The sequence below is a fragment of the Neolamprologus brichardi genome, chromosome 8, assembly GCF_056152115.1.
Source record: "Neolamprologus brichardi isolate AB-2024 chromosome 8, ASM5615211v1, whole genome shotgun sequence".
Lineage (NCBI taxonomy): Eukaryota > Metazoa > Chordata > Actinopteri > Cichliformes > Cichlidae > Neolamprologus > Neolamprologus brichardi.
This window is the reverse complement of record NC_142111.1, coordinates 2,772,375-2,844,463: the sequence shown is the minus strand read 5'-3', so window position 1 is coordinate 2,844,463 and position 72,089 is coordinate 2,772,375. Positions and strand designations below refer to the sequence as shown.

The window sequence follows — 72,089 nt, the reverse complement described above, 5'->3', positions numbered from 1 at the left end:
TATGTTAAACTTTTCTGGTGAAGATGACTTTTTACCATTTATTTTTAAATGGAGTTTAAAGTTTAAAGCTTTTCTCTTTTGCAACTTGCAGCTTTTTCTGAATTCAATTAAACTTTGGGAATGCAGACTCACAAATGGATCTAAAATCGATTGTGTTATTGTTTATGCCTCTGTGTACTTTCAATCAACATTGTGGTATTGAAAAATAAACGCACATTTTGTCATGGTCCTGGGTCAGCGACCCAGTGTTTTTGAATTTATTAATAGGCTTTGATGTCATAATTTAGTCTTTAGGTTGTGTTTCTGTGCTCCTCCTATGTTCATGTTTCCTGTGTGTCCTCAGTCAGTGTCGAGTCTGTGTCCTTGTAGATGTCTTTGGTGTTTTCTTTTTCTACATTGATAGCCTCGTTTTGAGTCCACCTGTTCTCCATCCTCTCGTTATCCTGCCTGTGTCTTCAGTCTTCTTGTTTGTTGTTGTGTCATACCATCACTGCATGTACTGTGTTTCCTCTATGCTCTTCGTCATTCTCGCTTCTAGTTTATAGTTTATGGTTTCTCAGTGTCTTAGTTCCTCGTCCTTAGCTTCTAGTTCTCTGGTTTTCGATTTTCATTTACTGTGTATTTTTTGCTACAGCACAATAAAGTTCAACCTTCTCTTTCCGTAAGTTCTGCTTTTGGGTCCTTCATCCTGCCTGCCTTAGCACCAAATCGTGACACATTCCATACAATAAATTGTTTGTAGATAATGTCACCTTTTACCCATCAACAAACACATTTTTAACAAGCTTAGAACTTGACAATTACTTGAAAGCTAGCTAACTTTACATTTACTTTACATTGAACGGCATATAAGAAGATTAAATCAACCTTATGGAGCATATGGCTGAGTGCAGGGAAAGCAGGCAGACTAGCACCGAAATGTTCTGGTAAAGTTAGCAGCTAGCAACAGTGTTTTACCAGGTAACCAATGTTTTTAAACTCACCTTTAACACTAGAACCAGTGTCATTTTTATCCCTTGGAATTTTAAAAACCAACTCTGTTTAATTAAATATAGTGCTGTCAGCATTAATCTCGTTAAAATGACCTTAACGCCAAATCTCCGTTAGCGAGTTAGCGCGGATTGCCCCAATGCGTTAGCGCCGTTAGCTTGTTAACTTGTTGGCGCCGTGCAACCCCACGCATGGGGTGAGTCGCGCTAACACGCTAACGGAGATTTGCCGCGTTAATGAGGTTATGGCGCTAACATAATTTTAACGAGATTAACGCTGACAGCACTAATTAAAACCCATGATCTCATATTTTATGATGTTTTCTAAAATTAGTTTATCATAGAGTGAATTTTGGGGTGAGTTGGCAAAAAAAAAAAAATTACGACAAATATCTAAAACTGCTGAGGACATCATTTTTTTATAAAACAACATTTGCCCATGCTTGGTTGCCTAGCAACAGTCATTGTTTATACATATTTAGATATTAAGAATACCGTAACATCAGCCAGATGTGACTGATAGATAAATATATACGGGGCTGTAATTAGATCAAAGATGAGCAATTACTGCAGGGCTGAATGGGTTGCAGATGGGAGCTGGAGCTGGGTCAGAGTGTGTGATTGAACTCATGGAGAACCTGGCTGTGTGGAGCAGTGGGAGAGTTGTAGCTGAACTGAGCAGAGGAGAGAGTTTTCATTTGAGCGGACACTCAGTAAAATCAGAAAACAGAGCAGCCAAATCAGAAAGGTTTTGGAGGCAGCATGGATGATGTCATAAACGATTGATTTTCTAACCCTACTTAATTTATCAAAATGTGTCTTATTTTGCCAGCTGTGTGGTCAGTTCAGCCTATTTCACAGTTAGCCCTTTGTTTTTAATACCTTCTTTATTTTAGCGTAACTATCTTCTTTCATCCATAATTGGTTCTTTTCTTAAATTTATAATACGCATAATTTATAAATGCAAATTTAACTTACACAGTCTTACTTCTACTATTTTTAACCAACTTAATTTTTACTTTTTCTTGGTTTATATATATATATATATATATATATATATATATATATATATATATATATATACAGTACGGTACAATTCTATCTATCTATCTATCTATCTATCTATCTCATAATATTCTATAATCATTGCATTATTATTTGTGTTAGCTCTTGTGTTGCTTGTTGAATGTGAGATGTATTTCTACTATTAAATCTGTATCAGGTTTCTGTCCAGTTCTAGAAAGTGCGACGATTTACACATCAGAGGTGTAAAATCTGTACAAACATTTTCTTTTTTTTCAGGCTCACATAATTTCACTGCCTGCATTTGCTATCCAAGCTAGATTTTTAGATATTCAGACCCGAATAAACAAACTTGACCAATCAGACCACTGCATTCGTGATACAGCTTCAACTCCTTCATTAAACCATTAAATTCTCCCTGCTCCTCGTGAGGATTGGATAAACCCAGGTCATCCATTCCTTCCTTTTCTTTTTTAGAAAGACGAGCTCATCATTGCTTGGTGCTGATTTCGTTTCGCTCACAGTGCATTTTTGAGGACAAATCTTCAGTGAATGGATGTATGTACGTTACACGGCATGTTTGGATCCAGGAAATTCAGTAATGGCCTTTATTCTTAATTAAATACATAGACACATACACACTCACACAAACACACTGGGGCCTTGATCTCATTGGAACTTGCCAATGAGATGGAGGCCCCCAAGGAACCAACTAAATGAACAGGGTAATCACTCCACGGCTAGTTGTTGCCTTCAGGACCAGACTTGGGGGAAGGAAGCGGGGGAAGGGATGGACAATATTTGTATGTAAGTATGGACATGGGGATGACATTGAATGGGTACTATTGAGTATTGAATAATGCCTGAAGCTGTAATGACATTTGAAAACCAGACCATTAAACTCAGGAAGCTGACGCTGGTGAAAAATAACTTAGCTGTCAAACTGCGACAAATCTGAGACAAATGTTGGAACACCTGCTTTGTCCTACAAATTAATCATCTGATATCTGGTCATGATTGCAAAGTTTCTGTGAATCAACACTTAAACTGACGAAAGGCTGGTAACTACACTAAGCATCTAATCCCGATTGAAATCAGAGGTTAAAGGAAGCACTAATCTAGTGGTATGAAATGCAAGAGGGAAAAAGTTAATCCCTTTTTCCGCCGTGCATGATTACTTTTTCCTCAACATACCCTGCTTTGGTGATCTAGTACTTAAATACGGACATATATATATATATATATATATATATATATATATATATATATATATATATATATACATATATACATACATATACATATACATATATATATATATATATACATATACATATATATATATGTACACACACATATGTATATATATATATAGAGCACCTTCCATTTATTGTATGAGAAAAACACTGTCAGATGGATAGCTAATGGGACAAATAAACAAATGATAATGAATATGAATAAAAAGCTCTATTGTTTAAATTAGACACAATCCTGAAACGGTGCAAAACTGCAAATCACTTTATAGCCATGAAAATGTTCTTTCTTATTGTAATCAAGCAAAAGCCTGCAGTTGGACAGAATGCATAATTATTCCGGCAAATCCATATGAGCAATGCTCTGGATTAATTTTCTTTCATTGTAAGCCGTGGAATGAAAAAACGAAACAGCTTTCACAACAATGATACGTCCATTAGTTGCAGAGGCCGTCTCGGAGCCTCAAAATGAGCTTGTAAATGATATAAAAACACACTTGCGGAAACAATTTTGTGAAGAGAAGTCCTTTTGATGACAGCAGGTTTTATAAAAGGTGAAAGAGGAAACTGGATGGGATTACTCTCATATTGCTATGCTTTCTCTCTGTCTTTAATCCCCTTGCAGAGAGTATCCCTGCACAAACCCTGGATAACAGATTTATCTGGGATAACGTCCATGTCGTTACACTGTCTCCCCTCCTCTCAGAGGCAAAGGGGAGCAATAATCCGTCTCTCTTTACAATGGGATGTTAAACAATACTAGCAGATGTGTCTGAAAGCCTGCGGAAATGAGGACAGGCTTTCCAGGTAGTCTTAATCTCTTTTTTCTCCCCGTATCTGTCTCTCTCTTACGCACTCGTACACTTTATCTCTGCACTCAGCCCCGCTGAGTGCCGGGACATTAACCTGTTGTCTCTAGCGGTTAGAGTCAGGTGGTTAGGCTGAGTGAGGTTGGATCCTGTCAATGTGTGTTATGAGTATTCAACCGTGGCCTATGTAATAATACATTTTAATGGCAGAAAACTGCGAGAAAAATACATCACACCACTGGTTCTCCTTGTAAAAGGCAAATCAATATGGAATGCAAGGTCTTCATGCTTCAGCTCAGACGGGTCAATACTAAAAATGCATCAAGACCCAGAGAGAGGCTCTTTGCAATTACAATTCATTATTATTCCATTAGGATCCATAAAGGAACACTTCTGTCGATACACACAGAGCCTTGCAGCACCTGTGGGCTCATTCCAGCTTCTAAACTAACTCTAAATGTTGTCCGTCCCTCCATGTGGAAAAACCTTCATCCCTTCAGCTGCGCTAATCTTTTAACTTAGGACTTAAAGGGTGTGGCTCTGCTGATTAGCCTGACTGTGAGGACACGTGGCTATGCTGATAGCCATGTTGGCACCTGAATCAGGGCATTAGGGCAGATTAAGGCTGGCCTAGCAAGCCCATTATACCCCCCCCTCCCCCCGGAGAAGTTCTTGAGATCTAGAGAAGTCACAACCTAACCCAACTGCTGAACAAGACTTTAGTAAGACATTGAAAGCAAAATATATCAGTGTAAATACCCCATTTACATCTAATATGACCCAACAAGTCCTCACTTTGACCTCTTACAACTTTAAACACAAGTTCACGCTCCCAGTTCTGTCCTGTCTAAAGGTTAGTAAATGCGGGTAAACTAACTTATAGTTTACAAGCACTTTCTAGCGCAGCTACTAAAGGGCCAATGAGTTTAAAATGTGAATAAAAGGTAATTGTAATCAGAATCATCAGAATCAGAATACTTTATTGATCCGTAGGGGAAATTATTTTGGTTACAGTGCTCCAGATTACAGTAAGGAAAAAAAAGAATAAGTAAGGAAAGTAAGGAAACAAGGACAAACAAGGTTGTTGTTCTGGGAAAAGGTAGTGTCTGTGTTGTGTCTACGTTATGATCTGTAGATTATTTGGATAATGACTGCAGTAATGCATGAACTAATCTTGTAACCACATATTTTAATCAAGTTAATGCCACAATTTGACTTTTACACATCTACCTCTTCCATAAAGCATAAAAAGATGAACTGAGATTAATTTAGCTAAAGCTAATGTACTCTTCTTCTCTAAAGTGGTTTCCCCTGCAGTTTAAATGCTTCATTAACATGCAGAGCAGTGCTTATATTTTTTTAAAATCTTATTTTAACCAGGAAGTGAAATGCCTAAGATTAAGACTCTTTTGTGAGAATGAACCTGGCATCAACAGGCAGCAAGGTTTTTCAATGGCAGGAAAAACCAGCGCTACTGGAGAACACTGGGAGAACATTCAGTGCAGAAGGGCCCCAGGAAGCTTTGCAACTTTGAAATTTCAACCACAGATGCTTTTCCTTATGAACTTGATCACCACAATTTATTTAGAAAGATGCACAATACATCACCATTTAGGTTATTTAGACCAGCGGTCCCCAACCTTTTTTGCGCCACGGACTGGTTTATGCCCGACAGTATTTTCACGGACCGGCCTTTAAGATGTTGCAGATAAATACAACAAAATAAAACTAGTACCGGTACCGAAAAAAAGGAAGATTTATTCATAACACACGTGAAAAGACCCAGGAAAACCGAGTTAACGATAAAAACGATAACAAAATAACACTGAAAACCGATAAAAACCCTGAAAACCATACATTTCACACCTGAGCCTCAACTCTCGCGGCCCGGTACCAAACGACTCACGGACCGGTACCGGTCCGAGGCCCGGGGGTTGGGGACCGCTGATTTAGACTGCTGTAAAGCCTTAGAGCCTCATGTTTGACACCTCTGCTTTCTGCAAACCATGTCGTATAATGATGGTTGTATAATACATAATGCATATAACTGCATAATCGTATAATGACAACTTGAATAAGTATTGACGTGATAAATAATAATACAGCATGACGGTGTCACGTATATAAAAGATAAAAACACTGAACCTTGGAGTGTTTTATTATTTAATGCTGAACACGAGAAAAAAGCTCCTAGTTGTTACTCAAAGGTGACCATAAATAACATTTAACCTTAACACAATTTCAATGGTTATTAATGTGTAATAATTATTTTTGCTGTAAAATGATGCATTTTACATGGAAGTCTTTGGGACTGACTCACCTTTGGAAGCATTTGAGGAGGTGAATGTCATTATAACTATGGACAATGCTTTACATCATTGTGATCACTTCACAAATCAAACTGCAAACAGCAAGTGTGGCCTTGATGATCTAGTCAGTCCTGTGTTCTACACTTGTTACATGTAACAGTGTGTGTTATCATTTATCCAGACATGTTATTAAGATACAAATCACATCTTAATATAATAATAATTCTTTATTTAAAAGGGACAGTGCAGTTTAATATAGTCCAAATATAAAACATGATATTGATGTACTGCACATAAGTTTATAGCTATTGCTAATTTAATATTTAAATGTTGTACTGTACATTTTCTAAACACTGTAACAGATTATATATGATTGTGCATAAAGACTGGATCAGTCTTTATGCACAATGGATCCTGGATCCTTAATTATTAATGATGATGATTATGACCTCAACTGTACCTATGAGGGAATTTGCCACTTAACCTTTTATGTATGCCAAACTTTATCATTTACTTTTTGAAAAATTCCCTTTTATACTGAAGATTTTGACATAAGCTTAGCAGCTGCTGACAACAAAATGTTGCTGCCAGTGAAGTTACAAGTGTTAAAATTGGATTTTAAGTGTCTTCACTGTCAAAACATAATTTGAATTTGAATTTATTTATTTAAAAGGGACAGTGCAGTTTAACATAGTTCAAGTGCAAGCTTCCTCCGAAGGGTGGCTGGCCTCTTCCTTAGAGATAGGGTGAGAGGTTCGGCCATCTGGGAGGGGCTCAGAGTAGAGCCGCTGCTGCTCCACATCGAAAGGAGCCAGCTGAGGTGGTTCGGGCATCTGACAAGGATGCCTCCTGGGCGCCTCCTGGGTGAGGTGTTCCAGGCATGTCCCACCGGGAGGAGGCCCCGCGGCAGACCCAGGACACGCTGGAGAGATTATATCTCTCGGCTGGCCTGGGAACGCCTTGGTGTTACCCCGGATAAGCTGGAGGAGGTGGCTGGGGAGAGGGAGCTCTGGGCCTCTTTGCTTAGGCTTCTGCCCCCACGACCCGGCCTCGGATAAAGCGGATGAAGATGGATGGATGGAAGTGCAAGACATGAGACTGATGTACCGCACATAGGTTTATAGCTACTGCTAATTTTCAACAATTGTCCCTTGTTGGGCTTACAATCTAAATAAATGCATATTACAATAAAACATACATTTTCATAAAACCAAATTACATCATAAATACAATTACAGTTACTCGACAATAATTTTAAATAAAATTAAAATCATCAGATAAAATGACTACAACTTTGGTTTCCCTTTAACCACACTTTAAACGTCAATGTAAAGGATCTAATGTCTGTAATCAGTTTGATATCGGTTGGAAGTGTGTTCCTCAGATGGAAGGCCTTTATAGAAAAAGCTGACTGACCGAATGTAGATCTGCGATATAATATCTTGCAGTTGCCGTTCACCTTACTCCTAGTAACACGATTACTGTCTTGTCTCTGAATGTATCTATTGAGACACTCTGGGCCATCCTATTTATACATTTAAAAACTAATTTAAGATAACACCAATGATTAAAACTCTTAAAACTAAGTAAGTTATATTTCTGTAAAATGTGACAATGATGCCACTGAACCGATTTTTTATCCATTATTTTTAAGGTTTGATTATATAAGGATACCACAGGCTGAATTGTAGATGGTGCTGCTTGGGTCCAAACTGTCATACAATATGAAAAATGCAAAAATATCATAGAATGCATAAATAACTGAGCTGCTGAAGTGGGTATATAGTGCAGAATTAACTTAAAACAATTCAGATTAGCCTTGACCGTCTTAGAAATCTTCTTTACATGCTTGTCAAATTTAAGATGTGAATCTAAGATTATTCCTAAAAACTTAAAATCTTTGACCTCCTTTATTTCTTCGCTCCCTAGGTTGATTTTAAAATCATCAGATGAATTTTGTTTCCTAATCGAAAAACACATAGAAACAGTTTTTTTTTAAAATTCAGTACAAGATGATTTTGTTCCAGCCATTTTTGGACACCATTTAGATGTACCGTTAAGGTGTCTGCTGCTTCACCAGGTGACTTAGCTGGTACATGTATAACTGCATCATCTGCATAAAGTTGGCAGTTGGGTTTTGGGCAGCTGGTAGGCAAATCATTTATAAACAAACTAAATAGCAATGGGCCAAGAACAGATCCTTGGGGAATACCGATTCTGTTTTCCAACATGGATGACTGAGCTTATTTTCTCTGACATGATTTTGAGAATGTTTTGTCGAAAGCTGACTAGCTGGTGCTGGAATTGAATTTTGAAGACTGAAATCTGACTAATATTTCTTCTTGCTGAGTTTAACCTGTATTCTGAAAAATAAATTTAAGTAGTAGGGTTAAAAAGCTCATATATAAAACCTGGTTGCAACCTACAGACTTACCTCATTGAAACAGCTGAGTCGATCAGTGGAGCATGACCTGGATTTTCTAACCACGCAATAACCTCATTGTAGCTGCGACATGAAGGGGTCAAAGAAGCACCTTGCTCATTAAAACCAAGACCATACACACAAGAAAGCCCTGAGGGCTCACACAAAGGAACACACACACACACACACACACACACACACACACACACACGACCCTTCTGAAAGCAGCATAAGTAGAGCTTATCCTACTTGGAAAGCCTTGATCTGATCTGATCTGGCACCTAACTCTGATCTCTGTTCACCCTATGGGTCAATCACACACTCACACACACACTTACTCGCTCTTCACCAGGGCACTGTGTGGTTTCTTGGCCAGCATGTGAATCAAATGACAGGTGGAAAAGGTGCTGGGAGAGCAGGAGGTGCAGCCCTCTGATCAGGGTGTGGCTCTGGCAGGACTCATTGGCCCAGCAGTCCTCTAGTTTAGAGACACCAACAAGACACCAAGTCTCTTCAAAAGAACTGTAGGTTTGTTTGGTACTATATGTGCAGTGATCATAATACTTATTCATTCTGAGCCAAGTAGCATTTTTACACTCACACACATTTACTAGAACAAACGCAGGTCAGAACTGAATTACTTTGATGCAATAGTATTAGAAACATCTAGAAAAGCTAAATGATTATTTGATTTTACTCAATTCACGTTTCTAGGCAGCAAATAAGAGGTTGGCTAGCTCAGTTTATGGGGGTCTCTGTCAAACAAGTTCTTCACAGGCTCAACCGTACTGTATGCCTAACGTGGACTAATCTCATACAATCTTGTCAGTGCTCTTAATGCTCCTTTAGCATAACGCCTGCTGTTGAGACATCAGAAGTCATAATATACAGTCATCTTCTTTATAGTGAAGTCAAACTGAGTGATAAGCAGTCAAAACTCTCCACTGTAGTCACACTATATGTATTTGTGCTACTTTTTTTCATTGCACTTAGTCTGCTAGGCAGCTAGTTTCTGTGTTGGATGGATTCTTATTTATCACAGACTGCATATAAAACATGGTCATACTCTCTACATTTAGAAGCCTGAATTTAGGAATATAACCGCTGCTGTAGTTTTTGGTACTTTATGGAATCAGAAGTTAGCCCTACTGTATTTGGATAGAAGGTGCAGTGTGTGCTAATGCTTGCAAGCTTGGTTAGCTTGCAACTGTTAGCTTGCAAGCTTAGCTAGCAAACTGTTTAGGTGGCACCAGTGTTGCCAATTCCTCAGTAAGGAAAATCGCTATTGGCTGTCCTAAAAGTCACTAGAAGTCGCTAAATGACGTCATCGCCTAATTTGCATAATTGGTCCTGCCTATGTAATTGTAACAGACGCTGTAGGGGAGAGAAATAACATCATGGAAGAGACATAAAGTGAGTAAAAAACACCCTAAAAGCATTTAGAATACATTTAGAACTACAAGTTATTTTGTGAATGTGAATGTGTGTCTGTGTGTGTCTGTTTTATAGTTTTATACCTTGTGATCCATAAAAAGTAATAGTAAAAGAAGAACATTTTTAACCATTAGCAATCAAAATGGACACAGCGAGCCTCACCAGACAGCTTCAGTCATATCGGATGTATAAGACGGACTTAAGGCTCAGCAAGGGCATCTGATTTCTACGTTTGCAATGATGGGAATGATATATTTTAGTGCATCGATTTATTTTAGTCAAAGAAAAATGTACATTTACTGCTGCTCCCGCCCTGCATTACAGTGGGGGGCTTCGCTCATGTGCTTTCATGTCAAAAAGTCATCATAAATAAGTTTCCAATAACACCAGAAAAAGTCGCCAGATTTGTCGCTAGTCGCTTTTTAGAAAAAAAGTTGCTAAGGGGGTCTGAAAACTCGCTAAATATAGCGACAAAGTCTTTAAGTTGGCAACACTGGGTGGCACCCATGTGGTGGAAAGGTCAGGTTCATTGATTTTAAAGTAGGGGGAGTGAGGACTTAAGTTACTTAAGTAACCAGACATACACATCTAAATGTATTTTTTTGTACCTATAAACATGATCATAATGTTTTTCTTGCTATTTTAACACTGGTGTGTATGCGACCGACTGCAGTATAGGTCAAACCCTTGCCCTGCCCCCCAAAATAAAAGTGTGTCTCAAAAAACCCACATGAAATATGTCTTCAGTTGTACAAAGTACTTCCGAAAACCAGTGTTCCTTTTATATGTATTGTACTGTATGAAAAACTTCCCCTCACACCCCCTTGTTTGTCTTTGTAATTTATGCTTGTAGTTTCACAGAAAGATTACTACCCTTTGAAAATAGGACGTTTCAAACTGATTGACACAATAAAAACATGCAATGACTCGTGTCACGCACTAATGGCAGATGGGTTTTAAAGAGTATGGTCAACCAAATCCCCCCAAAACACATTTTGTCTCATTCTCGATGCCATTAAGTGAGAAAATATGCTCTTCTCTCTTTTTTGATAATATGGGTACGGCGACCTTGTAAGCACTCCACAAAAACCACTTCAGCATGGCCTGTGGTGCTGAGAGATGTTAATACCAGGTCCTTATGTTTGAAATGGATGGTGAGGTCAGTTTGTGACTGTGATTGGCTTGCAGGTATGAGGCTCTCCACTGAGTGAGTTATGGCTGTAATTTAGCCCTGATTACATTTACCATTACTTTACCTCTAATTAGACTGTCAATCAGGGCAGGTGAAGATGAAAGATGCAGTCAGACTGGCTGTATAGGAATTATACTAAATTCAGGGTTGGTGACAAATGCATTGATTCAAGACGAGCTCGTGTTGCACAAAACCACCTCTTAACCTTCTGAAATTAATTACACCGTCAAGTCAAAGAAACGTAAAACATCAACAAAAGTACAGAGTGACTCGCGTTCATATATTTATGTTTTTTAAATAAACACTCTCCATTTTATACATCGGGATACAGAATGTATTAATCACCTTGCTCTGTTCCCATTTCGGATAATGAATCCCCGCCTGGGTTTAAGCCCTGACCTCAGGGTCACACTTTATAGACGACCACTTCATCACAGAACAATCTGCAGGGCGACTGCAGACAAAAGACACACAGCCTCACCTGATGACCTTGCATCTTGATCCATGGAGAAAGGCTGGAGAATAAAATAAACAGGAAATAATAGGATATACAAAGTGTAGTTGATCATCTCTATGGAGCCTTAGTCTACGTGTTTTTTATGTGTAGTTGGAAAGAAAGGAACACTTAAGGGTGACTTTGGTATAAGTGTTATTGAGTAATTGGGGCATATAATGACTCTCTTATTTCAGGGTCAATTGAGCAGTGGATGGAGTTTTTACTGGGGTTGGGTGGTTTTGGAAATTTATCAGAGTAGGGATATTTTTGATGGTCTCACCAAAAGGTTAAAGTAATTGATATTTTTCAATGTCCTGTTTAGGGATGGGTATTGTTTAGGTTTTATCCGATACCGGTTCCAAACCGGTACTTTTGAAACGGTGCCGGTGCTTAAACGGTGCTCAAACCGGTGCTTAAAGAATGGAGAACACAAAATTGGTCCAAAAACCTCTCACGTTCAGCTGTTTTTTTGTAAAAAGATAACAATGTTAGCCTTTTCTGCAGCTATGGGGCATATATGGTATCACTCTTGGCTGGAAGCAGTGCTTAAACAATGGAAAAAACACAAACTTTGTCCAAAAACCTCTCATGTTTAACTGTTTCCCACTTTTCCTTTGGTCATTTTAGCCTTTTTGGCCAGGGTGAAGGGAGCATCTGCCATCAAACAAGAAGACAGCTGCATGTAACTACGACGGTGTTTGCTAGTTCTCCTTACATGCATTAATGTAATAACGTGGTTAGCCTACTCAACGTAAATTACACACGAACAACATTAAGCTACTCACGCAGAGAAGAACGGCTGCTGCTGCCATCATCATCCTCATCATTTCTGCTACACTGGCAGGGCTAGGGGCCAGGACTCTACTCTTCGGGTTTTTGGGGGATGTTGCTAACTCCGGGTCCGATAACAGGCACCACACCCTCAGTAGATGTGCACGGTGTGAGGTCTCGCAGCAAGCTATCAAATACGGTGCATTTTTCGGCTTTTAAAAAAAAGTCGAAAAATGGTGTTTCATCGGATTTGAGGTGTTACCTCCTTTGACAGTATCACAGTATCAGCTTAAAGCACTTGTTGCAGCTGCTGAATATTTTGCTGTGAAGTACAGCCAGACTTTTGACCGCTTTGCCTTGGTCATTTTTAATCTGTAGCTCTGCTCTAAAAGAACGTACGTACCTGGACCGCCTACTATCCTCGGAAACGTAAAGTGATTGGCTAGAATCTAAAGTGTATCACAGCTCAGGAAAATAAAGCACCGAAATGTGCGTTGCTTTTCAGTCTGGTTACTACCGTTTATGTCACAACCGGTGCCATCATGGCACCGGATACCGGTACCCATCCCAGTCCTGTTTCTTTTTATACATAAGAAAAGCGCATAAGAGGCAATAAGTAGTATCTCCAAAACCCATGTTGATGCGATTGTATTTTTTGGGCTTATTTGGGGCAGGTCTGGCTTTACTTGTGTCACCCTTGTTTCATTTTTTTGCCATAGCTGCCGTGGCTGGAGAGGGCCTTTTACTAGTCCCGCCTAGGGACCCCAAAGCGCTTTACACGTCCAGTCATCCACCCATTCACTCTCACATTCACACACTGGTGGAGGCAGCTACAGTTGTAGCCACAGCTGCCCTGGGACAGGGCAGACTGACAGAAGCGAGGCTGCCATATCGCGCCATCGGCCCTTCTGGCCAACACCAGTAGGCGGTAGGTGAAGTGTCTTGCCCAAGGACACAACGACCGAGACTGTCCGAGCCGGGGCTCGAACCGGCAACCTTCCGATTACAAGGCGAACTCCCAACTCTTGAGCCACGATCGCCCAATGTAGCAATGATTTGCAGATACAGGCCAAAAATTTTGTTTTCCATGGTTTTCTTTAAAACAAAATGATTCTAGAGTCAGTCATGTTTGATTCCCAAACTTCCACAGTGGCACCAAATCAGTGTAAAATTCAAATATGTGTCACATAAAACAAAGACTGTGGCAATGGAGCCTAAAACACCACAGTTAGGAACGCAGACCTTTCTTCTCCAGTTGGACCTGATGGATGCTTATAAGCTCCACAAGATGATACAGGACATGTTTACGGAGACTCCACTGACATCATGGAGTATTTGTAGTATGTTACAGCTGGTGGCTTTCATCATGATCCTGATTCAGGGCTCAAGACGTGGTTAAGTAATAAAGCTGCTCTGTACACCACAAATGCAACTGCAGCTATGACCTCTGCCCACCACCTCTCAGAGCTTTCCCAGATTTACCAGGGAACTGACAGGGACAAGAAGAGTCTATATGCCCTTCATGATGAAGAGAATAAGGTTGGAAGAGTCGGGTAAGAGTGAGCATTCACAGAGCGAGATGTATAGGATACCATTCTCCACAGGTGTATTTAGGGAATAAATAGTTGTTGACAAAAGGAAGGAATGATTTTATTTTTTGGTTTGTGAACATCCACAGGTGCACTTTGTTTCCCACATTTGAACTATTTTGAATCACTGGGGCGCACTGATTTAAGCAGTCTGATGGCAACTTGTCAATAAAGTGTTAATGAGACAGGAAGGACCAGAACAATAGAGTGGCTAAGAGTAGATTAGATTTTCTCTTTCATAATCACATGAAAAGCACATATAGTAAAGTATATATGCAGATCTATGAAAAAGCATTCCCTCCCCCCCTTTCTGATTTAATTAAATATCAGACAAAAATCCGGTAAATACAAAATGCAGTTTTTAAATAATGATTAGACTCATTAAGCGAAAAAAGCTATCTGGTCTTTGGGACTCCAGTGAACCCCACTAACAGTGATTATCCACACCGTAACAAAATTTGTAACATGGAGAAACCTTCCCACAAGTTTATTCAATTCAATTCAATTTTATGTATACAGCACCAAATCACAACAACAGTCGCCTTTATAGTGAAAGGTAGACCTACAATAATAAATACAGAGAAAAACCCAACAATCATATGACCCCCTTTGAGCAAGCACTCTGGCGACAGTGGGAAGGAAAAACTCCCTTTTAACAGGAAGAAACCTCTGGCAAAACCAGGCTCAGGGAGGGGCGGGGCCATCTGCTGTGACCAGTTGGGGTGAGAGAAGGAAGACAGAATAAAGACATGCTGTGAAAGAGAGACAGAGATTACTTCAAGAGAGCATCAATGATTCATCCAGGAAGTAAGAAATGAAGCCAGAACAACATCTAAAGACCTGCAAACACTGCTTGTCTGAGTTGTGATACAAGAAAGAGAATGGGCAAAAATGGGGGAGTTCCAGGGCAAAAACCACTGCTGACCAAAAATAACTCAAAAGCTCATCTCAAATTTGCCAAAAAAGGCATTGATGATCTCAGTGAAATGTGGTGGTGACAGTGTAAAGGTCTGGGGCTGCTTTGCTTCTTCAGGACCTGGATCACTTGTTGGAATTGGTGGAACCAGGAATTCTGCTCGCTAACAGAAAATCCAGACGACCTTCGATCCCCCCCCCGGGTTCCCCATCCAGACTTAAATCAGATTGAAATACTTTGACTTGACCTTAAACTGGTCATTCGTGCTCTTAAAACCCTCCAGTGTGGGTAAATTAAAACAATTCAACAAAAGCATGGACCAAAGCTTCCTCCCCTGTGATGTCAAACTGCCAGTCACTGCAAATACTTCATCGTTTTTCGTAGCACAGCCAGTTAGGTTGGCATTTACTTTCTCACATAGGGCCAGGTGGGTTTGGACATTTGTTTTTCCCTTAATAAATGAAATAATTACTTAAAAAAATCCAACATTTTATATTTGCTTGAGTTATCTTTGTCTAATATTAAAATTTGTTTTATGATCTGATACATTTAAATGAGGCAAATATGCAAAAACCACAAAAAAAATCCTAAAAAATCAGGAACTTTTTCACGGCACTTCAGCTTTTCACAATACTTTCTTATGAATAAATGTATCACTATAATAAATAGAAGTATGATTATGGCTAAATAACATAAAGTTTATCTTGCTGTAAATAGATGGTGGCTTTTATTAATCTATGCAGGACAATGCAGTGGTTTTATGGCATGGGTCACATCTGCTATGGGATAATGACAGGGGTAAGCCAAATGGAACATGAAGTATGTGCTTATTTGTGCGGGTGAGTGAACGTGTGCGCGTATGTGTGTGTGTGCATGTGTGCACGCGCGCTGTGCAAGTGTGGTTGGGAGGGGGAATAATGAGTCTCCTATGAGCTATTACCCCTACCTTAGCTCCGCACTCTGCAATAATAAAAGCCAACATTGCAGAGCTCCCTAACAGGAGACTGCAACTCAACACACTCCTGATGCCAGTGATAAAGCGTTCACTTTTGACATGCAAACCTTTTTCCTGGATCAAAAATAAGTACGCTTTTCGATTAATGTATCAATACCATTTGTCAATAGTTTGGGAGTTTATCATGTAAGGGATCAGAACAGAATCACAGCATCCTACACAGAAAACAAGACTTCAAGGCATTTCTGAATGATTCACTGTGGGCTAACGGACTGTCATTTGAGGTCAGTCAGCTAACTATTGGTGGCTGTACTACATCTAAAACTGTCTGACCCTTAAGCCAATTATGCCATAGGTTTTACAGTGCAGAGTTTCAGCTCTAAGTACAATAAATCCAGATCCAAATGACACCAATACTTCTTTGGGGATCCATCAGAAGAGTTTTCCATCTATACAAATATGCAACGGAGAGAGATGATAATGCTTGATGCGCTGATTTGTGGCATAAAGTCCCAGAAATTAATCATTTCTTTTGATAATAATGATTACTGAACATGTGAGGTGATCTTTTTCTTTAATAACTTCTGTAAGTCTTCCCCAAATAAATAATACTGTAATTAAAAGAGCCCCAAGCCGCATGTAACTACGCAATCAAAGGTATCTGAGGGAAAAGAGAGAGAGAAAACTGTGGACGCGAATCCACTTAGGATAAGCCGTGGTAGAGAGACGCAGAGTAATCCAGTGAAGTGGGGGGTGAGAGAGAGAGAGAGAGAGACCCGCTGCAGCGAGGCTCGGATATCAGAGCGTTATTAGTTCCCCTAGGTTGCCAGGGTGGGTGAGCAAGTGGGCGCATATCCTGGATGTCACGTAAACACTAGTTCCAGTGATTTACTGAGTTTGAGCGGCTTTATGGTTCGAAGAGTTCTCAATATGCTCCAAACACGCGACGTGAACGAGCAGGAGAGCAGCGGAGCGGACTGACAGAGACTCTCCAAGAGTTCGCGGGATGTTCATGGCGTTAGGATGTGAGCTGAACTTGTGGTAGAATGGCCCATTATCACACATGGGCCTGTGAGGAATGGCAACTTTTTACCACCACCACCACCACTACAACCATCATCATCACCACCACCCTCCGAACACGGACCTGCGGCGGCTTTTCCACCGGCTCACCATCGCGTCCTCGCTGAGCATCCTCTGCTTTTCATTGGTCTACTTTCTCACTGGATGCTGCGAGTCGGAACTGACAGAAAACTCTGAAATAAAGTCGCCCACGAGCGAATTCCTCGTGTCGGGGTCAGGATGGCCGTACGAGAGAAACGGAACCAGTTTTGCCAAAGAGAGTGTCACCGCAGCTGGAGAAGGCGCATTCGGCAGCGAGCATCCCGAGCTGGAGGCGAACAGCTCCGGGAAAGAGTGGACAGCCACTCGGAGGTTACCCCAGGCGCTGATTATAGGGGTTAAAAAAGGAGGCACCCGAGCACTGCTGGAGTTTCTGCGGCTCCATCCAGACATCCGCGCCCTGGGGTCTGAGCCGCACTTCTTCGACCGGCATTACGCACGGGGATTGGACTGGTACAGGTACGCGCACTTTACGCACAGAATCCAGCTCACCAGAAGTGCTGAACGTACTTTAGTTTTTGCATGAGTTGCTCTTTGTTTTATTTTTCCTTTACAAAGTTTATCCTAAGAAGATGTGTCTTACAGAAATCTGTATTTTTTTTTAAAGAGAAAACCGAAACGCTACAGTGCCCTAATGATTCTTGTCATTTAAATGACACAAATGATTCCAGTATTAGTTTCTGTATTACATTCGAGAGCCAATTAGCAACCGCCAGCTTCATCTCGCGTACCCAAACACATCTACTGCTATTCCGAAGAGGTTTAGGTGACAGTCAAAGAGAATTTGCCATCTGGCTATGCCAATCTGTGCATGCGTACACGTGTGTACTTGCCATACTTGCTGTGTGCGTGCATACGCGCCTGCTTGTTTGTAAGGCTGCAGAGAAAGAGAGCAGAGGCCTCCCAGACTGACTTCTCACAGAGCAGCAAAGTAATCATCTCTGGAGCCAGAGCCAGATGTTACTGTTGTCATGTGGCTCAGTTCTTGGGCTGTTTCATGACAACTTGGAAACACACACACACACACACACACACACACTCTCTCTCTCTCTCTCTCTCTCTCTCTCTCTCTCTCTCTTCTAGGTCCAATTCAAGTTACTTAGACCTGGTAGAGGGGACTTTGAGGGAAAAAAGTTCCCAACAGATGCTGGATTACACATTTTTGATTTTCATTCTGCTCTTCTAACTGTGCCTACTGTAAGCCTGTGCACCCACAGACCCGCAAACTGCTCCAAATATGACAGATTAAAACTGTATCCAAATCTGGATACAGTGTTGCATGCTGTTAACCAGCTTACAGTATATTACAGGGGCTCAATAATGGCTCTCATTGGCCTGGATCTGGGAGCCTGTTTGATACGTCAGCAGCAATTTAACCTATGACTCAGAGAGATAAAGTGAGAGAAGTAATATCTGCTTCCTGGGGAGTGTTTTTACATTGATGTGATCACATGCAAAGACAAAAAAAGACACACCACAGCCACCATCATCTCAAAAACTGTGGGATGTAAACATAATGAGAAAATTCCACAAATCTGGAAGTACTGAGAAAGCCACAGAGGCCTCATCTGTCTGCCTACATGTCTGCTCTGTGTGAGAGTGTGTATGTGTCTGTGTGTGCCACAAGACTATGTGTATGTGACACCAGATTGTCACATCTTACCCTCAGACCAGATGGGCCTCGCTGCATGTTGGGCCACTTGACATCACTGTCAGCTCTGTCAATTGACCTCTGACTCTAGGTCACTTTACGCTGAGAGTTAATGATGTGTTCACACCACTTCATAACAAGCAGTTCACAAAGGACAAAGGACACGGACCCCTTTGTTTCAGGTTATTGAAAAAATTCTTAAATTATTGTTGTTTTTATTTGTATTTTCTAATTTTGATTTAAAAAAGACTGCAGTTCAAGAAGTTATACTATATATATATATATATATATATATATATATATATATATATATATATATATATAATAATCATGTGAACAAAAGCCTTTCTAGTGAAAGTCTGGGACCTCCTATTAGTCCTATCACTGCAAAGAAAACAGTTTAATCACACTGCTGAGCTATTTCTCACAAAACAAAAGCCAATCTATCATGAAGGTCAAAGCTGAGCTGTAGAGGAAACTTTTCGGCATCATAAGAGAAACACAGCACTAAAAAAAATTACATTTATTTGATATCTGCTGTAACACCGGGCAGCATGGTAGTGTGGAAGTTAGCCCTGTTGCCTCACAGCAAGAAGGTCCTGAGTTTGACTCCACTGTTCTGTGTGGAGTTTGCATGCTCTCTGTGTTTCATGTGTGTTCTCTCCAAGTATTCCAGCTTCCTCTCATGGTACAAAGACATGCAATTAGTCGGGTTAGGTTAACTGGTCATTCTAAATGGCCCATAAGCAAATGGTTGTCTGTCTCAATGTGTTAGCCCTGGCTGGGAGCCTAACACATAGAGTGTACCCACTTCTTGCCCTATGGTAGCTGGGATAGGCTCCAGCCCCCACAACCACACGGATGGATGGATGAATTCTAACAAAGAAGTAAATATTGCCAAAAGCTTTAAAAACTTTATTTTGGCGCAAAGTGACCAAAGTTTTTTTTTCAGATTTGACTGGTCTTTCATACATTTTTATGTGTCAGTGAAGTTAAAGCTATTATAGACAATGCTCAAAAACAAACTGAGTAAATGTATGAAGAACCTTGAGGCGACTTTTGTTGTGATTTGGCGCTATATAAATAAAATTGAATTGAATTGAATTAAATGGGTGCATAGAAGTATTAAAGATGGCTGCCAAGTTATGAGACTTACTTCTGGAGTGACCACAAATTGCTTCCTTAGCTGCTGGTCACACAATCGTTATTATTATTATGTATTTCTTGATAATTGTAAGTAAAGTTATTCTTGTTTCTGTGCAAGTTTGAAGGAACTTAATACATAAATTACAAAATATCTTTAAAAAGGCATCCCAATTTTTTTTAAAAACAAAATGTAGTTGATTTCGTTTTGCTTCTCTTCTATAATTTATGTGTGAGATGTAAATGCCAGAACATGACATGCAAAAACGAATTAGCATACTTTTGAGGGGGGTTAGCTTACAAGTAGTCTTATTATTATTATTATTTTCGATTAAATACTTGAACCGAAGATGGAGTTTGTATAATGCAAACATACAAGTATAAACAGAAATAGTCTACTCAAAAATGCGTATTTTGTCTTAGTTGTGATAACATTAAGGCTGAATAATAATTTTACAGTTTACTTTCTCTTTAAAAAAGTCTGGCTAACCTGTAGCTAGACACTGCTCTCTGTGAATGTTATTCATGGCCATTGATCAATGGTCTTTGATCAGTAGTTGTTGATCAATGGTCATAGTAAAGATCAAGAAACTGACCTCACAGCCCATTGTTCCTTCAGTTGTACCAGCTTCAGTCATTATGCAAATATGCTGTTTATAATGAAACCTGCAGTCAGCTGAGACTGAAGAAGTCACCTGGATGATGACGAAACATTTCTCCCACTGACGAACGTGCAGACGAACAGAATCAGCCTTTTGGAAGCTAACCTGTAGGTTTGTCAGGCTGCTCATATTCTGTGCCACGTTCCAAAATATCAATAATTATAGCTTTACAATGTTTTGCAGATGAACTATAGCTTAGAGAATACAAATAAGACTCAGCATGAACTTTTGGAAATAAGACTCATGTTGTAATAAATGAGAATGAGGCACAAGGCAAAAATGCACTTTTTCTAACAGATGGTTAATGGAGGGTCAGCTTCAGTGCTCACTTTGTCAACATGACATTTTTGTGTAGATACTTTTTGTTTTGTTTTTTTCCGTTTAAATTAAAGAGGATGAGATATAGTGTATCTTCTTTAGAATCAGCCCCTCTTCCATTCGGGAGTAAAATAACATTTAGCTTCCCCGGGACTATTGAGATCAGAGTCCTTGACAAAGATCCACTAATGGCGTTGAAGCAGAGATTGGATCTGGAAGAGCGCTGCGATGGGCCCTGAGATGGACTGGAAGTTTCCTCCTTACTGTGCTGTCTGGGATCGATAGCGCTATCTCCTCGCTCTGACCTTGGGTTGACTCCAGCGTTAGAGCAGTTAGCTTTGGTCAGCTCGGCTTCTGTTACAATTAGCAGGAAGCTTTCTCCTACATTGGCATAACCACCCCCCCTCCCTCCCTCTCTCGCATAGGCACACAGGGGTCATGTTACTCATAGCTTTTTTCTCTCCAAGCAACTCCGGACGAATCCATTAAAATTGCTCAGCTAGCAATTCACATTCTCCCTCATGATGCTTCCTTATTGAAAGATGGCATGACTGGCGGATGGAGAGCAAAAAAAAGGAGGGGGTGGGGGGTAAAGTGGATGAGGAAGAGATAAGGCTTGGGTGAGCTGGAGGTTAAAGGGTGAAGCCAGTGTTACCGCAGCCTCACACATCTCTGCTGACCTTTGCTTCAACCCAGGGGACTGTTATCAGAGCTGGGCTCGTGTGTGTCTGTGTGTTTGTGTGTATCTTTGGGTTTGGCTATAGACGTTCTGTCCTCCAGACAGCTGAGCTGGTTGTATTTCGTTCCTGAGGTACAGTGAGATTTATCAATATTATTGATTCTGATTTACTGGCAGTAAAAAATGTGACTCTTTTAATAAAAAGCAGCTTTATGCTTTGTGGTTGGAGGCCCATAGATAGCCATACATAGTATAAAAGATGAATATAGCTTCCATATTTGTAAAGTAAAGCCAACATATATACGCGTGAAAAAGCTGCACCTGTGACACTTTTTGATTGCTAAAAAAACTCCAGTTTTGCTGCAACAGTCTGTTGTAAAATGGTCCTCAGATATCAGCTCTGTGAGCTTAGTAAACACATTTCTGAGCATATCCAGTTTCACAACACTACGATGGTGAGAAGCGTGCAGCTCAGGGCTTTACAACAACCAGTGGCAGGTGTCAATGAGGCTACTACCTGTCTAGCTAGCTAGCCTACTAGCTAGCCAGCTAACTGTATATAAAATATGGATCATTAGTGTTTTGATTGCAGAAATGGTCGATTTCTGGAGTAAAAACTGGCTGTATTTGGCTGAGAGAGTGTTATCTGTTAAGCATTCACAAGCAGTCAGGTGCAGTGCAAATAGACACGAAGGTCAAAGTCAATAATTCAAATTAGCAGAGCTGAGGCAGACAGCTGCAGTTTAAAAGTGTAAAGGAGAGATCACCCAGACTACAGCTATTATAAAGTTTAGAGCTGTTTAATTATTTATTTATTTATTGGTACCATGGTTGAAAAAAGTTTTTTAATACTGGGCATTTTAACATGTGATTTTATGGGAGGGGTTTATCTAACTGCTATCTGAGACAGCCTCATGTGACCACTAGAGGAGCTGCAGACAGTGTTGCCAACTCCTCAGTAAGGAAAATCGCTATTGGTTGTCCTAAAAGTCGCAATTAGTCGCTAAATGACGTCATCACCTAATTTGTGTAATTGGCCATGCTAATGTAATTGTAACCTGCATTGTTGGAGAGAGAAATAACATCGTGGAAGAGACATAAAGTGAGTAAAAAACGTCCTAAATGCATTTAGAATTTATTTAGGACTACAAATTAAATTTCTTTTAGCAATTATTGTTTTTTTTAATGTCACAATTTCAATTCTGCTCCTTTATCCGGGCCTGGACCGGCAAAAGTGACCCGAAATAGGCACTCTGGTGGAGTTACTTTGTGTGTGTGTTTATAAGTAGTTTTAAACCTTGTGATCCACAAAACAGCATAAGAGTAAAAAAGAACTGACTGCGTTACAGTCAGTGCGGGAGCAGCAGCTTCGCTCATGCGCGATTCATTTGCAGTTTGGATGCATAGGTGTGAACATCTTCTGCCCTGATAGCAGCGGGGGGAGGACTATCCTCTGCCCGTGAGCACTTTGGCACGGGTGAGGTGCCCACAGTTGCGCTTTCACGTCAAAAAGTCGTCATAAATAAGTCTCCAATAACACCAGAAAAAGTCGCCAGATTTGTCGCTAGTCGCTTTTTAGAAAAAAAGTCGCTAAGGGGGTCTGAAAACTCGCTAAATATAGCGACAAAGTCGCTAAATTGGCAACACTGGCTGCAGATTCTGGCATGTCAGTGTTAGCATCTTTTTCCAGGTGTGGAGGCAGTTTCTTGTTCAGTACACACCAACTTACCTTGGCATAAATCTACAAGTTCCTGAAAATTGATTTAAAAAAAACCCACCCCAAAAAACTTTATTAAGTTCTTGGAGCAGTGTGAAATCCTAAAGTTCTGTTTTATTTATAGTTACTTTAAGTTTAGTCTTCAGAGGTAAATGTTAGATTCTACGGAGCCCCGCAGGGGACATGGTAGAAAAAAGAATTCCGTCCGTCTTAATTTTTTTTTCTGCCATGTCCCCTGCGGGGCTCCGTAAGATTCTTCCTGAGCCTCACAGATAATTTATTTTTCACTACCTCGACCTGAAATTTATGCTTAGCATCAAATAAGCCAATAACATTTTAAGATATTTAAAGGCTAAATCTTTATGTATTTTTATGTATTTAAACAAGACCAATTTCACTGAAACTTTTTTAAAACATAAAACTATTTGTTGAAATTTGTTCCATAAATAAATAAATAAAAATTAATGTTTTAATGCTCCATTATTTTACTTTTTCCCCCCAAACTGGTATTTTTTTTCACCAGCACTGATATCAGGGGTTTGATTTCACAGTAAGCTGTTTAAACTACACTGACTGAGAGGTTTTCTAATGCTGTGGGAGACCTACTGGGACTTTTAATTGCAATCCAGGATCAGCTGCTCTGATGGCACCGGTGCATTTGCTATTAATCCTGAACTCGTTAAGGGATGCTTTTAAATTCATACCAATACACTGCTGAGTTTGTCTGCAATGACACAACACATGGTGTTACTTTTGTTTTTTGTGTATGCGTAATAGAAAATAATTATCATGTAAGTAACACAAGAACAGTTGCCTAAACATTTGATGTCCAGCAGGAGTTAGAGGGAAACATGAAACCCAAATTTTTAGATGACTCTGATCTGATTTATTGATATTTTTTGGTGATATTTCACACACACACACACACACACACACACACACACACACACACACACACACACATTTGTGCGCACATGTGTGTGTATAATTTTGATAAATTGTTATGAAACGCCACACTAAAGTATGAAGTAATTAAAGCTATACTTGATTTTGGTGGCTTTGTGTAACTGGGGTTCAGGTGTGATCTCTCTCTTCCTCGTACTGTACAGGAGGTAATCACCATAAGGCCTAGACGGGTGGGGCGATCTGGCTCTCATTAGGGCACTCCCCCGGGGTTTGGAAAGCAAAGGCTGGGGGTGGTCTGGGGCCCCTCTATGATGGATGTCTCCTGGAAGTGGACAGGGCACATCCACAATAGACCGACCACTTAATGGTCCCCCATACAGAGGAAATGGATGAATGGTCCCTCAAAAACACAGTCATGCATATGTACAAACACAAAAATACACACCCAAATCTCATATTTGACTCATAAGCAGGCAGCCAGGTGTGTATAATGAATTCCGCCAATATGTTGCTGCTCTTTAAATGGCCATTGTTTCCTCCTTGGATCAAACATCAAAGATTAACAGACCACTTTGATCCAGCACACCCTCACATCCTCAGATTCTTTGCTGCATATTTCCTGCTACACATGAAGAAGAATGCAATTGCTTCACATTTATTAACACACACACACATCACATGACACAGTATGCTACTGATGAGCCTCCAGAGGGTCCTTGCTCCTTTAGTCTCCACCTGCTTCTCTTAGTCCCAGCTGAGGCCCAACACTGCATTACCAGTTGTACTCCATCCCTTTACATTCACACCAGCACCCCCTCACTTCCCACCCCATCATAACATTCATCCCAGGTCATGTCATCCCTACTGTCACTGGCTAAGCACCATTCGCACCCACCTACACGTAGTAACCCCGAAGCCCCTACAGGATCAGCATTGGCCTTGGCTGGCCTGCAGTAATTCACCAGGGAGGTGTGCAGAAATATTGGAAATCAGGAGACAAAAGAGTGATTCCTCAAAGGAAAAGGGGCTCATTGTAAGCGGCTGGATAATCCACGTGTTCATCTTCCTGGATGTTTGATCTCGCGCTCAGGAGTAAATAAGCAATGAGCGGTAAAAGGATGCAGCTAAAACAGGAGCTTCAAAACTGCCAATTTATTAAGCTTTGTTTGGGGGGGGGCATTTTCTCTGTAACACATGGTGTCTCCAGGCAGTTCTATTCACCTGCCAGTGAACACAAGAGGTTAATACTACTAATGTGGGGACAGACCATAAAAAGATACCACTTTGTCTCACTGTACAAAAGTAATGCCATCATAACATATTAATGTTGGCATCACTTTGGGAATGTTTGTGATGCAGTATTCCTATTTATTCACCAGTTGGTGACCCTCCGAGGCTGTTTATTTGGTCTACTTTATACTTTGGTATACGTTATACTTAATTGGGAATAATATTTCTTCACATCATGTTCTTCACGAGCAGTCATGCAGAACTACATGTAAAAAGCGGACTTTTTAAAAATACACTTGTAATATTTAATTTAATTTGTTACTTTTGTTACTGTCTTGGAGGAACTGTGACCACATCATTTGCTTCTGATTATTCATTTATTTTTCATACCAATAAGAAGTAAATATAAAACAACACAGACTATAGTTTTTTCCTAGCAAAATGACTCTTTTTTGATCCTGCCCAGTCAGCACCACTTCAACCAGTGACATTGTTTCTGATTTGGACGAAATGTTGCATACCTTTATTCTCTCCAAGAGCACAAAGTTCCCTATGCCAAAAGTACGACGAAGCCATATTTAGTTATCAGAAAAAACTAATGGCTATTTTGTCAATCAATTAGTGTGTCTGTGCTAACCTCATTGCAGAAGCATATTTGGAATACATCTTATCTTTTGATGGTGCTCTTAGGAGCAGTAATTAGCTCTTTGTGCTTAGGTAATGGTTTGGGGGCTCTTGGCTCTCAGGCTATTCACAGACAGATTGCTAATGGAGGTGCGTTTGTATCCACTCCCATCATTCCTTCATCAGTCACCCACCCCTTTCATTTAAAACACTCTAGCAAATGCTCTGACACACACACACACACACACACACACACACACACACGATCTTTTAAAGGGTCTGGTAAAAATCCACTACAGCCACCATTTATGTCTTCAGAGCATTTGTATGTGTGTGTGTGTGTGTGTGTAGGATGTTTTTTTTTTAAAATGTGTCTTTTTCTGTGTGTGTGTGTTAGACTGTGAGAAATTGGTCCACAGGGAGACCAGAAGCATGACAGCAAATGCTTGACTAATGAGTGAATAATGAGTGTATGTTTGTGTTTTGCACAATGTGTGTGTGTGTGTGTGTGTGTTTATGGGGCCATGTAACAGACTGTCCGGCTCCTCCTGTCTAGGGTATTGGAGTTAAAAGGGAAGTCTTCAGGCTAAGTGGTGGTGAGCACTGCCTCACACTGATCAGATCAAATGAAATCGCTCTGAGTGTGTTTGTGAAACTCCTAGAAGTCAGGCCGTGTGGTGGGCAGTAGGTGGATGTATTGACAGGTTGCAGGTGTGACTGAAGCCTGACTGAGCTGACAGGTAGAACATCAATCGATCAGCAGTGTTTCTCTTTCTCTTTATCCTCTTTTTGTAAAAAAAAGTATCTTCTTCTTATTATTAAGGTATTATTTAGGAGAACATTTTCATTGATTCTGTTTTCTGATACAGCCTTTAAATAGGAGGCTGCACACACACACACACACACACACACACACACACACACACACACACACACACACACACAGTGAAGATACCTTATTACTTATGATTTGTTTCCATTTTGACAGAGAGGGATGAACCAGTGATAAACCAAAGACCTTGTATTTAGCAAAGGTGAACAACTTAAGGCAGCAGAATACTTTACAATTGTCATCTTGAGGTGCTTTATATGGTAAAATAAAAACAATAATATATTAGAGAGAAACACATCAATTAGAATATTACTTAAGGATTTGGCAACAGTGGGAACAAAGAACTCCTTTTTAATAGGTACAAACGTCAGAAGCAGAAAATTACGACCAGTTTCCAAAAGTTCTGTGGAGCATTTTAGTTTTTCTGAATACCATCACTAAACAGGTTTATAGTGTTAGTGACATTTATGACATGACATGAATCTGGTGTGTGTAGCAAAGCATTTTAAAGCAGCCAGTGATCCTATATGCCTAAATTATATAGCACATAATAGCATTGTGGATATTAGTAGCAGCCAAATTATGAACATAATTCTTCATTCTGAATCTCAACTAAAGCTACAAGAAAAGTTTTGTTAAGAGAATACAGAATCCTAATTTAAGGTGATATACAGGATTAGCCATAACAACTTCCCATCTTTATTTATTATTTATTTCTATTTATTTATTATTATTTATCTATTTTTTTTAATTATTATTTCTAATAAATCTGTTTCTATTATTTACATTTTTATTCTCGGATTCTTCTTGAGTAGCTTTGCATCATCATTTCAAAAATAATCCTAATTTACTGTCTCTTAGTTCATCCATTATCTGAAACAAGCCTTTTTAGCTTTAAAACAGCTTTTGTCTGATTGGCTGTTCTATTTCTCAAAGGTGCCCAAAATAACTAACTCAATAATTGATAATGGAAATAAAAACACATAAAAAGGTTAAATCAATTTTATCTTTGCCAAATTTGTTGTGATGTTTTTATCATGGCAACTGACTGTCAGTCATCTTACTGCTAAATGAGACCATTTAAGGTCTACTAATATTCAGCATCATCAAATATAGAGAGGCTGTCTTTACATTTCATGCAAAGATTAAATTATAACAGGACACCTTGTCCATTGGGGTCTTTTTGGAAACAAATGAGATTTTCCTAAATATGCTGAAACCCTGTGTTTGCCTTAACTACCTATTTAGAATCAGCTCTTTCAGCACCAGCTGAAATGCTGATTCAGAGCTGGTTATGATCGTTCCGCTGTGGCTTCTTGTGTTTGGTCAGCCAGTCAGGTGTGTGGCAGGTGTGTTAGCAGATGTCCCTGAATCCCCAGACAGTCCTTTGGGGCCTCTGGAGTCTTTTATCTCTAAATGAGTCCCATCTGCTGGGCTTCTGCTGCGGAGGTGGAGGTGAACAGAGTGAGATGCATTCAAGGAAATCTGTTTTACGTACCTGCCTCTTTGTCTGGTTCACAGAAGAAATCTTGCTCGGATACTCTGATGCGATGTGTGTCAAAATGATTAATAGGGTCATATGAGGGAATGTGTGGAGACCTTTGTGATTACTGTACCGATTTTCAAGAAAATACCTATATGTATCCATATGTGCAGATACATGTTTTAACCCCATGTTTCCAGCCTTAATGCTAAAGCCTAAGCAATTATAATTAGATTAAAGACATTAAAAAGGCACAAGGATATCATTTCAAATGCTGAACTAGTCATTTAAAACCTTTATTTTTACTCTTTAAATAGTCACATGTTAGACAAAATCTCACATGGTGGATAATGAAGAAAATGTACTAACATTAAAAAACATCGATCCATCATTTTTCCAGTGGAGTAATTCCTCCATATACACGCATTTCATACCAGCCTCAATCTTTTGCAAGGATTTATGTTTCTGACTTGTGTAAATTCATCTGCTTACTTCCATGTGCAGAAGTATAATGCCCAAAGCCCTGGATGGCCAGATTGTTATGGAGAAGACGCCTCGTTACTTTGTTACCGTGGAAACACCAGCGCGAGTCCATGCCATGTCTAAAGATGTGAAGCTGATCGTAGTCGTCCGTGACCCTGTGACCCGAGCCATATCCGACTACACGCAGATCATCTCCAAGACCCCAAACATCCCCGCCTTTGAGAGTCTAGCCTTCAAGAACCAAACCACAGGTACAGATACAACTAAATGCAAGGATCTGATTGGCTGTCTCATGAAGATGTTTTCATTTTTTTCTATTATGTTTTTTTTTTCAGTTTGCCCAGTATTAAGTCAGCTATGCATAGCATCTCTAACTTTATGAGTCAAAGATTAGTTTAATTTCCAGACAGCTCCACTATCTGTAGGCATTAATGCTGCCACAAGCTGCACCAATTTAATAGTTGTAACAATTAGCATTTATTTACACCTGCCAAAGTGTTTTACATCCAACATTTTGACAATGAGAAGTTTCCTGTTTCCTTACTAGGAGCTTGGCATGCTTGGTGTTTACAAGATATCAGCATTCATCTTGGTTCTAGTGATATAGATGATTGGTGTGGGGTCAAAAAGTGAACACAGTGGGCGAAATCCTCATCATCTGACCATCCTTATCTAGGAGTAAAGACATAAATCACATGCATTGCTCTCTCTGCCTCCCGTGCCTTTGTCTCTAGGTCAGATCGACTCTCTGTGGAGCCCGCTGTGGATCGGTCTGTATGCCCAACACATGGAGCGTTGGCTGGCCTGGTTCCCCAGAAATCAGATCCATCTGGTCAGCGGGGAAAGGCTCATCTCAGACCCAGCCGGGGAACTGGGCAAAGTCCAGGACTTTCTGGGCCTCCAGAGGATTGTCACAGACAAGCACTTCTACTTCAACAAAACTAAAGGCTTCCCCTGCCTCAAGAAGCCGGAGGGAAGTAGTAAACCGCACTGCCTGGGCAAGACAAAAGGGAGGACGCACGCCTCCATCAACCCAGAGGTGATTCAGAGACTGAGGGATTTCTACAAGCCTCACAACCAGCGCTTCTATCAGATGGCAGGACAGGACTTTGGATGGCAGTGACCCTTTGACGGGGTGGAATTTGAGGCTTTTTGCTGGCACTGTTTTGAATAGACGCCTGTGCTAACATGCCATCTGATTGAGACAAATGCAGCGACTCAGAGTGCAGAAGAGAGAGCCAGTTATCTGCTTATGACCAGCCAAGCAGCATCGCAGAGACTTTGTTAATAAAAACCCTGTGTCAATCCATTCAACTCTACCAATCAATCACCTTATGTTTGAAAGACAGCTGTGTCTTTTTCTATACGACAGATTGCTCGAAGTGGTTAACATTTATGTGTAAAGGTGGTCATGAGAATGTGGTTGCTGTAAGTTGTGGCTGTATAATTGTAGAACAGTGAAAACACTGTAGCTTTTAGTGTCTCTGCAGTTTAATCCCGGTGCTCAGTAGACTGTCCAAGGAACTCAAGATCTGATGCATTTTCACCCTCCTCAATTTCCATAACTTTCTCTTTCAACCTGTTTGTTTTCTAATCTTGCTGGTTAAGAATTTAAGAGCAATCAGTGCATACATGTTGAGCACCATCCTCCCAGCATTGTTTCTGAAATAAAGCGGGATGAATCTTTTATGCGGCGAGCAGCAGAAGGGTGAGCAAGAGAATCTTTGTATGAGCTCAGATTTGACTGAGTGGTTTTGTATTCTTGAATAATGAATGCGGATAAATGGATGTAGGGGAAGCGGTGTGGATCGCTTGCCGCTTGGCACATTTATGAGAAGGATTTAAGTTCGTATCCCGCTGCAAAACCAGCATCCTGTGCTGCACCTTGAACAAGGTAAAAGGAACCGCTGGAGGACAACAGAAACAAGAAGTTAAATGAATGCACAGAGGTTCGAGCCATTTCAGTGGACTTTGATGTACGAAGCTTTTCCGCTTCTGCTTACAGGGTTGTCAGTTTTCAGTTTGCATGTATTTGCACTAGTATGAAAGCATAAAAAAGACACCTATTTTTCAGCAAAGATTTCTTTCCCACAGCTCTTCTTGCTCATTGTTTTCTGTTGCTTTAAGCTCCTACTGAGCTCGAATGACAAATGATTGAATTTCTATTGAATGGCATTAGTGCAATTGCTTTGCAAATGTAAGGGCTGCAGATTGCCTCGGTGGTAAGATTCAAAAAGTCTGGTGGTATCTGTAATAAAGTGAAACAATACTTTAATGTCTGAACACTCACGAGTGTGGTTACTGAGTTGGACTACAAGGGCGACTGAGTTCAATCTTTTGATTAAAAAACATCTTTATGTGTGCGCGTGTATGGGGGCAGTGTTGGCTCGCCAATTTCTGCTAATTTCAAAGTTAGGCAACATCGCCATCTTGTGGTGAAAGCAAGGAACTGCGGGGTTAAAGCCCAGCAGAAAATATGATAAAAACAACTTCTTTATTATAACATATGCTCGTTGATTGCCTCAAATTAAATCTTTTCATAAAAACGTATTATTCATATTAACATATTAAGCTTAAAACAATTATCCACAAAAAAGCAACGAATGAACACTACACAAAAAAATGCCACTGTAAATAAGTCATGACATACTCGTAAAAACACAACAATCCATGCTTCAGCGTATACTGCAACCCAGGAGAGTCAGAGATAATTTAAACTCAAGAAGAATAAGCTGTCAGGTCATCTACGTTTACATTTCACTTTAAACTGAACAAATAAATAAGGTACACAAAGATATACTTTGAAATGCACTTAAATGACTGTAAGTAGCAACAATCCCAGTGTGTCAATACAAGAAAAACACCCCCATCATCAAGTAAATATTAACACAGAGAGCTTCAAAAGACGCGCGGTTCTCTCGCTGATGAGTTTTGGCAGTTTGCACAGACAGCTACATGTTTCCTCTAAAGCAGTCACTTTTTCAGAGAAACAGCACTGCCCTTATTCATATGTTGTGAGCACAGAGCATGCTGCGTGAGCGGAGGCATGCTGCTGGAAGTAAAGGCACTCAGCGTGGCCTGCAGGCATCCTCCACCCCCAGAACCTTCTTGCTATACACCTTAAAATCATCTTTTGTTTCCATGTGTTAGACAGAGCAATGCTGCTACAGTTCCTCGATCGTGGTCGTACATCTCGGTTCTAAAGACCTAATGCGGTGTGTTTGATGCCACTAAATCCCATTTGGTTTACGTGTTTGGTTAGGTGTGAGGCAGTGTATCAATATATGGATACTGTCGGTCCAGCAATGTCTATTTACAGCTGAGTGAGTCATGGACACACGCAGCTTTAGCAACTTTGTACACCTTCATCAATAGTTAAACTTTCAAATTCAGCAACCCAAGACTCTTTACGCCTCACTGAACTAATTGTAGATGTTGGAGAAGCGATCAGATCATTGTCCTTTCTATGGAGCTTTTCTCGTGGCTTTTGTTAGGTTCCTCAGCTTCACCTGTTCTCATTTATACTAATGGCCACCATGGGGTGACTCCTACATGGAAAATAAGACCGGCTGAAGAGAATGTTGAAATAGGATACATTGAAAAATGTATCCTATTTCTCAGATGATTTACAACTAGAGTAAACATTTCTGTAATGTTGCTAGTTTCAATAGATGATGAGATTTATATGCTTTGGTGCACAGCTAACCTTCATCCAGTGTCTTCAGGTTCTCATCAAATCTGAACCATGCTTGTTACGCCCCCCGATGGAGACGGCCAAAACACTTAGGATTTCAAAACATTATGATGGCTATCTTTTATGAACGGGGAAGAACGACTGTGGTGGGCTCAGCGACTAGAAGTACTAGACATGGAAGGAGCTACATGTACCACTTGAGCATCGGTGTATGCAGAAGTATCCTAGTTATGTTTTGGTTTCAGAAATCTGGATAAGGCTATAACCCAGTTTTAACGGGACAGCTATGAAGGTTATAGGGGGCTTGATTAGCTTTAAACAGTTGGCCTGAACCAACTGGATCCCTGTAGAGTCTTTTATATATCATGTTCTGAATTTTATCAGAACCAGGATAAGACTCCAAATCAAATTTCCATGTACATTTGATGAGTTCTGAGGTAATAAACAATCTCTGTGATCACTGAGATCATTGCTGAGGAGACGGCAAACCTTCATTTTGAATTTTACAGGAGTGTAATTAGCTTCAATGGTACATTTACTGTATATTGACAGTATATTTGTTGATATGCTGTGCCACAGCCGATCAGGTTTGACCATAATTTAAATGGTGAAAAGCTTATTTATCTTTTGTTTTATCACTACACAAATATACAGAATAAGTTCCTAGTAAATAGCTTCCCTGCTTTTTGTGAAGCGCTAAATTATTTTCTAACAAAAGATGATACGATGATCTGAAAATGCAAGTTAGTTTTTTTAAATTGACTTATTATTCAAAGTAAGGTAAATAGTCTTCCTGCTAGTAACAATAATTGTTGTTGTAACCTTGCTAATGACACATGAATATAAAACTAAAACTGGAATTCTTCTTTAAATCTTAAACCTTTAAATCTTCTGCCTTAAATATGAAGTTATTATGCTGGAAATATGCAACATCCTGCTGTGCTTTTATGGTTTTGGGTTCATGGCTGTCATCACCCGTCAGCAAGTATCTGTTGAACACAGTTCTCAGGAATGGTGAAGACCAAACAAGAGCTAAAATTAAAGCAAATGCCAGAGTTATGTTTATCAAGTGAGCAGAAATATGCTTCCAAATTAGTGCTCTGATTCACGAATGCTAAATGTTGAACATTTTGGCTAATCACTTAAAATCCCCAGAGGTCTCAATCATGATCTCATTATCCTTAAAGTATTTACATCCTTGTAAGACACTGGACACGACAGTGACAGAATCATGTTTCAAAATGCTACACGCTGCTTGTCTAGCAGTATTCCTCTCCCTGTGGATCTGGCAGGTCATTGAGGTCTAAGAAGATGGAGGTGTTGGACAGCTTGCGTCCATCTGACGACAGGTCGAGCAGTTCCTCGGCAGTGCTCGGCACAGAGCTGATGTACATGTCCCACACCTGCTCCGGAGAGTCCAGCTCCAACAGCTTCTGCTTGATCTTCAGGTTCTTCTCAATGTTCCTGCGCTTGTGCTTGAACTCCAGGATGGTTTTGGTGTAGCGGTTGATGGTGGTGACTGAGGATGCCATGCAGGCCGTGAAGGAGCTCCATGCCAAACTAAGGAAAGAAACGAAAACACTTCATTTGCTCCGTATTCAACAGCCTTTGTTCAGTTTTCTATCCTTTACACAACCTGAGCTAATCCTCTGATATACTAACATTTAAATCGTGGCCAATCTCAATAAAAAAGTCACATTCTTCAACTCTGGCACCTCCACGTCCTTACTTTAAATACTGATAGCAGACTAGATATGACAAATGCATCCTCAAGTGAAAACATGCATAGAAACATGAAAAAATGATTTTGAAAACTTTATCTTGATAGAAAGTCTCTTTTATAATATGATCAAAAGACAAAAATTCAGACTACTGAAAACAGGTTGTCATATTATTTTGATATCTTGGGAAAACAGTTACTTTGTGACAACATAAAATGCTGCCAAGGTAATTTTTTTTGTCACGATTAAGTAATAATAATTATTTGACAAGTAAACAAAGGGGTGGCTTTGATTAGGGATCAGAAGACAAACAATAGCTAAAAAAATATACACGCCTGTTTAGATAAGTTATGAATTTTACAGCAGCATGTGCACTATTGTTTAAAAGTTGCTATTCACAGCTTTGTAGACTAAAAAACTATCTAAATCTGTTTTAATGACAGCACACTATGAACTTTTTAGCATAACGAATGGGTTTTCTGGTACAGAGAGGTGAGTCAGTAAGAGGAAGCATTGCATATACAACAATGGCTACCTCACAAAAACCACGTTTATAGATACAGATTAAATACAAGGAGGGAAGGGCAATCGGGAACAGGTGACTTTAATGGTGCAGTATGTACAATCTCACCAGTAGACGGACTGGTGCTTATATCCAGCCCGTTCTCACTCCCGAGGCGTAACGTGCCGACGTTTTGTCACGTCCTGCTGCGTTCCTGTGGAACGCAAAAGGAGACCTTCGGCGTTCTTATGGTACGCGGCGGGTTATGGCTGAAATCCAGTGCAATGACGCTCCTGCAGGAATAGATGTTCCAGCCCTGTATTCCAGCCCTAAACCTAACCTTATCCCTAGCCCTAACCATAACCTTATTCGTGACCTTAACCAGGACTTTAATGATGTTAAATACCGTGTTTCTAAGCGATTTGAAGAAAAAGAGCGCACATGTGTAGATTGAGTCCAGACGGTTCTCATTTTTCCGAGGTCGTCATTTAGGAACGTGGTGGGTAGCCGAAAACGTAATATGTTGACGATTTGTCACCTAGTGTAAAATGTGACGCTTTGGGAGTGAGAACGTCATTGCACTGCATTTCAGCCATAACCCGCCGCGTACCATAAGAACGCTGAAGGTCTCCTTTCGCGTTCCTCAGGAACGCCGCGGGACGTGACAAAATGTCGGCATGTTACGCCTCGGGAGTGAGAACGGGCTGTTATATCGCACTTTTCTACTTTAAGCACTTAAGCAAATTGTCCTCCTGGTGGCGCTGGTTCATCATAAAAACCCTGCAAACCTGTCTGCTTTATTGAGGCATAATTGTTAGTTTAACCAGGAATAAACATTGAACTGATGAGGTTTAAACCCATTTGTTGTCAGGCTGATGTTACTGGCCAATATTATCTGTGTGCTGATTTATCTAAATCCAATCCATTATTATTATTATTATTATTATTATTATCAACATTAGTGTGTGAATGCGAGAGTGAATGAATAATGGCATTGTAAAGCGCTTTGGGTGCCTTGAAAAGCGCTATATAAATCCAATCCATTATTATTATTATTTATAGTGATTGATAAATACAAGCTTTCCCACTAGCAACACAGAAAAAGAAAAAAATATTGGCTAATCTGTTGAAATGTTTGCCTTTCAAATCACCGAATGATTTAAAATTCAGTATCAGCTGGGCTCCAATTTTAGCACAAAGCAAACAAAAGTTGAGGAAAGAACTGCAATGCATGGTTAAACGAAGTATTACATATTTCTGCTGTTCTTGTGCAATTTAAATTGATCAAAGATGAAATAACCAATGTATAGAACATTTTACCAAATCATTTCAATGCTTTGGGAGGACAAACAAGTGAGGACTCAAAGGACCAGGTGGTGAAACAGTGGGATAAGAAAGAAACTACTACAAAGACTGTAATGGGAGGGAGCAGGGTAAAGAGAAATACAGAAAAGTAGGCTGAGAGCAACAGCACAGGAGACACAAAGAGAAAAGACTAAGCTATCTTGTAGAGTGGGCTTTTTCCTTTATCCATTTAACAAGCTCAGTTTTTGGACCTGTGATTGCAGCAGATGAAAAGATTGAAAAGTAGGCTACAACTGAGGTGCTGAAAGGTTCAGTCTGGCCCACAGATGGCTTTGCAAACTGTTAAAATTGCATAGATTAAGGCATAATTTGTGGACAATTTACTGTACCAGGAGGCACAGGAACACAAAAAAACGCCCCTGTTAAAGCTCATGTTTGAAGTTTAACAAGCTCACGTATGCTCACGGCAGTGAGCAGAACATAAATGTTCAAATCCTAAATGCGACAGAAAAGGAGTTTCATGCAAAAAACATCTCGCAGTTATGTCCTTACATATGGTGTTGCACATGGCTGCATGACAATGTGTAATTTATAGATGTGCTATCTGTACAAAACTATGATTAGAAGGAATCATTGTTGAGTTACAGTCAGTTCACCGATTTTGCTACAAATAAATTTAAAAAAGACGTTAGAATTTAATGCTCAGAAAAACTCTCCAAACTCGGCTTGGAGTGACTCACAAACCTTGTTGAGTTTTAGATTATATGTCCGAACAAAAACTTTGAAAGACTTCCAGAAAGCCTGGAGAATGATTGTTCAAGAGCACTTTAAAAATGACACGAATGTCTGGCTGCTTGGGAGCAAAATAAAAAGCAACATCACTCACATGTATGACCAGCTGTAGTCCCACGTCTGAGGTTTCCAGTCCTCTGGGCCCAGACTGACTGTCAGCTGGAAGGCTGTGGTGAACATCATGTGGGCTACCATCCCCAACAGACCTGGACACACACACGTACACAAACACTGATAAATCAATAAGATTTCCTCACACTGACAGCCAAAGAACCTGCTAAGTGTATTTCTTGATAGCCACCACTTGATGGCAGTATTGCACAATGTAACACATGACGACGCATACACGAGCAGCTGTTTGCAACCATAAACATGTCAAACACTGCTATTACACACAAGTTTAAACCTCTAAGAACTCAATAAAAAATAGAGCAGAAGAATTTTCTCTAACTACCTCTCAGCTATTTAACATATCCTTTGACCAATCCCAGGATGTGAAACCACAGAACTAACTAAAATATTATTAAAAATGAGTATTAATGGTCTAATAATTCAATAACACCGTCACATGGACTGATTAGTCATACTCTGTATTTGCTGAATCTGCATGCTTCCTTCACTATTCATTTTACTGCAAGGGGTACTGAGCTACAGTGAGTCACACCGAGCAGTGCTGCTATCTGCTGAATGTATTTCCTTTAGTGTTGGCAAATGATCACATACAGAAATATTACAGGAGCTGAAATTCTAACTATGTGGCCAGACTAGGCACTGATTCTCTGTTTCTTTACTTATTTCACACATTCTTAAAACGAAATAAATACATAAATAAAAATAGACAAGACTTCACTAACAGCTGAAAAATCAATCAGAAAAGTCCAAGTGGAGCAGAAAATAACAATAAAACTGTGAGAAATAAACAGTGAAATGTAACTTTCAGGTGTACCAACTTTTCTTTGTCTACTGCATTATTATTTTCTCATTTATTCCTTAATAACCAGAAGAAGTAACAGCGCACCAAGGAACTGGGAACAACACGGAGAACTCTGATAAAAACTTTTTAAAAAATTACATAAGCTGCGGCATTTAAATTGTTCAATCTTGGCTAGCCGATGACCTAGCAGGTGCCACTGTTTCTTGTTCTTAGCTGTTAGGAGTGGTACATCGCGTGGTCTTCTGCTGCTGCACCCATCTGCTTCACCTGGTTCATTCAGAGATGCTCTTCTGCAGATGTAACGAAGGGAGCTTTGTTGCTTTCTTATCAGCTCAAAGTATTCTGGCATTCTCTTCTGACCTCTAACATCAACAACACATTTTCTCCCAGTTTCTGACAATTCTCTGTACTCTCTGTATTCTCTGGAGGTGATTATGTGGGAAGCACCCAGTAGATCACAAGTTTCTGAAAGGACCAGGTTGTTGCCAGGCAGACCAGCTTGCCTGGCAACGACAACCCTCCCACCGTCAAACGTTCTTCTCCATTCTGATGCTCGGTTTGAATATCAGCAGGACATCTTCACCTTGCCTACTTACCTGAAACCACTGGGTCCCTGTTACAGTGATGGATTAGTATTTTTGCCTTAACAAAGTGGCCACTGAGTGCATCTCATAAGCTCATGAGATTCGCTCTGTCACACCAAACACATCATATCCTCCTTCTCTACATCCATGAATCCCAAACTGTCTGTCTGATGTACTCATTTCTAATCTTGTCCATCATTTCCAATGAAAGATTTAACATCTTCAACTCCGCCACCAGCTCCCACTTTTGCCATCCTTGTTTCTGCACTTTGTCGGTGTTTTAAAGCATTCATTGAAGAGAGCTTTTTGTTATGTTAGTGAGTAATTAATGTACTATTTTTCATTAACTATGAATTAATTATAAACTGGGTATATTTTACCGTTTTATTTGAAAACATGGCACAGCTACTGCTCCCCAAAGCAGCCTCTGTGAGCAGCTCCTGCTAAAGTAGGTATATCCAGGCCCACAATTTCCCATGATCACAAGCTGACTCACGAGGTGAAAACAATACCATCCACAGTGCTGCTGCTGCTAATAAATCTTGCTGTAAATTTCAGAATACAGCAGTGTTGGTGGAGTTATTTACTTTTGCACGTAAGCAGACATCTGCTTGGGAATAGGATCAACTAGTGCAATGAAAGACACGAAGGCATAAATATGGTAATTACAGCCAATCTCAGCGTGTTACTGTTTGTGAGATGAAGACCACGAGAGTCAAGGGGAAAATAGAGAGAGAATTCATTTTTCCCTAAACCCTGCTCCCTTTAAGCTTCTGTTGCTAGGCATGCTCAGCTCAAGGCCAATATGCAATTTACAAGGAAAACAACAAAGGTTTTTACCTAATTGTAATTTTTACACTACATTTGAATCAAACAGTTGAGTTACACCAGCAACACACTGGTGAAAAACATATTTTGAAGAAACATTCATCCATCCAGTTTTGGCTGCTTATCTGTGGCTGGGTTGTGTTGGCAGCAGTGGAGCAGAGAAACCCAGACCTCAGGTAATGGTAGGAGGGTAGGGCTGAATTTCTCCCAGCACTGCCTTATTCTCATCTGCCTTTAATCCTAACTGCACACCAGTAAACATTCAGAAAAGCATCTAGCACAGATGCAATGCACCCCAATGATATCGATGTGGTGATTTATGATTCCAATATTCTGATATATCAGGCGATATTTTTTCTTTTAGACACATGACAGGAAAATAGATTTCTCCATAATTTGGTGTTAACAACACCCAACATTCGACCCCTGGTGGATTGGAGTGTTTCTCCTACATTTTTTTTTGCGTTTAAAATTTTCATTTATTGGCCATTAGAAATGCTGTCGCTAGCAGATCATCAAAAGAGCTAATATTAGCTTTTAATATCAGCCCTCCTATAATACTGATATTATTAATTTGATAAAATACATCCACAGACAGAACTATATATAGCAACCTATAAAAGGACTCAAAACTGCCTTGTCAAAGTCAAGACTAAACAAGGTAAAACAAAAATATTAGCCATGCTGTTGCTACTGCTAGCACATGAGCTGTAGTTAGCAAACAAGCGACAGTTAGCTTACTTTGTGAATTGGCTGAAGTTTTTATGTAGCTGTAGCTTTTTTTCTAGCCAAATGATTTAAAAAACCCAAACAGTAACATTCTGTTAGTTAGACGCGATACTGAGCAAGTAAAAGTAAAGCTATGTATCTTGGGCAGCAAGTTAGCTTTCCAGCTAGCTTAGGATCCATGCAGAATACATGAAAATACGAAAGGAAAATGATGGATAAGAACATGCACAAGCTTTCCTAACTAACTTAACTTTTTTCAACTTTGTTAAAATTATGAAGTTTTTGAATGTACTACTAATTAGAGATAATAAAGCTTCATACTAAGAGGAACCATTAACTGGATGCAGCAGTGCCTGCCACAAACATACTTTTTGTTCGTTCTAAACAAATTTACTCTTTAGTTTTTATTTTATTAAAAAACATACAAACAGTTCATTAATAGCGCAGTACAGTGTTTCACCTTTTATGATGCTAATAATGAAAACTCTAGCCACGAAAGAGTCTTTCTCTATTAAGCAACTCTTTATTATCTGGGCATGTTTGCAGGATAAATGCCAAAAATTGAGATTAAAACTAGAAGTTAGAAAAAACTAACAGATATAGACAACACCAACGAATGACATGCTTGCTGCCATTTGTAGTTCTCCCACATTTGCAGTGTTAAATGTATTAGAACATAAGCTGTTTAGCATCTTGGTATCATTTCCTGTTACAGCTACCAGTTCATCTTCCTGTGTACTTCAGGCATAGTTTATTTACAGTAGTGCAAACATATCTGCAGGATAAAATTTTCTGCTGTGGCAAATGTGAGAAAGAACAACTGTGAAAAATATTCCAACCTGATTTTGCGTAAAAAATGGAAAACAGCAAAGGTGTTAAAATTGCCTATCTTTGTGTAAATCATATCTAATATTTTTTTCTCTTTATGAATGGAAAAGATGGAAACAAAAAGCACGCTCTGACTTTCAGCAAGATGGATAACACTGATGGGAGATTGTACTGAGCTGGAGAAGCTAGTAGAATAAAAGATAGCCCAGACATTACAAGAGATCTCCTATTTATTTACACCCTTTTGTTATTTCTTATGTGAAGAAATCTCATGCTCAACAGGCGTGCTTTCAAACTGTAATAGGACAACTATTGTTTGTTGGAGGTTTCAACAGCCATCAACTGAGTCCAATCCATATATACCAAGAACTGGGTGCAAAACGTAAAGTAGAGATTAGCAGCATCTTCCACTTATCCGCTATACTCTTTGTCCTTTCATATTCTTCCCATCTCTTCCCCTCATCTGCTACTTGCTTGGTTTTCTGTGCTTCGCTTCATTTATTATTTTCATCTTTGCGCCTGATTTTTTTGTGCTGGATTTTGCCTTGCCCACAAAACAGCACAGGAATAAAAAGCTACGGATTTGTAGCCTACCAATCCGATTACCACATAAGTCCCCCCTCCACAAATCCCTGGGCCGAACATGAGTGCACCAGATTCAGTACCAAACACCTAAATTCTCATCTCATCCCTATCAGAGCTCATGTTTATTCCTAAAGATATGACAGTGCTACATTATCATAATGCTATGCAGATCAGAGGCAGCCGTGCGTCAGGATGAGTGGAACAAATCGCAGTTCCAAGTCTCAGCACGTTCTGGAAATTATGCTTGTTCTCCTAACACAAGGTCACCTTTTTCCAAAAGAAGTCAATACATGCCATTGCAAGGTTGTTTATTTTTAGTGTCAAAGCACTTAACATATACAAGCAGCCTCAGAGATGTGACGCTTTTGATCCAGTTCAGCCGTACAACATCGAGAAAGCAGTTTAGCCTAATCTGTGCTGCAAAGCTCTCTCACAGCCAACAGGGGGCACCTAGATTTTTTTAATCTGTTTTGTCATTGTGCACAAGCTACAACTGAAGTCTGACACTAAGGATTATTTGTCCTTTATCACGCTGTTTGGAAAATGACTATTCATCCAGTGTACAAAAGGTGGTTGAGCTTTTAATCCTGCGTTTAGAACTGCATGAGAAATCTGTCATACGACAAAGCGGATATGAAAAAAGAAAAAATACATATGTTTTTGTGGCTAATACAAATACCGGTCACAGGATATGTCAAACTTTACACTTTTCATTTTTCGGCATGTCAGACCTGCACAGCAACAACATCAAACTGCAAGTAGGGGCATGTCATTAATCTGCAATGCTCTCATGTGAAAGATTATACACAAACAATATGCTTTACTCAAAGTCACGAACACACGAAGAGCAATGAATTGTTTTTCTCTCTCTGGTGGGGCATTATGCCTCGTCTAATTCCAGTTGGCTGAAGAACAGTCTTTTTCTGAGTATCTGGTCAGAACATCAGAAACAGGATGTCACAGTGTGATTTCATACAAGAACACAGCAGAATTATTTTAGTACAGACCGAAAAACATGTATTGTTGAGAGATATTGCGCAACATATTCCCTCGTATTGGAATATTAGTAAATAATAGAACCACAATACCAAAAAGTTGGAATAGTGTATAAAGTGTAAGTAAAAAAAGAATAAACCCAATTGTTTAAACTGATAAATAATATTAGCTTATTGTAATTTAATGGCAGCAACACGTCTAACAGTTTGGTACAGGGACATGTTTACTACTGTGTAGCATCCCACTGCCCTAATATTGTCTGATATAGTATTCTACCTAGTCAACAGTGTTGGGTCTTCTTTGTTTTATTTTTCATTTTGCAATGCTTCAAATGTTTATAGGTTGAAGGTCTGAACAACTTCACTCTTCTACTACAAACCAACGCTGTTTTAATATCTGCAGTTTGTGGTTCATGAGAAATATGGCTTGCTGAAATGTGCAAGGACTCCACCGAAAAAGTCAGGAGGATGTGGCATCAATGTGTGAAAAAAAAACAAAAAACAAATTTCAAATCTCAATTCCTCTGACTACAAGAAGAGAGCATTCACAGGCTTCACAATTTTACACTGAAGATCATTATTATGAAATTTTCCCACAACTCATAGACACATGTTCTTGAACAGTGGGACTGGGGCAGCATGGTCACATGGTGGTCAGCATTGCTGCCGCACAGCAAGAAGGTCCTGAGTTTAATTCTACCATCAGGATCAGGATGGGGTCTTCCTTTGTCGAGTTCGCATTTTCTCCCTGTGTTTGTGTGGGTTCTCTGCTTCCTCCCACAGTCCAAAGACATGCACTTAGTGGGGTTAGGTTAAATGGAAACTCTAAATTGCCCATAGGAGTGAATGTGAGTGCGAATGACTGCCTATGTGTTAGCCCTGCGACAGACTGGCGACCTGTCCAGGGTGTACCCTGCCTCTTGCCCTAAGACAGCAGGAAGGATAAGCAGAAGCAAATGGATGGATAGTTCTCCTCATCTTTACTTCTGAGAAGCTGCCTTTCTAAGCTGCTCTTTTTATATTAAATTATGTTGGTTAAAACTCTTTTGGACAGTTCTTAAGTCTTTAAGAAGTCCCCCCCTTTTTTTCAAACTGGGTAATACCAAAGTACAGCCCTGTTTTCAGGTCTTTTTTAAACTGTAACTCCAGGGTATGTGCTATTTTGGCTAAAGAGGATGTTTTTTGTGTTGAAAATGTAACGATAAGGTGTTACATCATGGGTAATCAGTGTATTAAAAAGAGATTCATACGTATCTTGTAGTTATAAAATTGGAACATACCCAGATTGTTTGACTGACAGTGAAATACTGTGTAACTTTCACTGCTTAATACAAAACCAAATTTCCACTTGGTCAGCTGCATAACATGTTGATCAGCCAATCAATGAGAGGGACGATGAAGAAGCTGAAACAGGATTACAGCGACAGAGCCAGGCTGTTCCATCTGTACCACACACATATTAATGTAATAGCAAACTGCAGCAAGGGTTTTCTTTAAGTTAAAAAACTGACAGTAAAGTGGTCTACAATTGGAAAGACGTACAGATAAATGGGTTGTTGTCTTTGTTAGCTTCTTTACAATGTTAACAAATAATTTTGTTTCAAGGTGTTTCGGATGTTTTCGTAGTGGGTTGTGTCTTTAGTCATTGTGCATGTTTTGCTAGAAAAACAGGATTTGCTCGGTAGATAAGCTAGTTAGAGCCATTCATGTATTCCTAGCAATACAACATCATACTTTTTTGCTTTTAAAACAGCTGGAGCACATTCATGTATAGAGCCTGGTCAGTGCTCTGCATGTGGCTTGTTTAGTCAGTCACACATACACAACATTGGCAGCACAGATTAAAGGTTTTACAGTTTTACTTTTGCTCATGTTCAGTGCTGCCATCTTGGACCGTTAACTCGAGGGTTGGTAGGGCTACTCCAACCTTCCAAGTGGGAAATCCGAGTTGAGGGGGCATTCAAGATTCAAATTATGACACTAAGAAATTCCAACTTATTAAGGAATGTGGCATTAGCGTATGCCTGTGAGTGTGCACACAACCATTTCCCTGCACCACTGTGGATTTTTCACAGGCATGAAACAGGACGACTCATAATATGTCATACATGAGGCTGACTGGCCCGTCAGGGCTGAGAATCCTGGAACTCGTTTGATTCTCATCTTTGGCTGGTTGATCCGTGCATCTCTACTTACTTACACTATCACAGCAGCTGCACTAGGTGCCATCTTCTATGCATATTTTTTTTTTACTGTGCTAATATAGCTTCTCCTGAGCTTGTAGGCGTCCTGCTTTTTCTTCAGCATCTAAGGATAGATTAGTACACAATATGCAGCCCAGCATACAGGACTGAAAAAAGAAGCACTGCTGTGTTTTCAGACTTTTAGTATTGAAGCTTTTCATTCATAAGTTTTGGTTCTGATGACATCACAACTACTAGCCAGCATTCACAGGCTTGTCACTAGGTTACACATACTTGGTGAGCAGATGATTTCTCTAACATAACGATTGCTTTACTCCACTGACACTGAAATATTTGTTCTGTACATATAAAACATCTGCAGTCCTCCAACACAAAATCAAATTGTTACTTCTTGTTATATTTTGGTCGTTTCTTAAATAACTACAGGCTCATTGTGCCTTAAGTAGTCAAGCAACACATCCATGCACACTTTAGTACACTAGGGACACACTAATTTAAGAAATAGAAACAGAAAGTGGGGTTATCTAGCAGATGTTTGTCTCCATGTCAGAGATAAGTAAACTTGTTGCTGCTGCTGTGCCACGTTTCTCTTGCTTTGGAGATCAGTTGCTTTAAGCTGCAGGTATTAAGACAAGGTGCTGGAAGGTGAAAAAAAAAAGTAGTTAAAATTGAGAACACGCGTATTACCGGTAAGTGTTGTTAATCTAATCCGCCAGAGCATGTGTTCTTTGAAGTAGAGTTATATTTTTATGAATATTTTATTTCATATTTATTTGAGATAAAACATTGCAGAGCAAGGTGAACAGGAAAACTTGAACATTTTCAAAGGTGTTTTTGTAGTTTTCAGTCTCTTTATGTGCTCTTATCAACTGAGGCAAGCAAAGTCTATGTTTTGAACTCCTTTCATCTCTATGGTCCAGTGGAAAAAGCCAGTTTCAGATTTTGTCTTGTGTAGCTTTCTCATTAGAACGAAACTTTGAGGCTCTTTTTGTTTGGGCAGCATGAAAAAGGCAGAAAATAGCTGACAGTTGGCAAGTTAGAGTGTAACACAGATGGAGAATAGTGGAGAATAGAGAGTTTGGAGAAACTTGCTTTTTTGAAAAAGACATGATCTCTTTCGTATCAAGAAAAATTGTTTTAATAAGCTGTATTTAAATGGTGCATAACGGTTTTGTTTTTTTTAAATAAACTGCAATGTTTAAAAAGATTTTCTAAAAGTAATGCAAAATATAATTAAAGGAATACCAATGCTTTTTTGGTTTTGTTTATGAGAAACATGTCACATTTTTCTCAGATTGTTAAGCATCACCTAAAATAGCTCCAGATTGCTCAGTATTTCCTTCTGTCCCCTCAGGCTCTTTATACACTAACGAGCAGTAGTCTCTGTCACACACAGTACAGTGACCGCTCTTACTATTGGAACAAATTGGCAGTTCCGCAGGAACCCGCTATTAAAACCACAGTTTTTATTTTCAGCACAAAAACTGAAGTTTTTACTCACATTACTCACATTAATTACCCGAATTCAGCTCAACTTAAGTTCATTCCTCACATCAAAGTAAGCATCTCTTTCTTTTACTTCCCCAACACATCTGTTTTTCATCATCACCTCACACGCCTCATCATACGTCACATAACTGACAGGTGTAATAAAATTTCAGCTCAGACCTCATTAACATGACATATCCAGCCCATTAAAAAGAGAAACAAACTGTTACAAGGACACTAAACCGTTGATGTTTGAGAGCCGACAAACTGCAACAAAAGCCGTAAAAAAATTCTAAATGATTTTGTGTTTTAGGGGGATAAAAACTACACTCACACTTGAGTACCAGCCTCACAGATTTCACCCCCTCTTTTTATGCAAACAGCTCACTTCTTCAGACAGCGAGCCATATATAAATAAAACATGACACATACGGCCTGGGTTGAGAGTTCACTCGCTATCTTACTGAACGTTACAGCCGGCAAAACACTGGGGTAAGTGTGTTTAGTTGCAGGGGAGCACGCTAGGTTCAGCTCCTATCAGGTGAAAATGAAAAGATCACAAGACCACAACAGGATGACTGAGTGATGGTCAGTAGTTTTTCTGCTGTGATAGACAGACCCTGGAAAAGGTGTCAACCTTCAGCCTGCCCCTGCCAGTAAAATGCACCAGAAATAAATAGAAGATAAAATAAAATCATCCAGCATCGTCTACATCCATTTAATGTAATGTAAAGGCTTTTTAAATCAAATTACTTGGGCATTTCAACACCGGAGTCTGGGGGACTGACTCACATATGGATCTAGCTTCAGTTGGCCATTAAAGGAACTGCAGATTTTGGCACTTCTGATTAGCTTCATTTGTCAGAGATTCCCATTTGGAAAGGAGATAATAAAGTCTCACAATTCACAGTGATGCACAATCCACAACGACACAAAAGCAAACTGTCAATATGATTAACAAGTGACAAATAAAAAATCAGGTAAATCTTTGTTATCTTTTCCATCTTATAACATCCTTGCTACAACGTTTTAAACCTTCACCAGTTTTTTAAACTGACAATAGGTTTGGAGGTCCATTTTCTCACTCGAGCCTATGCCAGGCAAAACATGGTCACCTGAACTCAAACTTTAAAGGCTTGAGTGTTAGTACTGTTGCCATCTTGGTGATTTTAAAATGAGGAGTGAGAAAACTGATAACCAGAGGAATGTGTAAGGTACTGATCTGAACTGATCAGGAAAATTCTTACTAAGGTCAAAGGAGCTGAAGGCTGTTTTTCCATAGACTTCCATGTAGCTTGATGCCTTTTTGAACATCCATTAGAAATAATGCATGTTTAAGACACTTGCATCCATCTTTTATATACAGTTTGTGGTGATTTGAATGTAATGGCAATGTAGGTTTGAAGTAATTGTGATTACAAGCAGGGTGGGGTGGTGCTGATGTCATGACGATAAATACGATGCATCACCCATATCACTCCTGTACAAATCTATTTGAATGAGAACTTTCAATTTGCTTTTTTTTGTAAATATTCCAGTTTAAGAAAAAAAGTAGATCATTCCCAGTGTATTCATCTGCAAAATAAAGTCATATAGGATTAAGAAGGCACCTGATACACGATATGAAGTTTAGAGGACACTTAACTAGTAAGACTATAGCTCCATCATTGCCTCATGCGCCAACAGGATCAAAAGAGAACTTGGGTTACTCTGTACTTACCGTAAAATCAAAGCAACAGTCAGACCAGGGGAATCCAACTCTAACGTCAAACTAATCAATATGTAGCCTCAGGCTCACCACATATCCATATATGTCTCTTGAATGAATTTCTCTAGATCTTCTTGGTCTCTTAAAGTTTTTAAAAACTTTGCCCTCTGATCAGCGGCCTTCCTTCACAGACATAAAGCCGGATTCTTTGAAAAAGACAAATGTGACAGAAAATTTGATCCAAGCAGAGACAAAAACCTCATTTCCTACAAAATACATTTCACTAAAACAGACTATTTGAACAAAAGCATCAATCAAAGCAATGTCTTGTCTTAGAGTTAGATCAAAGAAGTAAAGGGTCTTTGGGTTTGAGCAAATGTAATATTTCCATTTTTTTGTAATGCTTTAGGACACTGCTCTGTGTCCACATTGTTCTTTATAGAGACTCTCCTTGTCGTGACCTTTTATCAAAATGAACAGATTTTCTTTCCTACAGTAAGAAAGTCAGTATTGGGCATTGAAAGCATTTTAAAACACCTTTTATTCTGGTTTTACTGGTGATTCTATACATGCAGTATTTATGTTCCAGTGACCACTGAAATTACAGTTAATTTAGCTAATTAATTAAATTAGGTTTCAAGATGTCTGCAAAGTTACAAGCTTGATGCAAGGAGAAAATGTTATTGTGGATCTGACTAACTTATATGTTTAAGTGAGTCATAGTGATGTTAAGTGGCTTCAAAAACAGAAAGTAGACTAGAATGACAATGAGTGAAAAAGCAGCCAATGTCCACAGGAAAACTTTGAAAGACCTTCAGAAAGCCTGGAAAACTATAGCTCAGGATCACTTTAAAAAATTACAAGAATCTAAATCGTTGTCAGTGTGGTTCTGGGAAGGTCAGGAGAGAAGTACAACCGTCTATGAAACACAGGCTTTGTCATGGTTCTGTGTTGGGGATCTTGATAAAACTGATAAAATTATGAACACAGAAAAGAGTTTAATCCACCATGCAAAACGATTTGGAAAGTATCTGATTGGTTTTTTGTCGTGCTTTTTTCAGCATGACAATGAAACACAGAACAGAAAAACACAAAATGAACACTATCAGTCATGGATTTGCCTTCCCAGTGCCTGAATCTCAACATTGATATTGAGGCAGTGTCGAAACATTTTGACAGAGAAGTGAAAAAGAGGAAACCAACAGCCAAAGAAGTGCTTTGAATGTCCTTCAAGGAGCCTGGAGAACTATCCTGAAGTCTACTTCAAGTCTGTTTCATTTAGAAGAAAGCTTGAAAAACAGTTCAGACTGTTTATATATTGTTATCATACAGCACGCACATATATACACATCACGTGCTCAGTGAATACCTCAGGCAGCAGAAACCCAAGAAAGACGAGGAAGGCGAGGAACCATCATGGAAGGACAGGCCCCTGTACCACCGGCAGATAGAGGAGGTGGCTGATATCCAGAAATCCTACCAGTGGCTGGACTGTTAGACAGCACAGAGGCACTAATCACAGCAGCACAGGAACAAGCTCTGAGCACAAGATCCATAGAGGCTGGGGTCTATCACACCAGGCAAGACCCCAGGTGAAGGCTGTGTAAAGATGCCCCAGAGACAATCCAGCACATAACAGCAGGGTGCAAGATGCTAGCAGACAGGGCATACATGGAACACCATAACCAAGTGGTCGGCATAGTATACAGGAACATCTGTGCCGAGTACGGACTGGAAGTCCCGAGGTCAAAATGGGAGACGCCCCCAAGGGTGGTGGAGAATGACTGAGCTAAGATCCTGTGGGACTTCCAGGTACAGACGGATGAAATGGTGGTGGCTAACCAACCAGACATAGTGGTGGTAGACAAACAGAAGAAGACGGCTGTAGTGATCGATGTAGCGGTTCCAAATGACAGCAACATCAGAAAGAAGGAACACGAGAAGCTCGAGAAATACCAAGGGCTCAGAGAAGAGCTCGAGAAAATGTGGAGGCTGAAGGTAACGGTGGTCCCCGTGGTAATCGGAGCACTAGGTGCGGTGACTCCCAAACTAGGCGAGTGGCTCCAGCAGATCCCAGGAATAACATCCGAGATCTCTGTCCAGAAGAGCGCAGTCCTAGGAACAGCTAAGATACTGCGCAGGACCCTCAAGCTCCCAGGCCTCTGGTAGAGGACCCGAGCTTGAAGGATTGACCGCCCACAGGGGTGAGCGGGGATTTTTTTTTTTGACATATATGCTGTAGGATTGCATGTTTCAGTCTCTGCATGTATTTCCTGTTTTCCTCATAATATATCAAGAAATGAGCAGTGCTCAAGACTTTTGCACATTACTGCATTTTGGTTTATGAATGATGTGTTTGGTTTCTTTTTTGTACCTGTTCATTTGAAGGACCAAAGTGTTTTAGGGTTTTTGTTTTTTTTTGATATTTAATGTTTTGTTTCAACGTGCCAGCTAAAATTGTACACTGCAGGACTGGCAACAGCTAGAAAAGTATAGAATTAAGTTTGCGGCAAAAACAAAAAAAGCCAACAAGTAACACTCGGAAGGGCAAATAAACATTAAATGTCAGGTCAACTAAAGCGTTAAAACATTTTCTGTGAAAATCTGGGTTTTGTTGAATTTGTCATATTTGTCTATGGGCCCTGACTCAGTTGAGTTTCACCTCTCTACATTCATTTCATAATGCAAAACTAAGAAAATGTGGAATAAAACACTTCAGCAACAAATCCAACACATCATGCTAATTTATGACGTTATCATGTTTTAGGCATGTTTCAATAAAGCCAGACTAGCTGTTCTCTGCTGCCTCAGGTCTTTAAATTAAGCAATGCTAAACAATATGTGTCTCTAGCCAGAGATGAGAAGAGTATTGATTCTCTCATGTCACTGACATAACAAAAGCTGGTAACATAACATATTTTGGGTGAGCTGTGGATCAAGTATAGCATCAGTTTTACTCCAGGCCTACAAGAGGCTTTTCTATAGTCTAACTAGAACTGCCTGTAGTTAAAGAATAGATACAGTACACACACATATGTTACAACCTTTAAGCATTAAATAAATTGGTCAAAGTGTGGACCTCGGTTGTACGATTCTTCAGCCTTTTCAGTTTTTTTAAAAACACATTTTCTGAATTTGACCTGTCAAAGCAGCAAAAAGCTGTGAGTCACTGTCGTGGAGTCGAGTATCTTTCATTGCTGAATCACTGCCCAGAGTGTGGTGGTCGGGATCATTTTCACAGAGTGGATTAGAGAGAAGGTCATTGTTAATTCCTCCACCGAGAGAGGGAGGCAGACTGCAAACCGGCTGGAAATCTTTTCAGGGCTGAGAGGCTACAACTGGCCTGAATATATGACTGGATAAATGCCAACAAGGAAGCAGAACTAAGGACTCAGTGGTGTTAAAGTTAAACAGAAACGGAATAAAATCAGTATATATCTCAAGTGTTTGCTATAGTTTTCTTACAGTACTCGGCAAAAGTGTATATAAAGCTCGGATAAACGTTCCTGCAGTAAATGTTAATTTTTATTTTGGGGTCCTCTACAGGGCATGACTTTTCAGTTTTATATTGGCAAAGAACTTCATGGACAAGGAGCCTAACATCAATGCAATACTGTCACTATTCATTTGGTGCATCGGTATGTTACCAAAATCAGGTGAAGTTACAGGATGCTGTCTTTTTGTGCGTTACATAATGCTGAAAAATACATTCTTGAGTGCACAGGAGCTGCCAATGCCTCAACAGGACCTAATAAAATTTAATAGTAACCTTGCCATTAATGCTAATAAGGGAGGTTAAGAAAGAGTCACTTTGGAGTTTCAGATTCTCGTGCTATCCAATGTAATCACGTGCAAAAATAAGGGAAAGGCCCTTGTCCACAAAAAACAAAATGTGGTTCTTGATAGTTTTCCACATTTCAGCACTATAGTATCCATAAATATTCTGTTTATGCAAAAACCTGCAAGGTAGGCTAACTTCCTTCTCCTTAAATAAATATAAACGTAATAGTTTAGTGAGTTATAAAAAGGAGAGCATGGCTTAAACCACGACAAAAACTACAACTGACTGAAAAATGGCTCAAATTCAAATTCATATGCTCTTCTTCATAGTGCAAGTTATCAGCGCATTTGATAACAAACCTGGCTGTCAGGTCTCTTAGCAATAATCAAACCAGAACACCAAAGAGACCACGATCCACCATAATTCACAAGTTTTTGGAAAGTCTGAAGTACAGAAAAACAGGACAGCCATCAGTTCAAACGCCTCCCATTTGAGCCCCAGCCTACCCAAGCATGCAGTTGCCTCCATGAACCAATCATGCCCTGTCCTTGTCCCTTACATTGAGTGCATGGCTGACAGCTCCTCCATCATCTCAGATTCTTTCATCATCCTGTGTACAAAGATGACGTCACAACCCCTTAATGCAGAGCTAAGTGTAAAAAATCTGAATTGTCTGCTTTGGTTTTGATCTAAAGCTCCGGATTTCCTCCACTGTCCTTGATCTGTCTTACTACTGTTTATGCCCCCCCCAGGGCATATTGTTACACTCTTTCAGGAGCTTATGAACTAGATGGGAAGAACTGCCAATGTATATCCTCATCAATATGCATGGAAGAGATCAGGTGAGAGGTACAACAGTGACTGTCTGAAGTCAATTGTAAAACATGGTAGAGGCTGTGGCTGCATTTCAGCCAGTGTTGCTGGAGAACTTGTCAAAATGACTCAATTAAACATTAAATGAGTTGAATGAATGCAGAAAAGTACTGTAAGACTTTGGCCCATCCTGCAAAAAAACATCTGGAAAGCACTGGATTAGCAACAGCTTTTTTTAAAGTACGACAAATATCTAAAATAGTTGCAATAAAAGCATAACTGGATATGAAAATCAAACAATGGAACACTATCAGTTATGAGCTGGACATGAGTAACAGTAATGGAAGCAACATATCAGTTTATATGTGACAAATGGAAGACAGAGACTGGAAGCAGCATCGTTCTGATTTAAATTTCCATTCTTTATTTTACTGACCAACGCTGTCTGAGCAGGTTTTGGTTACAAACACGTAGAAAGCAGAAGAAATCTTAAGCCAGATATTCAGTATCTGCTACCCACATATGATTGGCTTCACTGAAAATCCTCCCTTCAACGCAAGAAGACAGCAATGAGTTCTAACTTTGGAAGCCAGTTAACCTAGTTTCAAGGTTTTCCAGTTGACTTTTGGGAGGCTATAGCACTCACTAATGGCAGCAACATTTAGATATATATAGTATAGTTAGTAATATGTCCAAATAAAAGCTCTTCTCATCTAAAGTGGAAAAAGATACTAGAACAATCACAGTATCTGTAATCTTTTCATTGGAGAGCACAAAACAAACGTGAACAAAATTGAATCACAACTATTTGATTTGATGCTTTTCACTAACTCGATGGCAAAGATGGTAATTATATTAATGCTTCTCACCTGACAGCACAGTGAATATGGCGGCGAAGGCGTTGAGCTTGAGCCCGTCGATGACGTTGCCGATGTGACACACTTCTATGGACATAAGGATGCCTCCGGTGGCCAGCAGCAGAATGTAGAGGCACTCTGCAACTATGCACAGCCACAGCACACCTGTGAAAACAGTTTGTTATAGCAAAGTAATGGAAGAGGAAGAAGACAAAAAAATCAAGTTGTGTGAATGGTGGTGTTGAAGTGTGACGTCGTGGTGAGAGAGAAGGGAAATTGGGGCGCGAGGGAGAAGATGGGTGAGCAAGGGTGAAGGAAGGGAGCAGAGACGTGAAAAGGCAGAGGAAGCGGGGAAGAGTGAGTGGAGAAAGGTGCACCGGCAACCCCATCCCCCGTATCATTAACCTTCACAGTCAGGGAGAGGATATAGAGCATGATCTACCCAGAGACACAGAGTATAGAGCTGGAGTCTATATACGTGTTAGGACAAAATATCAGCGGATTTAAAAACCTTTCAGTGTACGCTGTAGTGTAATTGCATATATCACCCAAGGGCAGGCAGTTAGTGTGTGGTTAATTAATCATAAGGTGTGTAATAAACGTAACATGCCTGTTACCCAAAATATCCCTGAATGAATTGTGGACAGAAATACGTCCTTCAGCTAAAAAGTCTTTTTCTTGCTTGCTTTAAATTGACTTCAGCAAAAGATTTCTTCAGTTTAATTTACGCAGGCGGAAAAGATAGAGGCTTTAAAACACTGCAATTAAGCCCCTTCCATAGAAATGTTTCTTTGTTTTGCTAAATCCTAGTGTTTTAATCGTGATGCTGGCAAATGGTTTGCAAAGAGATGGATGCTCTAAACCTGTTGTACAGGGACAACGGTACAGGCTTCTGTTTAAAGAGTCGGGCATCCAAGTTATTGTTTCAGTCGCTGAAGATCTCTTTATACGAGGATCTATTTTGTCTTTGCGGCGAGGCTCATATGAAGTTGCCTGGTTACAGATTACTAATTTGCTGCCCACATCTTGTATTTATGCAGCATTTTACATGTGTGCACACTGTTAATTGTTTGCATAGTTAAGAAAAGAAAAGAAAGAAGCACATGTGTGTAGGAGGGGTTAAAGGATAAAGATGGCTTTTTTATTGAATTTTCTTCTTTTTGTATAAAACAATTGAATGAAACAAAGTGTTAACCTGCCATCGTGTGAGGGAGTTAACCTCACTCTTTCAAAACAGGTGTCATTTAATTGCTTTTTCTTATTTTAAGACAGCAATATTTTGATAAAAAAGATGTACGCTGTAGTTTTTAGGCACTACAGTTCTTTGTGTTACTGAAACATAATGAAATAAGGCATTTTTGGGGTTTCAGTGGAGGAGTGAGCTATCAACAGCGGTGAGTAGTAACTAATTACATTTACTCAGTTAAATTTACTTGAGTACATTTTTGGGAAAAAAAATACTTTTAGGAGTAGTTTTACTACACTGTACTTTTTACTGTTACTTGAGTAACATTGTTATGAAGTATTGCTACTCTTGAGAAAGAATTCTGGCTACTCTGCTCAGTTTGAGTAACTTCACTGAATGAATAATAAACGTTTTAACCAAAAATGCACGAGACACAGACACACATCTACAGTTTATGTCGAAGTGAGACTTCTTATTTGTAGTTTTAGTGTTGTTCTATCTGCTGAGTCTGTTGTGCCATTTGGAGAAATAAAATAACACCACATACTGTTACTGGAAGTATTCTAACATATATTTATATCACCTTCTCTAAATATTAGTTCAATAATGAATTAGAAAAGTGTTTCTTCTGCTTAGATTTATTATTTTGTAATCATGTTATGTTCATGTTTTTTTGCTTTTCAGTCTTTAAAATTTGCACTAACCTTTATATTTTTTTCTGTCTGATTATCTCATTTTTAAAAATTAAATCAGATGTTATGATCAGTTACTCAGTACTCAAATAGCCTTTTTCACTAAATACTTTTACTCTTACTTGAGTAATTTCTTGGATGGCTGCTTTTTACTTTTAGTAAAACTATGTTGAGGTAGTGCTACTTTTACTTGAGTACAATTTTCTGGCTACTCTACCCACCTCTGTCTATAAATGACACAAAAAGGAAGATTTCTGACAGCAACTACAACTGAGTCAAACCCTCCCAAAAAACATTGTTGTCAGTTTTTCTGGAAATAAAGAAGCAGGTTGGGCACAGTGGAATAATCAGGCTTTGGATTTACATTATCCCCTCTCTTCCCCGCTGATGGTCTAGAAAATATTCCCATTTTTTATGATAAAAAAAATAATTTTTTTGTTTTGCCAAATCTGGTACAATACGTATCTTCTCTGTCACGTCATACTGCCTCCTGACAAATATCATAAACTGAACTTTTACTATAAAATTCCTACTGAGAAAAAATGAATAAGAAAAACTGAGTATCAAACATAATATACATATTCACTACGTGCTAGCTCTAATTAAAATTTAGGAGTTGAGAGTTTGGGAAACATTTTTGACCCTGTGAATGTGACCCACAGGACGATCTGCTTAATTAATGGAACTGTTGGTGCCAGGAAATATAGCACAGATACTTTTCTCTTCTGCTTGGTTTACTTTAGGACATTAATAAATAGGACATAAATAAATAGGACATAAATAGTAGCTCATAGCAACGTTCTTTCTTTCCAACAGCCTGCAGACGGTTACAGCAAGAAGTACAATTGTATCTAAGTCCATGAGAGCATATCCCTGCTTCCTACTTAAAAATGACATCAGTTATTAGTTTCCTAATGACTTCATGATCTTAATCACGAAGTTTAATGTGCTATACAAGGTTTTGTTCATTTTTCTATGTCAGTCTCATTTGGGATCAAAACATTACTTATGATTTAGCCAAAATAAAGCCTATCTTATCGAAACAGCATTTTGAGACAGTAATCCATGCCTTTGTTACTTCTAGGCTGGATTATTGTAACGCACTTTATTTTGGGGTTAGTGATGCGTCCAATAGGCGCCTGCAGGTTGTGCAAAATGTTGCAGCACGTCTTTTAACTGGAACAAAAAAGTCTGAGCACATTACCCCAATTTTAATTTCACTCCACTGGCTACCTGTACATTTTAGGATTGTTTTTAAAATTCTCTTATTTGCTTTTAAATCTCTTAATGGCCTGCCCCCCCTCCCCACCTCTCGGAGCTACTACAACCATATACACCTGCCCGTTCCCTTAGGTCCGCCAATCAGCAGCTCCTTAAGGTACCGAAAACTAAGTATAAATTTAAAGGTGATCGTGCTTTTGCTGTAGTTGCTCCAAAGTTGTGGAATGATCTACCTTTGCATGTTAGGCAGGCCTCTTCTCTTTCTGAATTTAAAACTCTCCTTAAAACATATTTATTCGCTGAAGCCTTTGGCATTGATTAGAGGGGTTGACTCAATTTGTTTTAACATGTTTCAATTTATTTTAGTTTTTTAGTTATTTATTTTATCTTTTCTTATCTTATCTCATTTTAATTTTCTTTACTTATGCTATTAGCATCTTAGCATATGTACAGCACTTTGTGAACTCTGGTTTTATGTTAAAGTGCTTTATAAATAAAGGTGGTATGGTATGGTATGATTTAGGGTGTGGCTATTTTCTGATTGACAAGTTGCTGTTTCAAGGGGGGGTTAGTGTCTGTGGGCTCTCACTCACACTCACCCCTTGTTTTTCATATTGGGTTGGAAAAACAAAAGCAGGAAGTTAACAGAAATATTATTTTGTGGCTATGCTAGTTCATCAACCAGTGTGTGACATCATGATGACTGTTTCCAACCTCCACCCAAGACCCAGATGTGGCTTAATCCCCATTTTGAAATGATACGAGAATATGAGACTGTCCATCAGAAATACGCATGTTTAACGCACTTCCCCACTGACTCTGTCAGACCCAGAGACCATCTTCCATTTGTAGTCTGTGTGCTAAACACCGAGAATGCAACGAGAGGCAGATTTTAGCACAACGGCAGCGTTCGGGGCACTAATTAACTGGGAGAAAACCACGTGGATCTGATTGATTTACTGTTTTGGTTTCTTATTGCCTAGCAGCAGCACGAGTGATTAGGTCATCCACAACTCCATGGTGTCACCAATAGCTGTTGATTCTTTTTTCCAATATAGGATAATTATGTGAGAAAAAAATCTGGGGTGGAACCTGAGTCACTTTCAAATGACAGGAAGTCAGTGCTGATGAAGAAGAAGATGAAGATGAAGAAAAAACGTAATACAGGCCTAAAGATGCTTAAACAAATGTCTAGAAAAAAAATATCTGAAAGACAGTCAGTGGAGAACCAAATGACTTTGGACACTGACAAAATTACTGAAACGTCCACTTCAGATTCATCTGCTTATTTAGAGTCACAAGAAAGCAGCCATACAGATGACAGAGATCTTTGGGTTATTTTAAGCCTTGAGATGACAAAACTGATAAAGGCTCTGATTGACTGAGAATTTTGCCAAGTCACTGAAAAAGTCTTTATTTGCAGTAACATTTTATATGTAAAAAACAAAAAAACTTACCTCTTTCATTTGATGGTGCAACATAAAGGAAATTTCTGCAATTCTCACCTGTAAAAGAACGTAAATTAAACATTTAATTCATGTACCAAGCTGATAGCATGTCAGACTTCATATGTTTTTCCTCCATATTCCACAAAGAGGAAGTTGCGATGTAAAATTTTAAAGAAAAGTTCCAGTCTGTGATTATGTAGTAACAAGAACACCCAACCCCCCCCCCCCCCCTCACCCCCTCTTAGGGTGTCAGTCTTCTGCCTGAAATGCAGCGTATAGCTGTGTGCGGGCCAAAAATTCTACTGTCAGTGCAACAAATGCGTTTATGGTGGTCTGCACACAGACACGTAGTGCTTCGCTCAGCCGGCTTTTCTGGAACTGTCTCTTAAATCAGCCTTAAAACAGCTTTCACACTCAGTGATAGAAGAACCACTGAAGCGGGTGAAATATACCTTTAACCTTGCTTTGCTCATGTTTTTGCCCATAAAAACTATTCCAAGAATCTACATTACATATATTTAGTTTGCTCTTTTCAGGCTCCCAGACATGATTATTCCATCGTCTGCTTGTTTAATCATAAATATTACTAAATTGTGATTAATTAGCGTTTTATTCATGTATTTGTGTTTGCAATTTAAATGTCTTTGCGTGTACTGACATTACATCCTGAACCTGAGTTTATATAAATCTGCCTATGAACTTCTCTATCTGATATCCTTTGAACAATGGGCACAAAAACCTGTTAGTTAAATATACTCATGGTCAGATTAGGACTTCCTGGTGACATTTCCATATAATTTTCTCAGTAGTTTCCGAGATTAATCCCCAAATCCAGTCCTTGTTGATGTGGAACTGAATGTAAAAGTCAATGCATTAAAATCCGGACTTTTCATTTTATTTCATCGCAGCTGGAGCAGCACGTCTCCCTCCGTGACGCACCTCCTCAGCGCGCACAGCGGTCCCGCCGTCAGTTCGCCGTTACTTCTGTAGAAAACCAAACTTACCGGTCATGTTGATGTTCTGCTCGCAGGAGAACCAAATGCCGGTGTGAAACTTCCTCAACACGTACTTGTCCTCCCCGGTCTCCCAGATGTACTGCACCAGCCGCGTGTCGTTGAGGTTGGTGCTGTTGAACCTGATGCAGAAGGACTGCTTGGTGGTGACCGGTCCTGTGCAGAACGGCTTCACCACTTTCCGTGTCCCTTCGCACCAGTAGCTGGTGGTGAGAGCCGACACAGCCAGGAACAAGGCGAGAAAGTTCAAGGTGAGAGCCAGCGATGCTCTCCGCCGCCGGTCTATCCCCATAACGGCAGAGGGAAGAAGTAAAGACGCCTAACTTAATCCCTCGCCCTGCGAGACACCGGATTCTGGTGACTTCTCCTCAAATCCTCATAATCCCGTTATTCCCATTAATATCCTCGGCTAATTATCACGGTACATCTGGCTTCTTCAGCGCGCCTCTCGCTTCTGTTTCTCCACAGCGGCGGACTCTCTCATTTTGTAGGTTTTCTCCCCCCACTTCCATCCTCCACCCCCACACACACCCGGCGCACTCCCCCCTCTGGCTCTCTCACACACGAACTCTTCGGTGTCGGAGCTCGGGGCTCATTTGTTCCTTCTTGGTCCCTTTTAAGAATTATCACCACACGCCACAAAATGTCATAAAAATCCCCCCCAGAATTTTTGTTTCTTTAACGGCTACTTTTCCCTCTACTTGATCATTTCTGATGTTTCCAATGAACAACACGACAGGACCTGACTGTGTACCAAGCACTCAGGAAAAATGGATGTCACAGTCATTTAGCCAGTGTTTTTACACTCATTGTCTGATCAGATGATGCTTTTATGTTATTACTTTATTTCGATAACTCACTTTTGTGTCGGTTTAGAGCCCATTTATCGAAGCGTTGGAGGAGATAGTTATTTGTTATTTGTCAGAGTTTAGAGTGGAAATGTCTAACTATTTGGCTATTATGGATAAAACAGAAGAATAGGAATGGAAGCAAAATGGAGCAAAAAAACCCAAACAAAACAGCACAATCTGCCTTGGACAGTAGTGCATACTGCCCCCAGGCTGACCCTCCCAGTCAATAAATACTTTATTTTCTTTGTTTCACTCAATTCTCCTTTAATTTTGACACGCAGAAAAATACACATCATATATTCAGCTTCTTTAAGTACTTTATGGTTTTATCTTTAAGGTGATTCACATTAACCAATGAGAAACAACTTCCATATATTGGGATCCCTGTATGTGTTTGAAAATTGACCTCTGCTTGGCAGAGGTGGGTATTTAAATTAAAAAAAAAAAACTGCTATAAAACCAACTAAACTGTCACATTTGACACTTTTTATGTCATGACAACCACGTATTGACAATATCCATAATATTGAAATGTCACTATAATGTCGTTAATGCACATATGATAATGCACGATCTGATATCCTCGTGTTGTTCCCAGATCATCATACTAAAGGTTGTTCCAGGATCAACATTGCAAGTGACCAATCAGAATGTTGTGATGTCATACTTTTGCGACTTCGGGAAAAACCGGCGTAAAACAAAAAAACTGTACTTAAGCTGCGAGAAACCGCCTTTGTCCGCCGATCAACGGACCCTAACCCTGACCCTAACCCTTTAATAAACGCTAAGCAGGATTGATATTGTCCTTGCAACATTGGAATTTCATAAATGCAGGAATGGGTTGGTGCGCAAAAGAATAACGTCACAATAATGTGATTGGTCACTTGCAATGTTGAACCTGGAACAACATTTTCATGATGATCTGGGAACAACACCAACACGACGATATCAGATCATCCTATGATAATATAAAATAAATTTGTAATTAGACTTTTTGTCAGCTTTTTTGCAGGCATAGTCTCATCCATGCACCTCTAGTTAATTTTGAATTGAACGAGTTTACCAAAAGAAGTACAACACAATGACTTGAAGAGACGGATTTGACATACAGCAACTTGTGTTCATGTTATTGTGAATTTCATGATATTAGTCAAGTAGATATTGATTGGCATCAATACAGAAACTAGAAACATAATATAAACCACATGTTACAGCAGAATAGACTGCATCCCATTCAAGAAATGATCTGCGAATCGGTTTTTTACTTTTTCTTGTCACTATGTCAGATTTCTATTCTGTTGAGGTATTCTTGTTATAAAGAATTATTTTCTTACCTGTTAACAAATACAAGATACCGAAGTACATAAAAACGTTTTTTCCCCCTTGACTCAAGAATGTTTTTTTCTGTGAGATTTAAAGCTATCGTTAAAGCAGATATAAAATAAGTGATCAGGCAAAAGGCTTGTTGCAGTTCGGAGAGAAAATTATTTAAAAAATGCAAGGAGAATCACCATGTGACCCATAGGGAACACACGAAGGATAGATGGAGGAAGAAGGTTAGCAAAAGAGTGGAAAAGGTTTGGTGATGCAGCAGGAAAGAACACTGGGTAAAAGTGTCTTTTCTGAAATGGCCAGTGAATTCATTCAGAGACAGTGTAAAGATAACCTGACAGGAAAAAAATGAAATATATCAAAATGTGACGAGAAAACAACAAAATAGAAATAAGCAGCAAATACAGGAAACACAAGCAAATCCTGATGCAGGGACTACAGAGTCAGACTAATAGTGTGGGGACATATGTTGACCCTAAACCCAGAGTTTTCAGTGTCACAGTAGTGGCGCTCTGCTAATCTGGCTAGATCACCATGGCAACATTTGGTTTAAAATCGCTACATTTTCTCAGATTCCTTTATCCCTGAGCAATACTAGCTCACATGTGCTGTATGAAAACCTATTCAGCCATACGTTTGCAATGCCAATGAATAAGGAAAATGCTTGAATCGGGATTGATTTGTTGCCAAACCCATTTTATATTAAAAGCATTGCAGGTGAGAATGTAGCTAATAAGACACAGATTAGAAAATGCATTAGACAGAATAGTCAACCAACAAAATTCACCTCACTTTTTTGTGATATATAACCTGTGTAAGGTGTAGAAGAGAATCAATCATCCGATCTCCACACAGCTGACCCCTGACTATTCAGTATTCGCAGATCATTATCTCTGATTAATTGGAGGAAAGAAAAGAAAAGAAAAATCAAAATTTTCCATATTCATGGAAAAATCACCTATTCGCTGATTTTTTTTGTAAAGCATATCTCAAAATTTGCTAATGATGTCATTTTTTTGTGAGTAAATACATTTTTTATGATAACTAATTTTCAAATATTAACATGAATGTAAACACAGCAAAATATCAATAACATGTTTTTTTCTTCTTAAAAAACTTTCACTAAACAATGCAGAAATTCCCCAACACAAAGCTGTTTTTGGATGACGGTTTAATGTATATTTGGTATTTGACCAGTTAAAATAGATAGTTAGAAGTGTTTTTGGATCGCGTCTCAAACATTTGTGAATTTCAACTATTTGCACGCGGTTGTGGTCCCTAACCTGGGGGTCGATTGTACAGGAAACAAACAGTAGAGATTCTACAGTCTTTTGGGGCCCTAGGCCCCCACAACCAGCATTCATCACCATTTACATTATTCAAGTGTCTCTCCCTCATAGTTAAGACTAGATTAGCAGTATTTGCATTATATTTAATGCTATTTTCTTTCACCAAAAGCACCAAAAGTCCAAGTGACTTCTTCAGTTTCAGCTGACTGCAGGTTTCCCCAATCTTATAAACAGTACATTTGCATATTGACTGAAACTATTCCACTGAAGGAACAATGGACTGCCAGGTCAGCTTCCAGGTCAGCTTCCTGCAGTCAGCCGAGACTGAAGAAGTCACTTGGATGAGTGATAAAACGTGTCTCCCACTGACAACGTTACGTCCAGATGAACAGAATCAATTTTTGGAGATTTACTCACCTGGATGATTGAGCATGCAACAAGATATTTTTTTGACTCCCAAAGAGGAAACTCATTCATTTTCAGTAAGTAGCTTGTGTTCTTGTAATTAGGTTTGTTCAAAAGAATCAGAATCAAGGAACGCGAAAGATACGCCCCGGATTGTGGATAGAATCCAATAAAATGATGCTCCCGACGGTAACACGCTTTCCAGCCATGTATTCCAGCCCTAACCCTTACTTTAAGCCTAACCCGAACCATAACCTATCCCTAACCTTAACCACTTAATCGTATTAGATAGTGTTTTCCAAAGTGATTCATGATGAGAAAGTAAAACAAATGTACATGTGTAGATTCATTCCAAACAGTTCTCATGTTTCTGAACACGTAACATACAGAGGATTTGTCACATAGCATCGGTACGTTTTAGGATGAAAATGTGTTGACTCCACTTGCAAAAGGAATGAGTGGAGTCAGGTGAAGAACCCTTAGGGGGCCGGACCTGTCCTACTGTAATTACGGTGGGAATAATTAGTAGGCATTATATTGAAATAATGAAAGGCAGAGGAAATTACAGATGGACATCCCGGTGTGCTGACTCTTCTCAGAAAAGCAAGAAGACACAGCCATATAAACATAATATTTGCACAGAGATAAGACCCTGCCCCATATATTAAGTGACTTTGGATAGTCTTGGTATTTTCACACCTACCTACAGCAGCCATTTAACCACTCTCATCTTGGTACGGAAGCTGCCAGCAGCTGTAAATCACTACAGAGGGTGGTGAAGGCAGCAGAGGACATCACTGGCACGAGGCTTCCTGCCATTCAGGACATTTATCTTCAGCGATGCCTCCGTAAAGCTCACAGCATCATCAAGGACCAGAGCCACCCAGCACATCAGCTCTTCTCCTTGTTACCATCTGGCAGACGTTACAGGAGTCTGTCTGCTCGGACTACAAGACTTAAACACAGTTTTTACCATCAAGCCATACGACACCTCAACCACAACACTTAAACACACACAGCACAGTCCACAGGACTCAGAAGCTACCCTGCAGCTTCACAAGTACTCTGTACAATCTGCACTGGTCACTCAACTTTATTGATATTTATATTTTAAAAAAGTGCAATACTGTAACAACTGCCACAAAAAAACAACAACTTTTGTACTGTTCAGTTTGTACTGCTGCTCATTCCTCATTCCTGCCCCCCCGTCACATTCCTATTTAAGATTTTCTTTATTTAATCACTAGTGTGAACATAGGTTTATATATACATATATATATATATATTTAGTCAATTAACTGGAAATCTCTCTTTTTTTTTTCTTTTACTACATCTTATTAATATTCTGCTCTTTACTATTTTTCTATTTATTTTTTGTTTTTTTTTTTCTTCTACTGTACCATTCTGCTGAGTGACTGTCTTCTGCTTGTCAAATACATTTCATTGCGATGCTGACCCTGTGCTAACTTGCATATGACAAATAAAACTGAAAACTGAAACTCATCAACTCGCTCTGTGTCTCTGTCACTGATTGAAAGCTGTCTTGCCCATCCTGACCTGACACAAGCAGAGCAATTCCCCTAGTAGCAATTACATGGAGGTGCTATCTGCCAGTTTGTGGGGTGATAAAAATTTGCTGTTAGCAGTTAGTTTTTTCTTCCTTTCATGGAGGGACCTGCTGTAAAACGTTCAGATGTTATGGCCCCAGAAAAATAAACCACACATTCAAGCAGGACTTTTAAAGATTTTGAAGCTTTCTCCACCGTCTGGGGTTATAGCTTCACATTTTTGTGAAGGGAAAAAAAACAGGTATATTGAAATAATGAAGTTACAGCTATCGTTCTCAATTTGGGGATGTATGTATACATCCTGTAGGTAATTCTGTGATTCCTTGACTATTTAAAAACTCAGATGAAAGACTCCTACAAACAGCTGGAAACAAAAAACACAACTAGTCCATCACTAATAATAATAATAATAATAATAATGGATTGGATTTATATAGCGCTTTTCAAGGCACCCAAAGCGCTTTACAATGCCACTATTCATTCACTCTCGCATTCACACACTGGTGGAGGCAGCTACGGTTGTAGCCACAGCTGCCCTGGGGCAGACTGACAGAAGCGAGGCTGCCACATCGCGCCATCGGCCCCTCTGGCCAACACCAGTAGGCGGTAGGTGAAGTGTCTTGCCCAAGGACACAACGACCGAGACTGTCCGGGCCGGGGCTCGAGCCGGCAACCTTCCGGTTACAAGACGAACTGCCAACTCTTTGAGCCACGGTCACCCCCACTAGTCCGCTCTTCAGAGGAGAAAAAAAAATACTGAAAGATTTATTTTCTGAACAACACAACACGCAAAACAACAGAACACATCTCTTTCTGTAATGCAACAGATTTTAGGAAACAGAAGAAACGGAAAACGTTGCGATGAAAAGAGGCTTTACCACGTGTCTAAAAACATGAATGAACCTGTTTTTTTCCCTTCACAAAAATGTGAAGCTATAACCCCAGACGGTGGAGAAAGTTTCAAAATCTTTAAAAGTCCTGCTTGAATATGTGGTTTATTTTTCTGGGGCCATAACATCTGAACGTTTTACAGCAGGTCCCTCCATGAAAGGAAGAAAAAACTAACTGCTGACAGAAAATTTTTATCACCCCACAAACTGGCAGATAGCACCTCCATGTAATTGCTATTAGGGGAATTGCTCTGCTTGTGTCAGGTCAGGATGGGCAAGACTGCTTTCAATCAGTGACAGAGACACACAGCGAGTTGATGAGAGTGGTTAAATGGCTGCTGTAGGTAGGTGTGAAAATACCAAGACTATCCAAAGTCGCTTAATATATGGGGCAGAGTCTTATCTCTGTGCAAATATTATGTTTATACGACTGTGTCTTCTTGCTTTTCTGAGAAGAGTCAGCACACCAGGATGTCCATCTGTAATTTCCTCTGCCTACATGTTATAGATACGAAAAGAGTGAGCAAAATAGTTTGTGTGTGTCTTGGGAGGCTGTCAAAGAACTGCACATGTTTGTCCTGTGAGATTACACGTCACCATCTTTTCTTACATTCCCTCCCCCATTTTCTGACCTATAACATACACACTAAACTGGTGCAAAACTGCTGTAGCCCCAGAAGAGACACAGTATAGACCTCCAATACTGTAGTTTCAGGCCCCATTATGATTTTTCTTCCGAAGGTTGACCTAGAATCATCATAATTAATATCAGTAATGTATGCACTCACTCTGCTTTCTGTCACACCCAACATAACCTCAATCTGTGTCTCTGTGTGTGTCCTTTCCAAGGGGAATTACTGATAATCAATAGTGGGTTGCAGTGTCTACAGTGCATACATGCGCCACACCCAGTGTTTAATCCTGTAACCCCAGACCTGTTATCCTGATTCAAGACTCTCTGTCACCTTCAGATTGATGTATACTGCTAACATATGACAAGGAAAGAGGAATCACTCCAGCTGGAATTTCTCATTGAGAGGACATAGACTACTGCTTGACTCGTTTGCTCTCTAGAGCCAGAGAAGGAAAGCTCCAAGGTCGAGCAATGAGGCACACTCTCATCATATGGAGTGACCTTGTTGGGGCCAGATAAAAAATGTCAGGTGTTTCATGATCCGATACGAGCAGCACAGGCAGAGAGATAAATATTGGAAATGTTTCATCTGCCTTGGTTTACATAGTCACCTTGGGTGAGAAGAAGGGTGAGTGAGGTCAAATTTAGAGAAAGGCAATATATACTGTATACAGTGTTGGGAAGGTTACTTTTTAAATGTATTCCATTACAGATTACAGAATACATGTCCCAAAATGTATTCTGTAACGTATTCCGTTACGTTACTCAATGAGAGTAACGTATTCTGAATACTTTGGATTACTTAATATATTATCATGCTGTTTACAACTACATGAATGTACTATTGCTGTGATTTATTACTGTTACTGAAGGTCCGCGGCTCCGAACCGTAGTAAAGGGACCTCTGGCTAATACGGTGGGTTCTGTGTCGGCTAGTAGCCGAAAACTAGCTTTACTTTGTTGTCTGGATCAACTTTGCTAGCAGAGACAGAGAGAGGCGTTGAAAGGCTGCTCCAACTGAACTTATTGTTTTTGGAGGAAAACACGAACACGGTGTACAGTCGAGTCTTAATAGCTTACTTACAACTGGGCTCGTCAGGCTCTCTTCTTGGCTGCAGTGGTTATTATTATATTTACATGCTTCCAGCTCCCGTTTCTGCTCAATGACAGCTCGTACTTTTCCTTTTTCTCCCTCCCTCGCTCACAGACACATAACGTGTATGGCAGTCCATTCTCCCTGCAGCACGGACTACACTGCCTATGATGCTACATTCTTTAGAGCTATACCTGTAGCATTCTGCCTATTAGCTTAGCACAACAACAACAAAAAGGCCTCTCTCACCCAGGAAACACGCAGAGAGAGAGGGTCACCCTGTAACCATGGCAGCCGTAATGCTGCCGCCTGGAACAACAGAACGTAGCTGTCAAACAAAACCCAAACAGTCCTGACCCGCGACAATATGAAACAAGAAAGTACCGCCATGTAATCCATTTATTTCAACAAAGTAACTGTATTCTAAATACCACCTTTTTAAATGGTAACTGTAATGGAATACAGTTACTCATATTTTGTATTTTAAATACGTAACGGCGGTACATGTATTCCGTTACTCCCCAACACTGTGTACATATATATATATATATATATATATATATATATATAGATAGATAGATACATATATATATATATGTATCTATCTATCTATCTATCTATCTATATATATATATATATATATATATAGATATATATAGATAGATAGATACATATATATATATATATGTATCTATCTATCTATCTATCTATCTATCTATATATATATATATATATATATATATATATATATATATATATATATATATATATATATATATATCGATACACTGAAGAATGCTAACGAGGATATTTGGGAGATTCGAGGCATGACAGATTTGGTCTGGAAGCAGACTGACACAAGGCCTGTTGGCTTATTAATATTACCGCTCGCTTACAGTTAATCGATCTAACACCACCAAATTGACTACAGCAGAAATCAGCAAAAGAGTGCGTGCTTCCATGCTTGACAGCCTTTTAAAAATAATGTCAATAAGTAATGATTTTAGCAACTAATTCAGTCTGGTCCAGGGCAGGAAGGGCAAAATCTGGAACATTTTTGTATATAGTTTAACCTTCATTAGAAACTTATATTCTGACCAATTCTTGAGATGACTAGAAATCAGATCAAGCTGCAGCTTCACAGGTTAAGAAGTGAAGCCAAAAGAACCTACAGTTCCTCAAATGGCCACATGAGGCTCACTCCAAAACTGAGTCAGTTTCAAAGACAGTTTAAAAAAGAAAACGTGGAAACTCCATTAACCTGGATTCTATGTAAAGGTCACCAGAAGGCAATAGTTGTGTTTGCAAAAAGACTTCTGATCCAATGAAAGTGCGATGAAATGGTTTGGTGACTTGACCACTCAGGGAGGGGCGGCCTTCTGCTGCGACCAGTTTGGGTGAGGGGAAGAAGACAGGGCAAAAGACATGCTGTGGAAGAAAGCCAGAGAATAATAACAAGTAATGATTCAATGCAGAGTGATGTATAAACACATAGAGAGTGAAAAAAGGTGAGTAAAGAAAAAACACCCAGTGCATCATGGGAATCCCCCAGCAACCTAGAACTATTGCAGCGTAGCCAAGCGAGGATTCAGGGTCACCTCATCCAGCCTAACTATATGCTTTATCAAGAAGGAAAGTTTTAAACCTAATCTTAACGGAGGGAGAGAGGTAGTGTGTCTCCCGAATGCAATCTAGGAGCTGGTTCCACAGAAGAGGGGATTGAAAGTTGAAGGCTCTGCCTCCCATTTCACCACAAGCAAACCAGCAAAGTGCTCTATTGGGCTGATACGGTACTATGAGGTCTTCAGGATAAGATGGGACCTGTTCTTTCTAGTCAATGTCAGTACTCTTGCTGCAACATTTTGGACCAACTGAAGGCTTTTCAGGGCATTTTTAGGACATCCTGATGATAATGAATTACACTAATCCAACCTACAAGTAAGTAATACATTAACTTTTTTGAACGTTTTTCAGTATCACTCTGAGACATGATGTTTCTAATTTTACAGATATTGCACATGGAAGAACGCAGTCCTGCGTATTTGTTTAATATGTGCATTGAAGGTGATATCCTGGTGAAAAACAACTCCAAGATTCCTCACAGTCTTGGGGCTTCAAAATGGGACTTCAGAAACCAGTGGACGGTATCATGGTAACTATGTAACATGGTAATTCAATTCAATTCAATTTTATTTATATAGCGCCAAATCACAACAAAAGTCGCCTCAAGGCGCTTCATAGATACAGAGAAAAACCCAACAATCATATGACCCCCTGTGAGCAAGCACTTTGGCGACAGTGGGAAGGAAAAACTCCCTTTTAACAGGAAGAAACCTCCGGCAGAACCAGGCTCAGGGAGGGGCGGGGCCATCTGCTGTGATTGGTTGGGGTGAGAGAAGGAAGACAGGATAAAGACATGCTGTGGAAGAGAGACAGAGGTTAATAACAGATATGATTCAACACAGAGAGGTCTATTAACACATAGTGAGTGAGAAAGGTGACTGTAAGGAAAAACTCAATGCATCATGGGAATCCCCCGGCAGCCTACATCTATTGCAGCATAACTAAGGGAGGATTCAGGGTCACCTGGTCCAGCCCTAACTATATGCTTTAGCAAAAAGGAAAGTTTTAAGCCTAGTCTTAAAAGTAGAGATAGTGTCTGTCTCCCGAATCCAAACTGGAAGCTGATTCCACAGAAGAGGGGCCTGAAAACTGAAGGCTCTCCCTCCCATTCTACTTTTAAATACTCTAGGAACAACAAGTAGGCCTGCAGACCGGGAGCGAAGGTAACATGGTAACTATGGTAACTTTTCTACTGTCTGTTGTCATTCAAAATTTGGAGAGTCCTGAGACAAACTTATTGTTTTTTAAAGCAAATTTCTCTGTTTATGACATAAATACATTTTTATATAAAGTAACACATATTTAAATTGTATTAAGATGTGGATCCATAGTGTAGTCATTTACATTTTTCCTTAGGAAGCGAAAGGACAGAGACATAAATGTCCTCGGAGTTGTGATAGGAAGTGCATCCAATGTAAAACTGCGAAATCAAAGTTGTGATGACCCTTTGTGACAAACAAGCAGTCAGATGTAGAATGTAAATTGTATTAGAATAGAATAAAATAGAATGGAATAGAAGTATCTTTTATTGTCCCTCACTGAGGAAATTCACGCGTTCCAGCAGCAAAGCGACAGACAGATGCAGATTCACACAAAGTTAGGAATATAAAATAAAAAAACAAGAAATAAGAGATACAGCGACAGGGCAAATTTACAACATAAGAGAATAAAAGATACTTACAGTAAATTTATGGATATTTACAGGTATGGCTGATTGGAGTGACAGGTGAGTGCCATTTTATCTTGTTCAGCTGCACTACAAGACACTAACATACGATGCAAGTCTTTTTTTTTTAGCTAGGAAAATATTTAATGCTAGCATGAATTACTGCTGCACCTTGGCAACCAAGCTAGCTTGGAGACCTAGTCACTGCCAGCGAATGCTCTCCATTTCCCCTTGTCCAAATAAGGTCTTAAGAAAATAGTCCATGAGCCAGTGGGTGATGTCATAGTGGCTTCATTCATCTTTTTATATCCGACCTATGGCCCAGGCCCACATAATTTAAATAAAGTGGACAACTGTTACGCTAAACATAAAAGCCTTTTGAGACTTTTAGGCAATCCTATAATTTTTGAACATCCTGGAACCATTTTCAAATTTATACAAGACTAGGGATGGGTACCGGTATCCGGTGCCATGATGGCACCGGTTCTGACATAAACGGTAGTAACCAGACCAAAAGCAGTGCACATTTCTGTGCTTTATTTCGGTGCTTTTTTTTCCTGAGCTGTGACACACTTTAGATTCTAGCCAATCATTTTACGTTTCCGAGGATAGTAGGTGGGTCCAGGTACGTACGTTCTTTTAGAGCAGAGCTACAGATTAAAAATGCCCAAGGCAAAGCGGTCAAAAGTCTGGCTGTACTTCACAGCAAAATATGCAAACTCAGCAGCCTGCAACAAGTGCTTTAAGGTGATACTGTGATACTGTCAAAGGAGGTAACACCTCAAATCCGATGAAACACCTGGCGACACATAGCGTTTTTTTTAAAAGCTGAGAAATGCGCCGTATTTGATAGCTTGCTGCGAGACCTCACACCGTGCACATCTACTGCGGGTGTGGTGCCTGTTATCGGACCCGGAGTTAGCAACATCCCCCAAAAACCCGAAGAGTAGAGTCCTGGCCCCTAGCCCTGCCAGTGTAGCAGAAATGATGACGGATGATGATGCAGCAGCAGCCGTTCTTCTCTGCGTGAGTCGCTTAATGTTGTTCGTGTGTAATTTACGTCGAGTAGGCTAACCACGTTATTACATTAATGCATGTAAGGTGAACTAGCAAACATCATCATAGCTGCATGCGGCTGTCTTCTTGTTTGATGGCAGATACTCTCTTCACCCTGGCTAAAAAGGCTAACATTGTTATCTTTTTACAAAAAAACAGTTAAACACGAGAGGTTTTTGGACAAAGTTTGTGTTTTTTCCATTGTTTAAGCACTGCTTCCAGCCAAGAGTGATACCATATATGCCCTATAGCTGCAGAAAAGGCTAACATTGTTATCTTTTTACAAAAAACAGCTGAACATGAGAGGTTTTTGGACCAATTTTGTGTTCTCCATTCTTTAAGCACCGGTTTGAGCATCGTTTAAGCACCGGCACCATTTCAAAAGTACCGGTTTGGCACCGGTATCGGATAAAACCTAAACGATACCCATCCCTATACAAGACTGTTTAAGCGTTAGCATTCTGTATGCACACAAGGTCTTATTGATTGCTGCATGAGGGCTGAGTATACGCGAGGGGTGTGTGCCTGTATGTGCTTTACATGTGTGGCCTCTATTGGTGGTGAGAGAGTAATTATGTAGAGGGATGAATCGGCTGCCAGCATCTGTCACAGTCTGTCTGTTAGTTACAGCTCAGAAACATTCATCACAGACATGAATCAAGAAAGACAGAGAGAGAGACTGAGAGACTGTGTTGGGGGGAGTGAGAAGTAGGAAACATGGAAAGGAAGTGACTCACCTGCCTCCATCGTTAAATTCCTCTACTTG

The 72,089-nt window shown here is 39.7% G+C and overlaps 2 protein-coding genes across 2 annotated transcripts; one reads left to right on the top strand and one right to left on the bottom strand.

Annotated features, from left to right (window-relative positions):
- The first annotated feature begins 16,940 nt into the window (after positions 1 to 16,940).
- On the top strand, positions 16,941 to 31,283 carry hs3st3l (heparan sulfate (glucosamine) 3-O-sulfotransferase 3-like). Its single transcript, XM_006796941.3, has 3 exons — positions 16,941 to 17,739; positions 29,030 to 29,259; positions 29,743 to 31,283. Exons 1-3 carry the CDS (start codon positions 17,237 to 17,239, stop codon positions 30,129 to 30,131), a joined length of 1,122 nt encoding a protein of 373 aa, XP_006797004.1. The 5' UTR covers positions 16,941 to 17,236; the 3' UTR covers positions 30,132 to 31,283.
- A 206-nt stretch (positions 31,284 to 31,489) lies between these two features.
- On the bottom strand, positions 31,490 to 59,356 carry gsg1l2b (gsg1-like 2b). Its single transcript, XM_006796940.3, has 5 exons — positions 58,908 to 59,356; positions 57,913 to 57,960; positions 53,369 to 53,521; positions 37,117 to 37,228; positions 31,490 to 34,262 (listed from the first exon to the last, which is right to left on the bottom strand). Exons 1-5 carry the CDS (start codon positions 59,206 to 59,208, stop codon positions 33,962 to 33,964), a joined length of 915 nt encoding a protein of 304 aa, XP_006797003.1. The 5' UTR covers positions 59,209 to 59,356; the 3' UTR covers positions 31,490 to 33,961.
- Between the last annotated feature and the right edge of the window lie 12,733 nt (positions 59,357 to 72,089).

Bases quoted from the DNA above. Each gene is read 5' to 3' on its own strand.
- hs3st3l (XM_006796941.3), top strand. From the start codon at position 17,237: ATGGCAACTTTTTACCACCACCACCACCACTACAACCATCATCATCAC. The intron at 17,740-29,029 runs GTACGCGCACTT...TTCCATGTGCAG, and splicing joins CGGGGATTGGACTGGTACAG to AAGTATAATGCCCAAAGCCC. The intron at 29,260-29,742 runs GTACAGATACAA...CTTTGTCTCTAG, and splicing joins CTTCAAGAACCAAACCACAG to GTCAGATCGACTCTCTGTGG.
- gsg1l2b (XM_006796940.3), bottom strand. From the start codon at position 59,208: ATGGGGATAGACCGGCGGCGGAGAGCATCGCTGGCTCTCACCTTGAAC. The intron at 53,522-57,912 runs GTAAGTTTTTTT...CTGTTTTCACAG, and splicing joins TGCACCATCAAATGAAAGAG to GTGTGCTGTGGCTGTGCATA. The intron at 34,263-37,116 runs GTGAGTGATGTT...TTCTTTCCTTAG, and splicing joins GACTACAGCTGGTCATACAT to TTTGGCATGGAGCTCCTTCA.